At 46.2% G+C, this 70,748-nt stretch overlaps 2 protein-coding genes and 4 pseudogenes across 2 annotated transcripts; 2 read left to right on the forward strand and 4 right to left on the reverse strand.

The window, feature by feature from the left end:
- Positions 1-2,155: 2,155 nt before the first annotated feature.
- P2RX7 (purinergic receptor P2X 7) lies at positions 2,156-17,841 on the reverse strand. The gene is made up of 13 exons (XM_066609603.1): positions 17,717-17,841; positions 15,164-15,296; positions 12,843-12,914; positions 11,256-11,328; positions 10,229-10,325; positions 9,558-9,638; positions 8,595-8,724; positions 7,105-7,241; positions 5,151-5,244; positions 4,197-4,262; positions 3,986-4,102; positions 3,713-3,811; positions 2,156-2,977 (listed from the first exon to the last, which is right to left on the reverse strand). The coding sequence occupies exons 1-13, from the start codon at positions 17,839-17,841 to the stop codon at positions 2,492-2,494; spliced, it is 1,710 nt and encodes a 569-aa protein (XP_066465700.1). The 3' UTR covers positions 2,156-2,491.
- On the forward strand, positions 11,629-11,748 carry LOC136634906 (5S ribosomal RNA; annotated as a pseudogene).
- A 2,332-nt stretch (positions 17,842-20,173) lies between the features above and the next one.
- IFT81 (intraflagellar transport 81) lies at positions 20,174-52,276 on the forward strand. Its single transcript, XM_066609902.1, has 19 exons — positions 20,174-20,242; positions 21,281-21,445; positions 21,602-21,705; positions 23,887-24,067; positions 26,729-26,818; positions 27,943-28,008; positions 28,292-28,402; positions 29,162-29,246; positions 30,707-30,870; positions 33,838-33,933; positions 35,650-35,796; positions 41,365-41,514; positions 42,786-42,914; positions 43,178-43,267; positions 45,095-45,181; positions 46,530-46,601; positions 46,694-46,779; positions 49,286-49,331; positions 50,657-52,276. The coding sequence occupies exons 2-19, from the start codon at positions 21,302-21,304 to the stop codon at positions 50,837-50,839; spliced, it is 2,031 nt and encodes a 676-aa protein (XP_066465999.1). The 5' UTR covers positions 20,174-20,242; positions 21,281-21,301; the 3' UTR covers positions 50,840-52,276.
- Positions 52,277-55,604: 3,328 nt separating this feature from the next.
- LOC136634638 (5S ribosomal RNA) lies at positions 55,605-55,727 on the reverse strand (annotated as a pseudogene).
- Positions 55,728-55,908: 181 nt separating this feature from the next.
- Positions 55,909-56,031, reverse strand: LOC136634639 (5S ribosomal RNA; annotated as a pseudogene).
- Positions 56,032-56,060: 29 nt separating this feature from the next.
- Positions 56,061-56,183, reverse strand: LOC136634749 (5S ribosomal RNA; annotated as a pseudogene).
- Between the last annotated feature and the right edge of the window lie 14,565 nt (positions 56,184-70,748).

Raw genomic sequence — 70,748 nt, forward strand, 5'->3', positions numbered from 1 at the left:
CTGACCAAGGAATTAAGTCAGATAGAGGTTAAAAGAGAAGATGTTTCATACCTCATTGATAAATTAAAGATCAATAAGTCACCGGGCCCTGATGGCATCCACCCAAGAGTTATTAAGGAATTGAAGAATGAAGTTGCTGATCTCTTGACTAAAATATGCAACTTGTCCCTCAAAACGGCCACAGTGCCAGAGGATTGGAGGATAGCAAATGTCATGCCAATCTTTAAAAAGGGAAAGAGGGGGGACCTGGGAAATTATAGGCCGATCACCCTAACATCTACACCAGGTAGGATGGTGGAATGCCTTATCAAAGATAGAATCTCAAAACACATAGACGAACAAACCTTGCTGAGGGAGAATCAGCATGACTTCTGTAAGGGTAAGTCTTGCCTCACAAACCTTTTAGAATTCTTTGAAAAGGTCAACAGGCATGTGAATGCGGGAGAACCCATGGACATTATATATCTGGACTTTCAGAAGGCGTTCGACATGGTCCCTCACCAAAAGCTACTGAAAAAACTCCACAGTCAGGGAATTAGAGGGCAGGTCCTCTCATGGATTGAGAACTGGTTGAAGGCCAGGAAACAGAGAGTGCATGTCAACGGGCAATTTTCACAGTGGAGAGAGGTGAAAAGCAGTGTGCCCCAAGGATCTTTCCTGGGACCAGTGCTTTTCAATCGCTTCATAAATGAGTTGGAGACAGGGGTGAGCAGTGAGGTGGCTAAGTTTGCAGACGACACCAAACTTTTCCGAGTGGTAAAGACCAGAAGTGATTGTGAGGAGCTCCAGAAGGAGCTCTCCAAACTAGCAGAACGGGCAGCAAAATGGCAGATGCGCTTCAATGTCAGTAAGTGTAAAGTCATGCACATTGGGACAAAAAAAATCAAAACTTCACATATAGGCTGATGGGTTCTGAGCTGTCTGTGACAGATCAGGAGAGAGATCTTGGGGTGGTGGTGGACGGCTCGATGAAAGTGTCGACCCAATGTGCAGCGGCAGTGAAGAAGGCCAATTCTATGCTTGGGATCATTAGGAAGGGTATTGAGAACAAAACGGCTAGTATTATAATGCCGTTGTACAAATCTATGGTAAGGCCACACCTGGAGTATTGTGTCCAGTTCTGGTCGCCACATCTCAAAAAAGACATAGTGGAAATGGAAAAGGTGCAAAAGAGAGCGACTAAGATGATTACGGGGCTGGGGCACCTTCCTTACGAGGAAAGGCTACGGCGTTTGGGCCTCTTCAGCCTTGAAAAGAGACGCCTGAGGGGGGACATGATTGAGACATACAAAATTATGCAGGGGATGGACAGAGTGGATAGGGAGATGCTCTTTACACTCTCACATAACACCAGAACTAGGGGACATCCACTAAAATTGAGTGTTGGGCGGGTTAGGACAGACAAAAGAAAATATTTATTTACTCAGCGTGTGGTTGGTCTGTGGAACTCCTTGGCACAGGATGTGGTGACGGCATCTGGCCTGGACGCCTTTATAAGGGGATTGGACAAGTTTCTGGAGGAAATATTTGAGGAACGATCTGGTTCTCTGTTTGGAAGAATGGGAGGACAAGGCTGCGTGAATTTGTTGTCTTGGTTGAAATAACTGCTTATATTAAAACAAAAGGAGGATGCAATACGAACTCTTTCTTATTTTATGTGACCTAGACATTAATCCAGCATGTGCGTGGCACACTGGTGTGCCATAAATGATGTGCAGGTGTGCCATGGGAATTTGGGGAGAGGGTCATATATTAGTAGGGCAACTGGGGGATGTGAGCCCTGATCAGCAGTGTGGTGTGCCCTGTTGATTGTCCAAAAACTGATGGTGTGCCCTGACAATTTTAGCACCTTCTCAGTGTGCTGTGAAATGAAAATGGTTGAAAATGGTTGCGTTCATCTTTACCACTCTAGGCAAATTTCTCAGTTTGCTTCCTGCTGAGTCTTCTTCTTCTCCTCAGCAAAGTTTCAAAGGACCTGAGCAGTCCTGCTGTTGACCTCCTGCTGGAGGAGAAGTCCCGGAGCACTACTGCTTTCCCCCACGTCTCAACTACATCCCTGATTCGCACATAATCTATTTCCGCTCCCTGAGTGCTAAGACCACACTGTGAAGGGTCAAAAACTAACATGATTTTTTTAAAATTAATTTTCCTTCAATTTAAGATGGATTATTTTAGGAGCACTGGATTCAGTGTCTGTCCCCTGTTGAGTCTCCAGTCACAAATTGGCTATTAAAGAAATTAACATTCAACCACAGAAATTATTGAACTGCATTTAGAAACGCTCAGGACTGCAACCATCTTGGCAGAGGCAAAGCGGGGGCAGTGTGATTTGCAGTCAAATGGCAAGGCAACAGAATGACGCAGCTTATGCATGAAGATGTAACAAAAGTAGAGACATGGCTGACAAGAGAACTGGATAGTGGTTCTCAGAAGGGGGGTCCCCTAAGTAGAGAGGCCATCAACATCCTGTCTGTTCTGACCCACTGATCGCTTAGCACTTCCTCTTGAAACCACTGTACTCCCCAGTCTCGCTGGGAAAGGCTTCTCTGATTCTCCACCTGCAACAGTTTGGGATCACCGCCCTTTTTTCCAGGTCATCGTCCCCAAAGCGCCAGTGAATGTATTGGTTGTAAGAGCAGTGCCGAAGCTGCTTGTTGAGAGACTCGGTCTTCAGGTCCAACAAGGGCTCTTTGTAGAGAAGGACGAACTCCAGGGTCGATCTGGAAAGGACCAGCTGCTCAAACAAAGCGGAGACTGTGACGCAGGCCCCGTCCTTCCGCCGGCAACAGAGCTGCTCCAAGTAGGACTGCGCTGGGCGGCATTTGCCACAACAGCACCAAGATGGACGCTCACGGAAGGAAGGAGTCTCCTCTTTCTTTCTAAGTGGCTGCAGCTCTTGGGAGTTTCTGAGTGATGCGGTTTCATCCGGACGTTGCAGCAGGTGTTGGGTTGCGAGTGCAAAACTGTCCGTGCGTCTCTGCAGTCAACAGGCAACATATAAAGGCTTATAAGCTATATTTGTCATGTCCAGCAACATTTCTGACCCACCACATTTCTCCTCCACATTTCCTCATCTGCTCCATTCCCTTTTCCTTCTTGAATCCAGGGAAGGAGAGGGGCAGAACGAGGGGAAGTGAGACCTGGTGCATTCCCAGGTGAGAGTCATCTGACACAGTGCCTTGGGTGTAGGGAGGTTTTGGGCTGTCCCTATAACCCAGGGGTGCCCAAAACCCGGCCCGGGGGCCACTTGCGGCCCTCAGGGGCTCTCAATCAGGCCCTCAGGGAGCCCCCAGTCTCCAATGAGTCTCTGGCCCTCCAGAGACTTTTTGGAGCCCGTGCTGGCCCAACGCAACTGCTGTCAGCAAGAGGACGACTGTTCAACTTCTCACCTGAGCTGTGGGACAAGGGCTCCCTCCACTACTTGAAGTTTCACGTCTGTGATGCAGCAGTGGCAGCGAAGGAAAGGCCGACCTTGCTTTGTGCAAGGCCTTTTATAGGCCTTGAGTTACTGCAAGACCTTCATTCATTCATATAAGTTCCATCTCTAATATATTCATTTGTGTAAATTTATTCAAATTTGAAATGTAAATTAATTCGGGCCCCCCCCGGACACAGTGTCAGAGAGATGATGTGGCCCTCCTGCCAAAATGTTTGGACACCCCTGCTATAACCCAAAGCAACATGCCCGTATAAAAGAAAGGTGCTCACTCACGGGAATAATCTCGCCTTTAACGTTCTGCAGGCTTGTCCTCAGCGATTTGTCAATCAGGAAGATGTGGGGTTCATCCACGTATGACACATACAACAAAGTCTGACCGGCAAAAAGAACAAAGAAATGCACACAGTGAGCTGGGACATGTCACTGCACAGACTTGGCATTTCAAACGTGTTCGTGGTAGACAATTAATTGTTCCAGCACCAAAATGAACGCCCCATCCCAGGTTATGTTTAAGGACAGGATGTGATGGTTAATTGCTTTTCTTACCCATCTTGGCCCTGGCACTGACTCACACTTCTTCTTGTAGTAATATTCCTTCACTGGGTCTGATTTGAAGCAGGGGAATGTGTACGAAGTAATGAGAAAATCTACAAGTAAGTGAGCCTGTGATGGAAATTGGAGAAGTTTTCTTAATGCAGCCATTTCTTCACAAACCATCCCCCCCCCCCCATCCTCAGGGTGGAAAGTTGTCTCTTACCAGGCCGAAATAGGAGAGCGCAGAACCGATATATACCACCAGCTCAAAGAAATCAAATTGTCCTGCCTTGTGGAAAAGAAAAAGTGAGCTGAAGTGACCATCCTTAGAAAGAGAGCTTCTCCCCCCCTCCCCCCGGTCCAAGAATGAAGAGGCACAAGTGTTACTGATTCATGGATGGAGTCAGGCTTTTTCTAGATGGGGCAGGGAGAAGAACACTGTAACTAAATACAAACAGCAAGGTATGCTCAGGTTCCCCCCCAAATACATGTAATTACATTATTTGTTAAAACTGTTAAATGCTTACCAGTTATCTCCATACATTCATTGGCCATAGAACATGAGAAGGCAGAAGGAGGTAGGCTTCTTACTGATCAACTGCATAGAATATTGTCTGCATGTTTTTCTCTTATCTATCAGTAGGCTAAAGTTTTCATTTTTTTTTCTCCTTAATTAAAACAGAAAAGACTAGAGGCTTGCATGTGCCCCCAACCCTACTAGCCCTGGATCAAATTGGTTACTGAGGCTTGGAGGAAACTCACAACCTGGGAATTCTCATAAGAAGTTATATCATTCAGGGTTGCCCGCTTTTGTTATGCTGCACAGTTGGTAAGAAAGAAAATTGAGAGTGTAAACCTCTGATTTTATATATATGTAAAGGGGTGTTGGTTTTAATTCTGTGTATTTTGTTTTGTTGTCTGTGTCTAGCTGGTCGGATGACCGTATCTATCTATCTATCTATCTATCTATCTATCTATCTATCTATCTATCTATCTATCTATCTATCTATCTATCTATCTATCTATCATAAGAAGTTGTTGACTATCTCACAACTGCTACTACCTCATATAAACGTTTCAACCCCATGTAGCGGCAGTTGTTTTTGTCAGTATGGCTGAAATTATTTTTTCCACATCTAAAGTCAGTGGGCGAGAAGGGAAGTTAGACCGTATTTACCGTGCCAAAAACCAGGATGTCAAAGCGTATGCCATAGGCTTTGATCAGGGTCCTTTCCTCCTTGCCATTAGCTTGCTTGTAGTACTTTGCGAATCTATAATGGAGAAACAACTCACATGGTTTCCCAAGGCAGTATGTTATCAACCAGGGTGAAGCAAGGACATGTCTAGACACCAAACCGGCTGGAAAATCACCTCCTTTCTTGTATGGACTGCAGCCTTTGGTGTACGGTCAGATTGTGATCCTAAACCGAATGCTCTTGTAAGGGTTAAATGGGTAAGGCAGAAGTCAGAAACCCAAATCCTCCACCCCAGGCTGCAAAGTTTTTTTAGCCTGTGCTCCCTGCCTACTAAGTTCTCCTTTCACTGTGATGAACCCTACGGTGACTCATACCATTATCAGCCCAAAATGTTCTAGTGTCAGCCCAAAATCTTTCTCTTGCAGAATCAACTTGAACAGCACTTTTTGCAGCTTCATTATCTCTGGTTGAGGCATGTTTTACTGGCAAACGCACCGCTAAACTTCTGTTAATGCCTAAAGCTCTCTGGCAAAGTTATTTTGGATTCTCCAGAGAGAGGGGCATTCTCCCCGTGAAGTTAATCTCCAGAGACCATAAGAAGAGCCATGCTGGATCAAACCAAAGGTCCATCCAGTCCAGTATCCTGCATCTCCTACTGGCCAGCCAGAAGCCTCCAGGAATTCGAGAACCAGTCCTTGTCGTTGCTCTTGCACTCGAGGACTCACTTTCTGAAACTGAAGGCAGCATGACTAGTACCCACCGGTGGACTTCTCCATTAATTTGTCTGATCCCTTTTTAACACGTCAAGGCAAGCTGCCACCCCCACAATTTCAGGCAGCGAACTGCACCGTGTGCAGAAATGCTTCTGTCTGTCAGGAATCTCTTGCTATTCATTTTAATTGGATGACTACAAGTTCTAAACAGAAGAGAGAATTTTCCTCCTGTCCACTGTCTCCACACCATGCAAAACATGGAGATACTAGGAACTGAGACCAAAGCAGAAAGTGAAAGAGAACATTTTGGGGAAGTGGCATGCCTGTTGCCTCCAAAAGTATGGTTAGACTAGCAAAGATCAGCAAACTAAGGGGGTGGGTAGACCTGGGCTCCTGCCGCCTATGCTTAGAATGGGTAGACCTGGGCTCCCAGCGCCTATACTTAGAATGGGTAGACCTGGGCTCCTGCTGCCTATGCTTAGAATGAGTAGACCTGGGTTCCTGCCGCCTATGCTTAGAATGGGTAGACCTGGGCTCCTGCCACCTATGCTTATAGTGGGTAGACCTGGGCTCCTGCCGCCTATGCTTAGAGTGGGTAGACCTGGGCTCCTGCCGCCTATGCTTAGAATGGGTAGACCTGGGCTCCTATTCAGCTTTCCAGCGTTGATCCTATTCAGCTTTCCTATTCAGCTTTCAGAAAGATCCTATTCAGCTTTCCAGCGTTGATGTAACTGCATGTTCCTTTACCTTGAAGAGGCCTCTGCCCCGCCACTACAGGATGCAATGCACGCCCCATTGGCATGGCTGCATCAGTGCTGGAAAGTTGGATAGGATTGGGCCCTAGGTTTATCACCCATCACCTACATATTCTGACAACTATAAGCTAATTGTGTATCGTTTCAAGAAGTACGTTTTGGGGGAGGAATACAAGACAGGAGAATTTTGTGTACTTACAAAAGCAAAATGTAAACTTAGTCATAGCACGAGGACATCAGGTTGCAAGCCAGACTTCCTCAAACCGAAGCTGTTTCTATGGTCATGAAGTTCAGGACAGGCACTCCCACTGTTTCCGGAGCACAGATTCTGAACTCTGTTGCACAACTTACACCAATTGAAATGCACCGCTCTTGTGCTTTTATAGCCATCTCTTCCATTACTGTGGTGTGCTACATACATAAGCAGAAAGTCCCTGTGGCGGGTGCCCAATACTGACATCCTTTACCTAAAATTGTAGCCGGGGTACAACGCTTCATTTGTCTTTTTGTCATCAAGACGCCGGAAGCCATACTTGGGACTGCAGCGGTGGAGCCATTTGTCCAGGTTGCAATCCCAGTTAATTTCAATGGCCATGATGCCGCCCTTGAAAGAGACAGTGAGAGGAACACTTCAAATATGGGGTCGCTGAATGGGGTAGGAGTGAGTTCTTCATGCCTTGAATACCCATGCAAGTCAGGAGGAGATCAGACACTGATCTAGAAATCAAACTGTATTCTGACAGCCAGCATTAGCATCTTCACATGTCTATGGCAGTTTATCAACAGAAAGAAGAACAAACAAGAAACAGTTCAGATTCTAAAAATGCTGCCCCCTCTTTCTGAATGGTTGCCCCCCCATAAAATGCGATTTTCACTTTCTCTTTGACATTTAAGTGTGGCAAAAGAAAGATTCACAGAACACAGTTGCAATAAGACACATAATCTGCACCTTTGATTGCTTTGTGGATTGGGTTCAGCACTGAAAAGCAGCATATAAAATATTCTAAATAAATAATAAATAGTATTGAGCACTAGGCAACTGTTACCCTGTGCATGCCCAATCTTGTCTGATCTCGGAAGCTAAGCAGAGTCAGGCCTGGTTAGTACTTGGATGGGAGACCGCCTGGGAATACCGGGTGCTGTAGGCTTATACCATAGTCTTTCGAGACTGAAGGTTGCCAACCATTTTTAGGCATTATGAGGTTTGGGCAGAGGTTGATGGGATGAAGGAGAATATGGCAAGCAAAGAATGTAAATTGGGTCCAATTCAGACAACCATGTTTTATGGAAATCAACATGGAAGAAAGGTTGCACCCTACCATGTGGCAGCTGAAAGCCAGCCAGAAAGATGGGCCAAAGCTGGGGCTCTCACAGCAATTTGGGATCTAGGTAAGGAGAGCTAACAGATTAGGGAAATATTTCCCCTAAAATCAGGTGGTGGTATGTGTTTAGTCTACTAGCCTAATGCTTACAGCAGGGGTGTCAAACTTGTTTCATACAGAGGGCCAAATAGCATTCATCATGTCTGTTGAGGGCCGAAAGTGATGTCATTAGACAGAAAGTGATGTCATTAAACAAAAATAAACACTTTTTCTTACTTAGCTGCAAATGACAGAAGAGAAAACATGCAAATCTTGATCATATTTCAAGATAAATATGCAGACTGCCCTTTCAGCAGTAACACCACAGCACTGCTCAGAAGCTGAGAGCCTGAGGGTCGGATAAAAAGCTTTTGAGGGCCACATCTGGCCCCAGGGCCTTATGTTTGACACCACTGGTTTAGAAAGATTAGCGCTCTTTTCTTTGCCTTTCCAGAGGTATTGACCCAGTAGATAGATACATAACCAACTGTGTACCTGCAAGGATCTGGCAATTCACCTTGGCTCTTTCAGTAAGCAACAACTAGCAAGGACGGTCTACTGGAGAAGCATACTGAAAGAGCGGGGGTTCCACAGACCTGAATGGCAACCTCTGAAAAGTTCTCTCCTGCCGCTTGGAGAATATCCCCCAGCCGGAAAATTGGACAGCGCAAAGCAGTGTGCTTGTTGTACGTGCAGGAAATATTGAATTCTGGTGAGATGTTCCTTCTGCAAGACATTAACAAAAAAGTTTTTGATAGACAACACAAAACTAATTTTATAAACTGCAGTTTATTCTGTGAAAGCCAGCTGTTTAACAAGCAGCAATACGGGTCTGCAGCTGTGCTGATTTTTCCAGTAATTCTTAGAGAATTAAAAGCCATTGGAAAAAATCTCATTTTGGCTACAGTCCTATACACATTTTCATGGGAGTAAGCACCATTGCACACTACGGGACCTACTTCTGAACAGACATGCGTAGGATTGGGTTGTTTGTCTCTCTGCTCTGTCCACAGATACTTCTGCAAACATATGGTGATGAATTGTCTTACGAATGGGTCTGTCGCTATGGTTATGTATAACCTGACACTTGATAGCAGTCACTGCTGAACATCAATGGCTGGAACTCTCTCTACAGCCATTGAAATATCACAGTCAAAGCTGGGGAAGTGGGAAAGAACAGCTTAAAAAGAAATCTGGATTTGCTTCACTGAGTTTGAATTGGGAGAGAGAAAGCCGGAGACCTCAACTACAGTTAGTGGAGCTTTCTCTTTTGAGAGCTCTGCATTACTCAGACGCAGGGCTAACATTTGTGTGGCCCAGCTCAGGAGTCTGCTTATTTCCAATGGACTCAGCTTATGTATTTCCAAATAATACAAAAACATTGCAAATCTCTGGTGCTCTCTTTCATTACAAAGAAGCGGACTCTGTAAAGAAGCAATCCGTGGACCTTTCTGCCACTTGGGGAACTGAGATGAGCCAACCCTTCGGCAGCAATATTAATAGAATGTTTTCTTCTTAAACATAATTTTGTTTCAGACTCCTGACCATTTTGTACTTACGTTGTATAATTAAATTTTGGAAAGTGGATGTTGTTTTTGATGAGCACGGTAAAGTTTTCAGCGCTCCTTAAAATTGCTGGCCTGAAAGAAGACACACAGGCGAGGATTAGATATGTCAAACAACCTCTGCCTTGTTAAATGCTCAAAGCACCTTTACATAGTATGAATATTAGATGAAAAAAATAGGTTGCTTCCACGGTAAAATCCTTTAACTCTTGCTTTTTGGAAACCATCTGGTTTTAAACAATTAAGGGCCCAATCCTATCCCAACTTTCCAGTTCTGGTGTAGCCGTAATGCAGCCCCAAGGTAAGGGAATAAATGTTCCTATGCCTTGAGGAGGCCTCTGTGACTACCTCCCCACCACAGGATGCAGTGCACACCCCATTGACACGACTACACCAGCACTGGAAAATTGGAGAGGATTGAACCTTAAAACAGTGGTTCCACACGGCACCGAATATAATACTATTTCATCCAGGAATGTCATTCCCCATAATCAAGATCCTCCAATCACTGTTACTCAGAAGTAAGTACCATTCAGCAAAGATAACTTCCACCACTGGCTACAAGCTTCCTGTTGATGTGGCAATGCCAGGCTAAGTAGCTAAGGTGGGTGTAGTACAATATGGTCCTGAAGCGTCTGCACAAAAGATGTTGTTTGACATCTTACATTGGAGCATTTTTCATGGATTCTACAGGGCACCAGGCGGTGACCTCACAGCTCTTGACGGTTGCATTGTACTTCACACATTTCCCTGTCTGAATTCCTGTAGAGAGGAGAAAGTAACGTTTGTTCAACACATGTGAATGAGGCCTGGTTTTGTTCTGTTTTTCTTTTCACTAGAAGAACGAAAAATTTCACAATACTGTAAACTGAACTAGATCCAGGATGTGTTATGACTGTCTGGTAAACAAATATATAATACATCTGTTAAGGCGAATTCCATGTGCAAGATATAACATAACTTTCAAAGTCTCACAATGACTACATGTGTGTGGTTAACTACAGTAGCTTAGTGAAACTTTCATAGTGATCAAGCATGAAGACAAGTGGAGCTACATATATAGGAATATTCTGCTCTACTCCTGAAACAACAGGGGAGAGCTGTTGCCTTCATGCCCTACATATTAGCAACCAAAGGTACTTGGCCAATTAATGTTGGACTACACCAGTAGTTCCCAAACTGTGAGCCAGGGCTCCCCAGGTTGCTGCTATGGAAGCCTCAGAATCCTTGCAAAAGACCTGCCACCTTATACAATGTATAGGATTACAGCCCTAATGCGGAACCATGCCCAATGTCCTAGTAGGTAAAAAAAAAAACACGGCAATCAGTCAAAAAAGTTTGGGAACCACTGGACTAGACACAAAATGTTGATCTATTCTAGATGGATGTTGGCTTGATACAGGAAGGAAATTCTGGTGTTTACAAGATGTCAGAAGCATGAGAATATGTCAGAGAGAATCAGTATAGAACTAGTGGCTTTGTTAAACCACCTTCAAGGTTTTATTTAGACTGGATACTGTTTGCGTGAATCTCTTGTCCTTTTATCTTTTTTTTTTTTAACAGTGTTGGAGTGTTTCTGTTCTTTAAAGGGTTACGCTATTATATCAATGTCTTTGACACACAATGGAAACCAAGATAATGCAATCAAAGAGAAAGCTCCAGAAACGTGTTTGAAAGATTAAACCCACATACCACTGCTCAGGGGGTCCATGCGACCTTTCATGCAGCTCTTGTCGGTACTGCAAACTGCTCTGGCAATGGGGAACTGACCAAAAGAAAGAAAAAGTCACATATACGAACCATGCTTGTTTCTAGCAACACAAAGGGTGCAATCCTAACCCACTTTCTAGCACCGACATAAGGGCAATGCAGCCCCAAGGTAAGGGAACAAACATTCCCTTACTTTAAGGAGTCCTCCGTGAGTGCCACCTCACAGGATGGAGCCCATGCCCCATTGGCACAGCTATGCCAGTGCTGAAAAGTTGGTTAGGATTTGGGCCAAAATGTCAGGCTTCTCTCTCTCTCTGCTTACAGGGAAGGACTGCAGGTCCTGCGTTTAATGCTTGGCAGCAGCAACTGTTACCCTGCACATGTCTGATCTCATCTGATCTCGGAAGCTAAGCAGGGTCAGGCCTGGTTAGTACTTGGATGGGAGACCGCCTGGGAATACCGGGTGCTGTAGGCTTCTACCATAGTCTTTCGAGACTGAAGGTTGCCAAACATCTCCCTATACTGAATACTATCTCCCGATCTTGTCTGATCTCGGAAGCTAAGCAGGGTCAGGCCTGGTTAGTACTTGGATGGGAGACCGCCTGGGAATACCAGGTGCTACCAGAGTCTTTCGAGACTGAAGGTTGCCAACCATCTTCAGGTAGGGCTGAGAAAGATGCTGTCTGAAACCCTGAAGAGCAGTCAGCATCAACAGTTCTAGACGGACCAGTGGTCTGACTCAGTATAGGCAGCTTAGGGCCCAATCCTATCCAATTTTCTCGGGCCAGTGCAGCTGTGCCAAGAGGGCATGCATTGCATCCTGCGGTAGGAAGGCAGTCACCTTCAAGGTATGGGAATGTTTGTTCCCTTCCCCTGGAGCTCCACCAGTGCTGGATAGGGCTCTTACTCTGTTCCATACATATTGCTAGGGCTGTTGGCTGACCATCTATTTGTTAGGCAGATTCTTTTACATAAGAACATAAGAACAGCCCCACTGGATCAGGCCATAGGCCCATCTAGTCCAGCTTCCTGTATCTCACAGCGGCCCACCAAATGCCCCAGGGAGCACCCCAGATAACAAGAGACCTCATCCTGGTGCCCTCCCTTGCATCTGGCATTCTGACATAACCCATTTCTAAAATCAGGAGGTTGCGCATACACATCATGGCTTATACCCCGTTACAACCTTGGACTTGTTGGTTAAATTCCTGGGGTGCTAAAGTCTACACCAGTTACCAGGTTGCACTCTTTCCCAGTGTTAAGAACAGATTTTTGACTATCCCTTACAACAGCAAAGCCACAAGATGGTGTAAAACACAGGGAAGAGACACAGCCCTGAAGGCATCTCACCAACTGCCAACAGATTCCAACCAAAGAATGCAAAGAAGGTTGACTGAACTAGTTGTTACAAGTCTACTTTTTACCCAGCAGTACCAAAGAGGTGGAAAAAATGACTTGACTATAGGAGGATCCCCACAGTGATATTTATTTTAAACAGCATCCTGCTGTTGATGAAGGAATTATTTTTCCCCCCAGGGATGATTCTTTTCACTTCCAAAATGCAGTTACCTCAGCACAAACTCCCTGGACTTGGTTCTCTGTCATGATGATATTTGTGACCACAAAGAAGGAATCTATTCCCTGTACAAGTTTTTTTTAAAAAGTAAGAGAAAGAGAAGACAGAAGAAAGAAAAGGTTTAAATTTTGTAAACACGGCATAAAAGGAATCCGAGTCTCACTGATCTCATTAAAACCCTGGTCATAACCTTGGAACCAAAAAAGTTGCACTGAGAGTTTTTTGGGGGGTACATCAAACAGAGACTGGTTAGGACTGGGAATCAATGCAGAACATAAGAACATAAGAACAGCCCCACTGGATCAGGCCATAGGCCCATCTAGTCCAGCTTCCTGTATCTCACAGCGGCCCACCAAATGCCCCAGGGAGCACACCAGATAACAAGAGACCTCATCCTGGTGCTCTCCCCTACATCTGGCATTCTGACTTAACCCATTCCTAAAATCAGGAGGTTGCGCATACACATCATGGCTTGTACCCCATAATGGATTTTTCCTCCAGAAACCGTCCAATCCCCTTTTAAAGGCGTTTAGGCTAGACGCCAGCACCACATCCTGTGGCAAGGAGTTCCACAGACCGACCACGCGCTGAGTAAAGAAATATTTTCTTTTGTCTGTCCTAACCCGCCCAACACTCAATTTTAGTGGATGTCCCCTGGTTCTGGTGTTATGTGAGAGTGTAAAGAGCATCTCCCTATCCACTCTGTCCATCCCCTGCATAATTTTGTATGTCTCAATCATGTCCCCCCTCAAGCGTCTCTTTTCTAGGCTGAAGAGGCCCAAACGCCGTAGCCTTTCCTCATAAGGAAGGTGCCCCAGCCCCGTAATCATCTTAGTCGCTCTCTTTTGCACCTCCAGAAGCTCAATACACTCAACACACTCAATACACTCAACATCCAGAAGCTCAATACACTCAATCCTGTTCTCCTCGTCTGCCAGTGCAACGGTCTCTGTGCCATTGAAGGGTGTGGCAGACATGCTGGAAAGCACATTTGTGTCGCCAGAGAGTAAGCAATGATGGAGGGGAGGCCTGTGCTGCCCCGCTGACACGTCAACCCAAGCCCCTGGCTGCCGGCAGACATAAGTGAAGTGCTGAGTGGTGCAGAGGGAGGGGGAAGGTGGGCAGGAACAGGGAGGGACGGGGGAGTGGATCAGGCCCAGGCAAAATCAGCAGAGCAGGTCTCCACCGTGTCCAAACCCACATCCTGGGTTTGCCAGGATTACACAGGGCTGCTCAGACCTGTGCCTATTTAGCAGGCGCAATCTAAGTAGCCCCATATGGCAGGCTGGGGTGTTACTTGGTGTAAGGGGAAAAAATATCCCCTTACTACCCCAAGGAGACGTCCAGCCTGCTCCAGCCCCGTTGGGCCAGCGTAGTTTAGGATTGGGCTGTCAGCCAAATATGTATAACTTTTTCAATCGTGTTAAATATTAATACATTTAAATGTGATGTGTGAAATAAGAGCCAAGTACGCGTCCAGTCTTCACGGTACTTTTCCACTCTGTTGATCTAGTGCTAGATTTAGTTAATAAAAATGATAAGGTGGCTTGTATCTCTAAAGCAGAGGTCTCCAAACCCCGGCCCGGGGGCCAGATGCGGCCCGCGCCGAACCTCTACCTGGCCCGCAGCCAGCCTCTCGTCCCCTGAAAGCCTCTGGCCTACTTGGCCAAACATGATTGGAGCTGTGCTCTGGTTGCATCTGAAGGGTGTTCTAAGGGCCAGAGAGGTGGAATGAATGAGCCCATTCATTCATTTATTCACTCATCTAAGTTCTATCTCTAATTTATTTATATAAATTTTATATTTAAATTTTTTTCTGGCCCTTTGCACTGTGCCAGATATTTGATGCGGCCCTCTGGCCAATAAGTTTGGAGACCCCTGCTCTAAAGTACATAGGTCGTAGAAAATTTTTCCTTCTTGAATGAAAGCTGAATGATATTTATATTCTTACTTTCTATTTAGAACTTACCAGCTATTTTTCTATCCAAAGCAACCCTTGAAAGAGGCTTACAAGATACCTCTTTCAGGGAAGGAGCCCAGAATATCATAAAGCGAGCCAGACCTCCACAGATCCCACTGGAGCTATAGCCCAGCCTGGTCAGCTACTAATTTTCCTAGAGGATCAATTTGAGAAGGGGATGGAGGTCCATGGGAAAGTCCCTCCACATTACTGCTGGACACGTTTTGTTGCTGGGACTCCAGTTGCTGATCCCATACTGGATATACTGGAGCGCCCTTATATCTAAAAAGACAGCCATGTGTTTATCAACAGACATGAGACAGCTCCCTGCTCAGACCTCCAAAACAAGCTCACCTGCATGGGAATTGTATATTCCGCTGTGTCCCAGATTCTCAGTTCAGTCTGAGCCACACCTTTCACTTTCGTATGCACCGAGCTGATGATGGAGTCCTTTTTCTGATAGCGCTTATCAGCGATAAGTACAACACTGAAGAAACAGAATGGAAAGGGCTCAAGTTTGCATGCCTCACTCCTCCCAAGAACCTTGGTGGGTTCTGTTTTGTTCCCATTTTACTGATAAGGAACTGAAGTTTAAAGACAATGAACATAAGAACATAAGAACAGCCCCACTGGATCAGGCCATAGGCCCATCTAGTCCAGCTTCCTGTATCTCACAGCGGCCCACCAAATGCCCCAGGGAGCACACCAGATAACAAGAGACCTCATCCTGGTGCCCTCCCCTACATCTGGCACTCTGAATTAACCCATTCCTAAAATCAGGAGGTTGCACATACTCATCATGGCTTGTACCCCATAATGGATTTTTCCTCCAGAAACTCGTCCAATCCCCTTTTAAAGGCGTCTAGGCTAGACGCCAGCACCACATCCTGTGGCAAGGAGTTCCATAGACCGACCACACGCTGAGTAAAGAAATATTTTCTTTTGTCTGTCCTAACCCGCCCAACACTCAATTTTAGTGGATGTCCCCTGGTTCTAGTATTATGTGAGAGTGTAAAGAGCATCTCCCTATCCACTCTGTCCATCCCCTGCATAATTTTGTATGTCTCAACTTTCAATGACTTTCACCCCTCTGATATAGTCTGAGCATATCAGAGAGTGAATGAAAAAAGCTGGCCAGGCTGCGGATGTAACTTAGAGGCAACTCAATTGGCAGAAATCATCAGTTTTAGAAGCCGTGGAGCTGACCGTTATGACAATGTTTAAACACAATATGCTTATAGTCTGTATTTTTGTGCCATATAAAAAGAATACACATTTTTTTCTCTCATTTAAGTTAGAAGTATCTCTTTAAAGAGAATGGAGTTACATCATAACTTCCATCAAGTGTGGGTGGAAAGATCATGGGTCAGGCTCACAAAGTAATGCTTGTTTGGAAGAAGAAATGAGCATTCTTGTGTCCATCAGATGCAAAATTATACATTAGAAATAAGTCTGCATTTCAGAGGACTGGCTCAGTTAATATACCGCAGTCACTTCCACACTAGGACTCTTCCCTTCTACTGATGTAGTATTGCTGCAATTAGTTAGAAGCAGAATTAGAATACAGATTCCACACAGCAGTGGAACATCCAACTATCTATCATCCAACAATGCTTTCCTCTGTGACCAAAATCCTTCTATAATATTTACTCAGAAGTAAGTTCCATTCAGCGGAGATCTTTTCCAATCTTAATCAAAAGCTCCCTGTTTGCAGGTTTGGACCTTCTATTGTTCCCTAGGTCAGTATAGGAAAAGCTTGTGGATTACAATACCAATGAATAGAACCTCTCCATATTTTGAAAAATAAGTGTTAATAGAAGCTGGTGGGAGGGGATGATTCCAACCAAGAATGTGATGCTGGAGAAAGAGAAGGAAGGAACCCTTTTTCGCTGTGCGCCAATGTCCAGATTAAATTCTTCTACGCTGACGCTGCTGTTTGCTCTACAGATAAAGTATATGTGTTGTCATTTGGGAACCTGTACTTTTTCCCTCGCAGAGCAAGTAGCCTGCATTAGCTTTTGATCTGCTAGACATATCTATAAGAAGAAGAATATAAGAGCTGCCTCCCCCCATCAGACCAATGGTATTCTCTCCAGCAAACTCATCCTCCTGCTTCCCCTAGCAGCCAACCATATGCCTTCAGAAAGCTCACAAAGGGGGCATAAAAATAATAGCCCTCTCCATTGTTGCACCTCACCAACCGGCTTTCCATCCAGTTCTCATTATTAACCTCTCCTCCTCCCTGATTGTCTCTAGCCCACTCTTCAGCCATCTAAGCTTATGGCCATCGCCACATCTTGCAGCACTTAAAGTCCATAAATTAATTATGCCTTGTGCAAAGTAGCTCATTCCTTCACCTGTCTGGATCTACTGCAATTCAATTTCATGGAATGATCCTGGGTTTTAGTAGTGGGACAGAATGAGGAAATCTTATCTCTCTGCTCTTTCTGCACACCCTGTGGCGTTCTGTAATCACATCCCCTTTCAGTCCTATTTTATTTTCAGTAGCAAGAAGTGTCAAACATGAAACTGTTCAAACCCTGAATAATTTTGTTCTCATTTTCTGCATTTCCCCCCAAGTTTACTGTATTCTTTTTGAGATGAGACAAACAGAATTGTATTCCAATGTGGTCACACCATTTAATGAGGATATAGAATACCCTTTGCCGTACTCTTAAGTATAGGATTGCAGCTTAAATCTTATGAGTTACCACTAAACTATGTACTCAGACAGCAAATCTATTTGAACAACTGATTTTATACAAGCACTCTCAGATTTAGCCTAGGATCCACTCCCAGCCACGTTCACCCAAAGCTGATTCCCATGGGTATCACTTCCAGGGACTGCAGCTTTCACTGTTGGCTCCGAAATCACTGGCTTATCTCGACTTTTCTTTTTCAACTTACCAGACATACATGAAGACAACAGTTATGATGGCCCACCGGAGGCTCCCGTAATAAACACTCTGGATACGCACAACTCTCGAAGTTTCATACTCGCACAGATTCTTCAGGGTGCAGCACACAGCCATTGTGTCTTACAGAAAGCACTCTGTCACGGAAACGGCAACTCTTTCCAGCCAAGCAAACGCAAGGATAGCTAAAGCACACCACCTAAAGGCGCAATAGAACAAGCATGTCAGCAAGGAAGAACTTTACTAGACAAAGCAAAGTGTGTGTGTGTGTGTGTGTGTGTGTGTGTGTGTGTGTGTGTGTGTGAAAGGGGAAATAGTGGCATAGCTAAGGGGATGCAGAGGGTAGCAACTGCACTGGGCAAAAAGCTTTAGGAGGCCAACAAGCTGAGTTTGACACTAGTGGCCAAAATTGTGAAAACCTTGGCATGTAGGACTGATACCATCATGTTAAACGTCATTGGAAAGGTAATTTAATGCTGAATGCGATGAAACAAAGCACGCTGGAATGCCTGTATTCTTTCAAAAGTTATGGCCAATTAACCAGAAAACTTTTAATTTATTTACTTAATAAATTAAATTTGATTTTGTCGTGGGGGGGGGCTACAAAATCTTCTTTGCCCCTGTGTAGCAGGTTCTTTAGCTATGCCACTGCTCCATTTTTCACTTTTTTAAAGTCTGGGTGTGACGTCACTTCCAGTAGTGATGTCACTTCTGGGGGATCGTTTTGCACTTGGCACCGGGCTACACTTTCATTAGCTATGCCACTGAGGGGAAAAAATGTCGCCTCAGCTATATTTTCTTATCAGGATAAATTGACAATTGCCAGTGGGTGCCCAGAGTGTATAGGGCAAGGGTAGATATACAACAAATATACAAACGTGTTCATGAAACCAGTATACAAGGGAGTCTTCAATTACAACAAGTACCAGAAAACAGGCACTGATGGATCCATTTGAAAGTTATTTTTAAAAATACAGTACAGCATGTTCTTTTTGGTATTATTTCTATTACCCAGAGTAAATTTCTTTTTTAAGAGCCTCTGTGCGGTGTGAGCATCAAGCAAGGAGGTGGCACCTCCACCACCTAAGTTTTAAGCTAAGCCTATTGATTTTATTTCACATTTATATACCACCCTTCTCCCAAGGTGCTCAGGATAGTATACATGGTTCTTCCCTCTCCTTTTTGATCCTCACAACACCCCTGCAAGAAAGGTAAAGCTGAGCTCATGTATTTTTCTTACTATGTAGTACAGGTCGTGCTTCATTATCCACGGGGGTCCTGCTTCAGAACCCCAAGTGGATAAAAAAATCAGTGGATACTCAATCAGTGGAAAAATAGCTCTAAAGACCCACTTCCAGTTTCTTGCTCCTCCATTGTTGCCCCAGAATGCACTTGTATTTCTCTTGCTATGGTTATTAAAGTGTGTGTGTGTGTGTGTGTGTTTTCCTGTTACTATTGTTGTTGGTTAAACTATATACATTTATATTTTATATACTTTGTATATTTATTTTATATTTCTGTTGCTATTATTGTCATTAAAGTATGTACTGTATATATTTATATTTTATTGCTATTGTTATTACTGAACTCTATATTTTGTTTATCTTTCCGTTGCTATTGTTGTCATTAAACTATATATGTTTTTATTTCTCTTGCTATTGTTATTAAAGTGTGTGTGTGTTTCTGTTACTACCGTTGTTGTTCAAGTATACATATTTATATTTTACATACTCTGTGCATTTATTTTTATATTGTTTATTTATACATATTCTGTATATTTACTTTATCTTTCTGTTGCTAAGCAATAGAAACAGTTGCTATTATTGTTATTCAAGTACGCACTGTATATATGTATATTTCAGTTGCTATTGTTATTAAAGTGTGTATATAAATATATTAAATATATATATTTAGATTTTACATACTCTGAATATTTATTTTTATATTATCTATTTATATTTATTTATTTATTCTCTCTGTGTGTGTATTTTATATATATACACACACGCACGCACACACATATACATACAAACACACATTTATGTGTGTTATTTATATATATTTATATATATGTGTGTGTATGTTTTACACACACACACACACATGTCTATATCTATATAGCTATATCTATATATATTCTTTGTGTGTATTTAAAACACACACAGCATGAACTCCTGCTGGGGGCTCAGAAGAGGCTCCACTGTGCATTGCTCTATTGGGCTCTATGGACTTCATTGTGTTGCTCAAACTCAATTCCTAGAGGAAAAAAAGTACCCTCAGGGTGTACCCGGAAGTTGTCCGTAGAGGCAGTGGGATGCGGCACTCTACCATTTACATAGCTCTATGCGCGGGGTTTTTTTTCTCCCTCCTCTGCATTCTACAGGCCTGGTGACGACAGCGGTCCTGTTGGTCACGTGAGCGGAAGCGCCGGCGCCACCGTGCCCTAGCAACCGTTGCTGGGGGCCTTGGCAACCGAGGCGAGGAGGCCGTTTGGACGGTTTAGAGGGGGGCGTCTGGGGTGAGAAGTCAGGCAAAAGAAGGGGGGAGGAGGGGGGCTGGGCACTGCAGTTGGAGCACAAGCCTGGGAAGGTCTACTCGGAAGTAAGCCCTATTGTGGTCAGTGGGGCTTACTCCCAGGTAAGTGTGGGCAGGATGGCAGCCTAGGAGCCCAAGCCTATGCATGCCTACTCAGAAGTAAGTCCCACTATAGTCAATGGTACTTACTCCCAGGTATGTATGGGCAGGATGGCAGCCTAGGAGCCCACGCCTATGCATGCCTACTCAGAAGTAAGCCCCACTGTAGTCAATAGGGTTTACTCCCAGGTAAGTGGATGGCATGGCTCCTTTAAGAGCCCAAGCCTAGGCATGTCTCCTCAGAAGTAAGTCCCACTATAGTCAATGGGACTTACTCCCAGGTAAGTGTGGACAGGATGGCGGTCTGAGCCCAATCTTATCCATGTCTACTCAGAAGTAAGTCCCACTGTAGTCAGTGGGATGGCAGCATAGGAGCCTATGCATGCTTACTCAGCCCCATTGTGGTCAATGGGGCTTCCTCCCAGGTAAGTGTGGCTAGGATGGGAGCTTTAAGGGCCCAACATGTGCATGTCTCCTCAGAAGTAAGTCCCACTTTAGTCAGTGGGACTTACTCCGAGGTAAGTGTGGACAGGATGGTGTTTGAAGAGCCCAATCTTATCCATCTCTACTCAGAAGTAAGTCCCACTCTAATCTGGGTCTGTATTCTGGTACTGCTCCCAGAGCCACCATACTGTACTTGACTATAGTAGACACCAAAAGGGAATCCCACAAGTATAAAGAAAGACTTTCCACCTCAGGAGTTGGCTGGTGGTATTTTGATCCAAAGCACAATAGTTTAAACTCAGATTTGCAGCAAAAACCAGAGCACATGAACTGGGATTAGGAGGCTTCCCCTTGTGGAAGATGTCCCCCCACCCTCCACCCCCTTGTGCATATCAGAGTTTTGATTGCTGTCCTAAAGATGAAGAGATTCTGCAGCTCTTATGGGAAATGGTCTTCACTCTCCTTTCTTCTCCTGCAGGGCAGCTCTCAGGGCGCCACTATGAGCGACCAGCTTAAATTCATCGTTGAGAAGCTCAATAAGGAGCCCTTCAAGAAGAACTTCAACTTAATCACATTTGACTCTCTGGAGTCAATGCAGCTCTTACAACTACTCAATGATGTTCTGGGGGAGATTGACCCAAAGGTGAGGGTGATCTTTAAGTTACTGATGTGGGTGTCATTTATAGAGTTTTCCGTAGCACACAGTGGGCAGGAAAAAAATCTGTTTTACTTCTATTCTTGCCCTACTTGTGGAACATTTTTCATATTAATTATACGGTGTTATTTTTAAACTTTTCAGCATGTTGTTGACATTAGAGAGGAGCTACCAGAGCAGACAGCTAAACGGATGTTGAACATTCTTGGTATTCTGAAATATAAACCACCAGGAGGTACCAGTGACTTGTAAGTATTTATGTTCCGTTGATAACTGTGAAATACAACCACTTGGGTTGTCACTTCGGAAGCCTCCATGGACATTCCTCTTTGATCTTCCTCTTTAATTGCATTCCAGCGGGAAACCAAAACAATTATTTTCTGCTGTGTTTGTGGCAAATGTGTTTGCACAGGTTTGTTTATTTCTCATTGTGGTTCGGTGTGTTGTTTTATGGGGTCTTTTAGGTTTTGATGTTTTTAGTTATTTGCACACCACTTTTGGGAATTTAAGCTGAAAAGCAGTGTATAAATCTTGCATGTAAACAAAGATGCATTGAAATCATTGGGACTTAAACTTCCCAGAAAACAAGCTTAAGATATTGTTCCGTCTGGCTTGTACTGTTTCTTTTAACAGCTCCCTGCGCAACTTGGACTGGACACTAGAGGGTGCTACGGTGTTGAGATTTCTTGAATGCCAGTATCCTTGCTCTGTGGACTGATACTCTTAAGATAGAGAATATGTTTTTAATTTTATTTTTTTAATGCAATACCTCTGCCTTTCCACACCTGAAAAGGAAGGTCACAGTGGTTTCCCAATTCAAAGCACAACACAAGCAATCGACAATTTAAAAACAAAATTAAATAATTAAAACCACCATAGAAGAATCAAAGAAAAAGCAGGAAGTGGATAAATTAACCAAAGGGCAATCTAAGCAAAAAAAAAAAAAAGTTTTGATTGCCACCTGAAACACTAGCAAGAAATGTGCTTTTCTTATGTCCCCTGAAGGGGAATTCCAGAGTTCGGGTGCCACTATTGAGAAGGCTCTGTCACAGGTAACTGCCAACCGTACTTTCACTGGATGTGAAACCCACAACAGAGCCTTTCCACCCACAGATGTTCTTATAAGACAGACAGATTCATGGTAGGCTGTCCTTCAAGAGATGGTTTGAGATGATCAGGGACCATCAAGTGTCTGCTCAGTCGAATTTCAACACATTTGTGTTTGTGTTGCCACAGGATAACTGTGGCAGCAAACCCCACAAAACACCTTGTGCTTCCTCCCAGTATCATGCATTTTCATTTGGTTCCGGAGTTGAGTGAAATTGGGTTGAATGTAAGACCAGTTGGCTCCTGAGACAAACCAGTTCATGCTGGATGCTGTAGCCAGCTTTAGAAGTCCCACAATACAATACAATAATACCTTTATTGGCATATAAAATTACAACAGTCACTAAATAATAATTGACCACTGAAAAGATGTACATGATGGAAGGGAAATAGAAATTAATTTAGGAAATAGAAGATATTTTAATAATTAGGGATAAAAACCTGGCAACTGCTAAGGTAATATCTGCCTGATTATCACTTAGGAAAGCGAAACAGGAATCGATAAATGGAACAGTGGGATGTCTTAAAAAGGGATCCAAAAACAACTTTTGAAGTGGACAATGCGCTGGGCAATAAATCAGGATGTGCTCCAATGTGTCCGGCTCGAGGTGACAGAAGGAGCACAATCTGCTGTACCGAGGAGTGTGAGAAGTCCCAGTCAGGTAGAATGAGGACAGGGAGAAGAAGCAGCAGTAATGGTGTGTAATGTGGTAGGCCTGAAGAAGCAAATGCCACCAACTTGGAACTTCTATTTCCCCTTTTAAAACTTTAAATGATCTGCAACGGCGCACCCAAAATACTGCTGAAAATACATGGGATGTCTGTTTACCCTTACGCTCCATTGTCCAGAGTCTTACTTCATGTTCCCCGGCTGTCAAAGCAGGCTAGATGAGCACATGACATAGCAGCGTATCTTTGGCTATGGCTCCATAACTCTGGAACGCTTTACCAGAGTCTCTTGTATGTGTAGCTTTGCAGTTGGTTTAGTTGCTCTCTTACCTTGTTCTTGGAATTGTGTGTCAGCTGCCTTGCGGGTTCACTGGGACTGAGAAGTAGGATAAGAAAAGCTGTAACTAAATCAATAAAATCCTTGCTGGCTACAGTCCCACTGAACACTACAATGCAGATGAGCTCTAAAGCATTGTAAGCATCCAGGAAAAGAGTGGTATAAATATTTAGTAGGGTTAATTCTAGACCTTCTAGGCGCCACTCTGGAAAAACCATTTCACCGGCTACTCACATTTGCTTCAAGGCTCTTTCTTCTGGCTGGAAATGTGTTAATAGACCTTGATGTTGTCCTTTTTATTACTGTTGTTATTTAGGAGTACGTTCCGCCAAGGCTTAGTTATTGGAAGCAAGCCTGTAGTCCATCCGGTCTTGCATTGGCTCCTTCAGCGGATGCCTGAGCTCAAGAAAAGAGCCTACCTTGCACGTTTTCTGATCAAAGCAGATGTGCCGGCTGAATTCCTTCAAGATGATACCGTTGCTGAGACCAACAGACAGGTAGCATTTCAGATGGAGTTCTTACCCATCCAGTAACAATTGGATTATTCAGTAATATTTGAACAGTGAAGGTTTGTGGGCAGTTTTCCTTGAAGTCAAAGTGCCATCATAGAGGCAGCAAGCAGATCTCCTGGTGCAGAGAAAGCCCGATGGCACTTCTCATTTTTGAAGGAGGCAGGACATGTAAGAGACCTCTCCTGATGATCTGAGTGGGTGAGGGGTCTGTGTGGGAAGAAATGGTTTGTCTTTTGTATTGCTGTAATATCTTCATATGCAGCCTTGGGCACTGTTTGATCAAAAGGCTGGATGTACAGCTTGAAAGTAATTGTGGGATTATTTGGTTAGGCTCTGAAGCCTGCTAAGTTTGCAAGTGTTTTGATGGGAGAGCAACGTGGCTTAGTGCCAAAGTGATCAGGCGAAGATCCTTCCCTGTCCTCAGTCTTGACCCTTTTGAAGCCTTCTGGGAAATCTTGGTTTCCAGCAAGTGTGACCCATGGGGTTTGCTGGTATTGAGATTTTTGAAGCTTAGTCTAAAAAAGCCATTTTTGGTTGCCAAAATGTGGTTTTGTATTGGTTGCCATTTTACATAGTTGCCATTTTACTGGTTGCCATTTGACCTAGGCTCCATCCACTATATCATATGAACCTGATGGCCCTTCATGAGAACGCGTGAGCCTGATAAAGCAGCAAAAGTTTCATGGTTGCCATTTTACATAGGCTCCATCCAGTATATCATATCAACCTGATGGCCCTTCATGAGAATGCGTAAGCCTGATAAAGCAGCAAAGGTTTCATGGCCTCCCCTGGATGCTAAAGCAAACATTCCCCCTCCCTCCTGGTCCAGATATTGACAATACCCCAATTTTATAACTACATATATGTTGGCAACCTTCAGTCTCGAGAGACTATGGTATCGCACTCTGAAAGGTGGTTTTGGAACATCGTCTAGTGTGGCTGAAAAGGCCAATTCGGGAGTGACAATCCCTTCCACAATGGGAGCAAGTGCAGTCTGTCCCTGGTCTGTCTCCCTGGCTATGGGCCTTCCTTCTTTGCCTCTTAGCCTCAGACTGTTGGCCAAGTGTCTCTTCAAACTGGGAAAGGCCATGCTGCACAGCCTGCCTCCAAGCGGGCCGCTCAGAGGCCAGGGTTTCCCACTTGTTGAGGTCCACTCCTAAGGCCTTCAGATCCCTCTTGCAGATGTCCTTGTATCGCAGCTGTGGTCTACCTGTAGGGCTCTTTCCTTGCACGAGTTCTCCATAGAGGAGATCCTTTGGGATCCGGCCATCATCCATTCTCATGACATGACCGAGCCAATGCAGGCATCTCTGTTTCAGCAGTGCATACATGCTAGGGATTTCAGCACGTTCCAGGACTGTGTTGTTAGGAACTTTGTCCTGCCAGGTGATGCCGAGAATGCGTCGGAGGCAGCGCATGTGGAAAGCGTTCAGTTTCCTCTCCTGTTGTGAGCGAAGAGTCCATGACTCGCTGCAGTACAGAAGTGTACTCAGGACGCAAGCTCTGTAGACCTGGATCTTGGTATGTTCCGTCAGCTTCTTGTTGGACCAGACTCTCTTTGTGAGTCTGGAAAACGTGGTAGCTGCTATACCGATGCGTTTGTTTAGTTCGGTATCGAGAGAAAGAGTGTCAGAGATCGTTGAGCCAAGGTACACAAAGTCATGGACAACCTCCAGTTCATGCGCAGAGATTGTAATGCAGGGAGGTGAGTCCACATCCTGAACCATGACCTGTGTTTTCTTCAGGCTGATTGTCAGTCCAAAATCTTGGCTGGCTTTGCTAAAACGATCCATGAGCTGCTGGAGATCTTTGGCAGAGTGGGTAGTGACAGCTGCATCGTCGGCAAAGAGGAAGTCATGCAGACATTTCAGCTGGACTTTGGACTTTGCTCTCAGTCTGGAGAGGTTGAAGAGCTTTCCGTCTGATCTGGTCCGGAGATAGATGCCTTCTGTTGCGGTTCCAAAGGCATGCTTCAGCAGGACAGCGAAGAAAATCCCAAACAAGGGATATAACTACAGTATAACTACACTAACCAAGCAACTACAAGTAACTACAAGTTACTACCAAGTAACTACAGTAACCAAGCAAACGCTACAGGCTGAGAATGGAATGCAGCTTGTATGTTTGTTTAGTGTGTGCTGTTCCTAATTGTTATGAAGATACAACTCTGCAGTTTCCATTATGTAAAACGTATTCCGATAAATCTGCTGGCTCATCTGAAATAGAAGCAGCAATAATAGGCAGTCCTTAAAACAATTTGACCATGTGAAGTTGTTTAGATACTGCTAAAGATCAAGAGATTTTGCTGACGATACCGGGTTATTTATACACGCGATATATTATTTTATGGCAGGAGGTCTTCTATTCTGGCTGTTGTTCATTGCAAATATTTGTTTCGTGTGATTTTTCTTGCTCTGTGCTCATTTTCCTTAACTAACAAACGTAGCTTAGGCATTGCTCTTAGCTCTTGTCGTAGTTTGCAAGTCAGGCTAATTAAGAAGGTGCTCACCTGAGCTCTGGGGAAGGACCCAAAGTTTGCAGTCACGGTCACTGGGAATGCACGTAGCATAAGCAACATAGTGCTGAGAATTCCAAGGGTCATTTTGCAGGCATTATGGCATTCTTTTTCTCCCCCTTTTTTTACAGTACGAAGAGCTGATAGAAGCCTTCAAAAACCTACATAAAGAATGTGAACAGCTCAAGTCATCTGGTTTTTCAACTGCAGAAATACGAAGGGTAAAAAGAAATCTACGGTTTCTTTAAGTGTGTTGAGTTGCTTTAAAAAAAACAAAACTGGTCATTGCAATATTTAAGAAAATGAGTCTGTTTCCATAATATTAGATGCATAGGTTAATTAAAAATATATCTGACTAGCTGTTGCCATTATAAATCACAGCCAGTTCTAACCCCCTCCCAGGCTGGTCCTGCCCCAGAACACCTCCCCCCCCCCCCAAAAAAACCCACACTGCTGCCCGGCAGTGTTACTTACCCCTGGTGGCCGTGCTTTGCCCTCCTCCCAGTACTGAGGCCCATTGCCAACACTCCCTAGTCTCTGAGTCTTATACCACTGGTGCTAGAGAGCTTAGGATTGGGCTCTAAGTCCCATTGATTTCAGTGGAACTTAGTCATGATTAACTTATACGTGCTGTGATGTGCATGTCTACTCAGAAGTAAGTTTCATTGTGCTCAATGGGTCCTACTCCCAGGAAAATTTGTATAAGAGTGCAGTCTTAGGCAATAGATTGCTAGGGGAGCCCCCCCTCTATCTACCCACTTGCCTCCACTGCTACACCCTTGCTCTTTTCACTCACTGGATTGGAAAATGGGTGACGCTGTCACCCAGCACTCTTCTGTCCTCCACACTTCCTCTTTCTCTCTGACCCCCTTCTTCTTTTTCCAATATAGGGAATGTACAGAGCGGAGGCTGGTGTATCACCAAATTGGGGGAGGGCAGCAGCATTTGTCATACTGCCTCAGTTGTCAGGGATCTTGAATTGGCCCTGGTTGAATGTCTTATGGGGTTGCAGAAGAGCATTTGGCCAGGCATGGCTGACTTAGATTCAAGTTTATCTTTGAAACGTTGAGTGTAATTCTTCTTACTGCTTTAAAACGTCAACCAATTCCTTGGGTTTAAGCATGCTTGTTGAAATATCTTCCTGTGACTTTCATGCTGTGGACTGGCTGCTTAAAAGCAAGAGATGATTAGAATCTCAGCATAATCTACTCAAATACTGTACAGGAATATCTTGGCATGTTGAACTACATTCTTGTTCTGGTACTTCAAGATTGATCAAAGAAGAACTGCCTGTGGCCCAGATCCTCTAAAGTGTGTCTGCTCAGTGGATGTTGTTGTTTTGTAGGATATCACTGCCATGGAAGAGGAAAAGGATCAGCTGATCAAGAGAGTGGAGCGTCTTAAGAAGCGGGTGAGTATGAGCTTCAAGTGTCATGGCGTTGGCTTGCAAGTTCGACTGGGGAATGCAAACAAGGATTAAGCTGCACGCCCAGGGAAAGAATCAAATGGCTAACTGGAGGGAAGGGAATCTTCTCCCGGCGCCTGTCCAAAATGTTTAAAGACACTTGAGTGTCAGCTCTAAGAAGTGTCACACGTAGCAAGGAAGCCTGGTGCGAATCTGTGAAACACACGATCGCCCTACTTGATTTCCCAGCCAGTATGACTGATTTGCACCGCTTATCTTTTTGCTGTAGGTGGAGACGGTGCAGAATCATCAGCGGATGCTTGAAACTGCCAGGCAGCTTCGTGTAGAGAAAGAGCGAGAGGAATCTCTTGCCCAGCAGAAGCAAGAGCAGAAAAATCAGGTGCCTGCACAAAAGCACACCAAGTAACATAAAGCTGTTTAAAAAAGAATTTTGATTTCTAAAATTATGCATAAGTTAATTTTTAAAAGATGCCAAGGTTATGGGATGACAGCATTTCTGTTGTCCAGAGGCTTAAAGCTCTTCTGGATCATTTTTGGGTGGGATCTTGGGAACTTAGAGGTATCATGGATATAAATCTATACTTCTGTAAGCCAGATGTTGGGGACAAAAATGGGGAAAAGACCAGCTGGATGCAGAATTCTGGACCAGATGACTCTTTGGTCCAGTAGGGCAGGATTGCTGTTTAAAACGTTTCACCAGGAATGAAAAAAGAACCATTGGATACAGTGAGACTTGAACTTCCATGTGCGCTTATCTGTGTACCTCTCCAAGAGACAGTTCTATTTTTATTATTAATAAGAATATTTATATACTGCTTTTCAACCAGAAACAACTGCTTCTAGGTGAGTGCTTGGCCAGTATAGCTCTGAAGTTTGGCAAGTGGACCCAGCAATCCTAGCCCTGGGCTTTCCAGTAGAACAGGCTGCACCATTAGCTTGCCCTGTCTGCTGTTCAAATTCTGTCTATTATTCTATGAGAATAATATTTGAGGGGAAAGGGGGCACGCTGTGTACGTTCTTCATCCTTCCAGTCGGGCTTGCAGAAACGTTTCGCTCCTGTTGTGCATTTAAAACAAATGATACGTGTCTGTATTTCCAAAGAATGAGCTTATTAATAGATCCGCGGCTGTTTTCAAAGCTGTTCCATGCAGAGCAGAGGCTGCAGAGAGTCCAGCTCCAGCTCAAGGATATGCGTCATGCAGCATTGGATTCAAAGCCAGAGAGTAAGTGGGAGTTCTCCAATGTTGTTTTTTTTCCTCCCCCCTTCTCCTCTGCCAGAAACTGCGTGGAATGAGTTTGTAAAGTCAGAGAGAGAGAGGGAATTTATACCCTTTTGAATTTGTATTTTAAGCATTTGGCTTGATGCAAGGGTATGCATTTACTCAAACCCCAGTTTCTTTTATCTGTTTAGTTAGAATTTATCTTCCACTGTGTGCTGATGCAGGTGGCTTCAGAGTGGCTTTCAGCCATAATAGAAAACATAACCTGCACACCCCCCTCCAGGGGGCAGAGAGTCTAGAAAACAAGAAAGCATGCACTTGAGAGGAGGTCCTCTCGTCTTCTCTGGGCTCCTAGAAGGCCCTTCTGTTCTTAAGCATCATGCAGGGGCATTGGAGAGCAGGAGCACACTGGAGGCACCACCTTGGCTTTCTCATCGGCTACACGTCTTAGCAGGAAAACGGAGCACAGGAAGGCTGACCTACAATGGCAGTGGGTTGACAGAAGCATGCGCATCAGGATGCCATTGGGGCTTAAAGCACGTTGGGGCCCGTCATTGAAACTGCTTGGATCCCAGTGGCCCCAGCTGCATTGTAATTGGCCTGCCTGCTTATCATATCCCAAGTCTCTTTTGAAGCGGAAGGTTTTGTATTTTGAAGATTTGTTTTACCCTCTGCAAATGCAACTTACTTTTTTCCAGCATGGTGTTGGACTCTGGCATTTCTGATGCAGGAGCAAGTGGAGGGGTGGCGGGGTTGCCTGAGCTTTGCTCTTAACGGAGCGCTCAGGGAGGAACTTCATCAAAATTCCACATCGGTGTGCTTTGATCACGTCTTGGCTACACTGAAATAAACTTGCAAGCGGTTTTCTCTTAAAGAAAAGCTTTGAATCTGAGAATTAGGGCACTCCTCCTGATTGCATCAATATGCAATTAATGAGAGAAGCCTTAGAACCCTGCCAGAAAATGAAGGAGTCAGGAGTTATTGCTAGGCTTAAAAGGAAAGTCGAATAGATCAGCAAGGAGGTGATGAATCGTGCTGTTTGAAGAGCAAAGTCACCAAAGAATATTCTGAGCACAGTTTCCTTCTTGGTTTATACCAGGCCAGGAACCTAAATGTGCATAGGTTACTCATTTCTAAGTCTCGCTGAGATAAATGAATGCTCCTTGCTCACAATGACAGAAATGTACCTGAAGGACCTAACTGTGAGGTTCTGAGAGAGAGAGAGAGATCTCCTACCGACTTAAAAATGCTTAATCGTAGCTCTGTTATATGCTATTTTTTCCCCATAAACGTTGAAATTGTCAGACAGGAGACTCTCTGTTACACTTGGGAGAGAAATTAATGTAATTGGCTGTTTAATAGTTCTGGTTAAATTGCAGCTGTTACAGTAGGAGACAAATTGCCCTTCTCATTACTTTGTTTAGACATGTGTTGATGTGATGGTGTTTGTTTTCTTCTTCCAGGCTTAATGAAGAGACTGGAGGAGGAGACAAAGTTCAACTCGTACTTGGTCTCTGAAAAATTTCCTCGAGAACTGGAAACGAAGAAGCAGTTGCTGTACCTCTTGCAGAAAGTGGCTGCAGAGCCAGCAATGGGCCAGTCTGATCTCAACGAACTGGAAACCAAAGTATGTTGGCGCAAAGACGTTCAGCCCCGTCTTTAAGGACTGAGAGGGCAGGTTGCTAGCAGCAGAGATTAAGCAGGTTGCTTGCAACTGGGGAATTGTTGACTGGCATATTTCACACTGGCTCTTTCCTCCTTCAGACACAGTTGATTAATTTCTTTATAACTCTGGTGATGCTCATTCTGCATGTGGGGCTCTTTGACAGCGGTTTGCAGAAGAGGACAGCATTTTGCACCTCTTTGGAGGAAACGTAGGGCCCAATCCTATCCAATTTTCCAGCCCCAGTGCAACTACAATGCAGCCCCATGGAAAGGGAACAAATGTTCCCATACCTTAAGGAGGCCTCTGTGATTGCTGCCCCACTACAAGATGCAGTGCATGCCCCATTAGCACAGTTGTACCGGCACTGGAAAATTGGATAGGATTGGACCCTTAGACTTTGACTGCAGCACTCTGGATGATTGGCAGTTGTCATGGTGTTGGCTTCATGCGCGGCACACAGAGGGTGTTGTGTTGTCAGTATCCATAACAGCTTACAGGGATGGTTTCCCATTTGAAGCAATTTGATTCTGTATGGTGGCTGGGCTGGGTGTAGTTGACCCATGGCATAAATTGCATGTGACCAATCTTGACATGATTTCTACTGGCCTGTGCTCTGAATATTTGTCCCTTATGTATTTTACCTTCATCAGTTTGCGCGATCCTTCCTTTTTAACACACTTTGAGCTGTTCAGTACCCCCTCCCCCCACATAGATATAACTGAAAAGTTAATTAGGAAATGTGGCTCATTTGGTTTTGCCCTTTTAAAAAAAACGCTCATTTCTTCACAGCCTTTTGTGAAGTCCCCTTGGGTCTTGCAATGAAGTTAAGAACTAAGCCCACTGTGTCCGCAGTAATGAGTATTGCACTTGCCTCCCAAGTCTGGTTGGCCTGGACGTGAGAGAAATAATGTGCATGTTTGAGGCTTGCTTCTTTCTGTCTTTTGCTCCCGACAGCAACGTTTTGGCAATCAAAGCTATAATCGGATTTACCTCCTTATCGCAGCGTTTGAAATGCTGAAAGCTGGAGTCATTAAGAATTGCTAACATCTGTGATAGCTTTGCCACCTCTTAATTGCCTAGGCAAAATCTGAAGAAGGGTAAAACAGAATATATAAAATGTTCATGATACTGATGAAGCTCCAGATCTGCTTTGACATTTATCAGGCGCGTGAAGAAGTAACTGCCTTGTACGTTTACCTAGCCCAAATTGGCTCCTGTGGGCAAACTCCTTGTGTCCTTCTTTGCTGCACTCGCAAGGGTTTTTCTTTGCTGTGTAAGGGCGCAGTCCTAACCGCTTATGTCAGTGCTTTCCAGCACTGGCATAGTTGTGCCAGTGGGACATGTGCTGCATCCTGCAGTTGGGTGTCACTCACAGAGGTCTCCTCAAAGTAAGGGAATGTTTGCTGGAAAGCACTGACATAAGGGGTTAGGATTGTGCCCTAAGTGTGATGCAAGAACAAAGTATCATATATGTTTATTTGGTTGACTTCAGTGCTGAATTTCACTCTCAAAGATCCTTTCATTAAATGATCAAATGTGACTCCAAGAAGGCCATTTCTGATCCCTCTGACACTGAGCACAAGAGATCCTGTTCTCATTAGGTCACTGTCGCTGCTCTCATTCCCCTTGATATCACATTTGTATGGGCTTTTGCTTGGATGCGCACTCTCCCACAGGCAGGGGATTTGTCTCACCCCCACAACACCCTGCAGAGAGAGGGAAGAGGAGGAACAGTGCACGTCCTGGCTGGTGTTCCAGCAGGGGATCAGGGTCAAGCAGCATTCTGTGCCGTATTAGTACTGGGCATTTTCACCTGGATCCTTTATTTCTTGGATCTTGCAGCTTTTGTTCATTTTTCACTGAAACAGCACTGAAAATTATCATCATCTTCATCACCCAAGGATTCTGGTTTCAAAGAGTTGAGGATAAGGATGGTGACCCTTTTCCCACTCCCTCACCTCGGGTGTCCCAAGCACCAAAGCTCTTTAATGCTTCCAGGCTTATATCCCGGAGATAATTTTGCGAAGAGAACATTCACGTGACTCTGAGTAACTGATACCCCCCGTCAGGCTTGCACCTAATGTACTGTGTGTTATTGTGTGTGGCACTTTCAGAGCTCCTTTTACAACAGAACTGCCTGTGCATCATCTGAATGCCCCAAAATAGATCCTGGGGGTTATCCCAGGATAATGTTGGGCTTCCCGGAGATTATTCTGAGGTGCCCATTTTGTATTCATGAGCTGGAGCTGCCAATATCCCTTTGACACAATGTCCTCATTCATGAAGCCCCAGAAGAATACTGAGACTTGAACTACTGTATGTTAATTCAAGGTCTTTTAAAGGGCAGATTTCCCCCCCCCCAAACACATTATTCTCCCCACTCCTGTGAAGTACTTGGAGAGAGTCTGTGAAGGAATTGCATACTCTCTTTTTTTCCAGGGCTGGGGGCAGGAACAAAAGTAGTATGGTAGATCGATGTGGAGAATTATATGGGGATATCAGATTTGTCAGGGGGGTGTCATGCAAGCTTGCTCCCTAATTAGCCACCCTAAGAGCTGAGGGTAGAAAGATAGGGTATAAATCTCCAGATGAATAAATAAAATAACCTGGGTTTTAATCTCTGATCAGAGAAGCTGAAGTGATGCCCAAATAAATAAAGAGTAGTTGCTATTGGCCGTTTTCCTGGACACCCTGTATAGCTGTAGGGGGGAAAAAATCCACATTGCTGGGCCAGCTCTTTAAAACCTTGATGTCACACTGCTCCATTCAGATCACATCATGAGGTCCACAAAACCCAATTCTGTAACTTACCTCCAAATCAAGAGCTTTTGTCACAGTGCAGTCAAATAACTTCATCTTGCACAGACTGCAATACCCTCTCGTCTCAAAACTCCAAAGAAACCTCTATGTTTTAATTTCTCATTCCAGATAAACGAGGTCAATGCGCAAATCAACCAGCTGATTGAGAAGAGGATGATGAAATACGAACCGATTGATAGTAAATTCTCAATGTACCGACAACAGGTAAGAGCTAAAGCCTTGTAAGGTGGCATGTGGGCAAACGGCAGGAAAATCCTGAGGGGAACCAGAACGGATTGGCCACAGCTTGTCAAGATTTGAATTTTACCGAGATCTCTTTTCAGATTTAGTGATAAATACACTGCCTGTGTATCAAAGGCTTCAAAATCAGTGGCTGAAACATGTTAAAAAGATACAGCTTTCAGCTTCAGATGTGACCCAGAGCCCCCTGGTTTACAGAGCAATATGCTACAAGGTTAAGTATGCTACATAATGTGCTGGTACAAGAGACCAGCTGGCTCCCAATATAAAGTGCTGACATCCCAGGGATGAGCCATTCCAGGAATTTGGAGTGCTCTTCTTAGTCACAGACATATGGCGTTCTGCGCTCAGCTCCACAGGGCACCGTGGTTGACTTTACAAGATCACCGTGTGTGTTTTAACAGAATTTGTCACCGTGGGCCCCACTTGGAGAAGCAGCGGCTTTGGATAGAGTGCAAGTTGAATCATTGTAGATCGACAGAAATACAAAGGGCTTTTTCACCCAGCGAGAGGCTGCTCCCCGTGTCACCTGCACTGCTGCTTGATTCGTGTCTGAAATGTGCAGAGGGCCAGTGGGCTTGTCTTTGATTTTTAACACAGTGCTGAGCCATGCCTTAGCCCAGCATTTGGTTCTCTATATAGTGAAGCTGTGTCCTGCTCTTCTGCTAGATCCTGAACATCACTCACTGTGCTGTACTGGAGGTACTGTGCGGTATGTGTTAAAAAAAATTTTATCCCTAGGAAAGCCCAAATGGCATGGAATTGTACCTATCAGGTACAGTTTTGCATTTAAGTCATCTGACTGCATTTAAGTCATTAAGTCAACCAGATTTCCTGTCTCCACTGTCTGCACAGTGGCACTGTATAGCCACAGCTCAGACACAGGGCATCTGCTTCTCTTGAACATGGCCACAGGTTGAACCCGTGGTATCTCTAGTTCAGTGCTGTGAGCATAATATACTGTTGTTCTGAATAAGTATGGTTTTCTGTTTTCCATGTGGCTTGTAACATGGGAAACCATATTCGCAATGTAAAAGTAGAAAAAAAGAGGCATTGGTTGTGAAAGCAGTCTTTGTCTGCTTCTTGATGTCTCGCGGTTCCTTTCTGTCTTAATCCATGCGCTGTGCATTGCTATAGGTTGCTGTAAGTGTAATCTCTGAAAATCCACATTCTGGCCCTGGTGAAAAAACAGCGGAATTTTGCTTGCTGCTGCTTTACACACACACACACGCACACACACACACACACACACACACACCAGGGAAAAATCTCCTTTTTGTTTTTAAAACCTGGCGCAAGAACAGCATCAGATGTCAGAGCCTAAATTGAGCGTTGGAACCACCCATGTTAATCTGGTTCTTAACTGCACTGTAGTGTGTGCTGTGCAATAGCCGCTCATGGTGGGAATTGCCTGGAGATCACATCCAGGCAACGGGGCAGCCACGGTTTCCAAGCTGCGAAACAAATTGTCATTTTTGCTTTTCAGACTGTTGGCTGCCCAAAATAATGAGTCCAGCCCGCTGACACCCATGTGTCAATATGCCGATAATTTGCAAAGACTTGTTTGCAAAGCTGCTTTGCAAGGCCACCTTCCTGCTGGCCATCACACCAACTCTCTCTGCCCCAAACGTTTAAATTTGCAATATGTCGTTGTGAAAATTGACCCGAATCGCCCTGCAGGCCTCCATAATTTCCCGGAAGAAGGCAGCCAAGGCTGAAGAACTTCAGGCTGCCAAGGAGGAGATGTCCACCTTGGAGAGGCAAATGTTGCAAAAGTCCACTCAGGCCCGGGAGCTGAACGGCACAGAAGTCTTGAAAGGAGACGAGGTAAGTGGAAGTCCAGGAGAAAGCTGTGAATGGGTTCCTAGTTTGCTCGACGGAAACACTCTGATCCACAGTGGCTTAGGAACTGCACCTGAAGCCCAATACAAGAGAACAGGCTACTTTGGCAGTAACTCTCCACATCGAATGTGATGTGCTGCATTGTGTGGGAGGCTGTTATTTCAGACTCTCCAATCCAAAGCGCCTTTGGGTACTCAGACCTTGTTGCCTGATTCTTTGGCCCAAACACACGCTTCCCTTCGCCTTGTCGCTCTTGCCTCCCTGAGGTGACCCCACTGTTTTCTGGGAGGCGTTTGCAGGTCAAAGACAGCCGACAGAGGCTTCCTTATTCCCTGACCTTCTATTTTTATAGCTGCATGCTGGGTCTGAGGGAGACGGAGAGGCTGAAGCGCTGGATAGGGCTTCTGAGGACCCCCGGGAACTGTGAGAGCAAAAGAAGTTGCAGGAAGAATAGGGAAGGGAGGGAGGGAGAGGCTGAAGCTTTGGTTGTGCAATGGGCAGGCCAAGGAGGAAGAAGCAACAGGAGCCGTGGCACTTTCTGAATGCAAAGCACTTCAGCCTCAGAATTTTGGCCACCCCTGCTGTATTATCGTCTCCGCCTGAAGTCAAGGGCACTGTTCCCCATACCAAATAAGGCTTCAGCCATCAGTCTTTGTAACCCAAGACGACTTGACAACAAACTCTGGAGATTAGAGTCTTTAAGAGAAAATGTCATTCTGATGCTGAACTCCACAGCAGCCTAGGCCCCTCCCACCCTTTGCTGTTGCAAAGGGTTATCTTTCTCTTGCTCCAGAAACTCAGGGACTTTGTTCCTGTTCCTCTGTATAGTCTGTTAGCCTCAGGACCTTTCGTTTAGTGAAATTTGCAAGTGGACAATCAGTGCTCCCTGCTATAGAGAAAGCCCTGATGAATTGCCAGCCAGCAAAGTGTTAGGAGAGAGGGAGTGAGCCGCCAGCACTCTTGCCTTATCTGTTGTGTATACGCTGCATTGTAATGTACATAAAAAATGTTCCCTGTTGTCATTGTTCCTGATGAGAACAATCTGTTGCAGAGCTAAATGGTTAAAACCAATTCCAGTGGCGGAACAGGAAGTTGGTGAGCCAAGCCGTTGGCTTCATGGCTGTGTCATGAATGGGAGCGAGGGAGGGGGTGAAAATCTGAGACGCAGGTGTGGATTTGATTCAGGTTCCCTTAGGTAGACAAGCTGGGGTGTAGGGGCATCTCAGCAGAAACACCAGAAGAGCTTTGCTGGATCTGAAGGTCCATCTAGTCCAGGATTTGGATTCTCAGAGTGGCAAATCAGGTGTAGCCATCTTGCAGGGGTGCCTGCCTGGCTGCTGTCACGGACAGTAACCTGCTGCTCATGTTCACTCTGGCCACCTGCTTCTGGACCCTGATTCTTCTCACTGGAGATGCCAGGGGTTGAACCTGAGGCCTTCAGTACGCACAGAGACCCATGCAGTCTGAAACCCATTCCGTCAAGGGGTGAGCTTCTGCATACACTGTTCTGTGACTGTAGGAACTCTGTTCTTAGCTTTGTGCAAGTGCCAGAATAATCCTACTCCCCCTCCATGTTTGGGCTGTACGAATGGAGCCAAATATATAGGGCTAGCCTGGGGTTATCACAATTCTTGTGTACTAGTATGTCTGAAATATGGTGGAGGGGAGCATTTTACTGTCTAATTGCCATAGACAAATCAATGTGCCTCTTTAATGCTTTGGATTTGGTGCCAGAAATTTTAATGATTTGTTGTTAGACCTGGGATAGTGTCGTCCCCCGTCCCCCGGTTGCTGTTTCCCCTTATGGCCTGACTCTTGCTTGGCTCTCCAGTGAATCAATACCTTCTTCTCCTGGACTCTCGCATACCAGCAATTGTATCCTCAGCTGAGGACTTAGCACTTCATCCCCAGAAAGGTCAAGCCCAGCTTTATGTTTTTGCTTGCCAGCATATTGCTTTTTCCCCTAATGCTGAAGAGGAACACGCAGCCTTCCGATCCAAGCAAGAAAAGTTTGCGCAGCTGGCTGGAATCAGCGCACTCCTGGCAGGAGTTGGCTGGAGTGTTTTAGTGCATTATAGAAGAACCAGTCGGGGCTGAAATTGTCTGTGACAAAGACAGCGAAGTCTGAAAAGAACTTCAGGCACAAGAACAAACCGTAAATCCCCAACTTGGACAAAGCTGGCAAGCCTCTCAGTGCAGCTGTCAGATCCTGAAAATTAGAGAATTGCATTCCAGCGCTTAGAGGGGTAGGTGATTCGATTACAAGTGATCCTAGGTAAACTGGAGATATTTTTAGCACTTTTTCACAGCGCATTGTACTCTCCGAAGCTGAACACAGGTTCTGGGGAGCCTGGATGTTCCTGCTTTTCTCCCCAGCACACTGGGAAAGAAGAAAGTCAAAGTGGGACTCGACCCTTAGAAACTGGGGTGTATTTAAAGAGCTGAATTTGACTGCTAGGGCCAAGGATATAGGCAGCAAGATCGGTGCAAAAGATGTTGCACTGGTGGAATTGGGTCCCAAAAGCGGCTGTGGCCCAGTTGGAAGCTCAGGCAGCCTGAAGTTTAGAAGGAGAAGGGGCTCCCTGAGGGAAGGGGTGAGGGGCTCCCTCTTGGTTAGAAAGAGATCTGAAATGTTAGAAATGGGTTAGAGGGGGAATCGGCACCTTTGACTCTCGTAAGCTTGGGGGTAGAGCCCTGCTTTGCACCCAGAAGGTCCCAGGTGCAGCACCATCCTACACCTGCCGTGGTGTCTACTTGCCATGTTTCAGTCAATAGTTCCTCTGGAGAGAGAACCTGGAGCCATCTTCCCACTCAACCCTCCTGCCCACTCAACTAATGAGAGTGGCCGGGGGAGACCGAACAGAGGTGGTTGCCTCGGTCCTCACTGAGAAGGGGGTTTGTGCCAAGTGTTTGGGAGGAAGCAACAGCCAGACCTCTTGGACCCTGCTAAGTGCGAACATAGTACTGGAACATGTGGTGCAGCAGAGATGTTGGATGGGGCTGGAGGAAGGGGTAAAGGCCAAAGACTGCGGGTGTTTCTCCTGTGGAGGAGGGAGGCAGACCCCGCTACAAAACCGAATAGATCTTCTTCTCTGCCCCTTCCACCTAACTGCCTTCACAACTAGTGTGTGTGTGTGTGGGGGGGGTGTTATGTTTTTTTTTCCTGAAAATCTAACTTATGGAGACAGTTGGTGTTCCTCACAGCAGAACTTCACAGAAAACAGGAAGTCAAACGTGTGGAGTTTGTCACGAAAGCCAAAAAACTTTTGAAGCAGGACCTTAACTTACGGTGCAGCTCAGATGTGGCATGCAGCTTCACACACCTGAATGCTCTCCGAGCAGCCACTGGCATGAAGAAGCCATTCATCTTCTCAGTCTGACTGGAAAGCCTTTTGTCCTGGCTGAATATTTTCCAGTCTAAACAGCTGGGTCTGAATGGCCAATCATGCTGTTTGGCATCTTTCCTTTCGTCCTTGGCACTGGACCCAGGTCCTCTGCTGCTGTGGGTGGTTTTAATGGCCCGGGTTCTGAAACAGAGTGCAACAGTGGAAAGGTTTGACCTGAATGAGAGCAGGGCAATGGAGGGGTTACGTATTATGCAGGCCAAAGAGGTAGAACCTGGGCCTGTTCCATTTGAGACTGCAGGAGTGTGAGTTGGGGAGGGGGATCCTTACGTTTGATCCGCCAGTTTTCTTTTTGAGAACCAGTGAGCTGAAACAGATAGCGCTGAACTTCAACCAGGAGGACCCAAGTTCAAATACCTGCCTGCATGAATCATGCAGTCCCCACGCTGAATTTTGTCTCTACCACAATCTCATTTGGTGGCCTCAGGAGAGCCACTTTGTCAGCTTCAGCTTCCAGTCTGTAGCATGGAGGTAATAATTCTTACCTCACATAGTCACTGTAAGGATTACCAGCAGAGGAGCACAGAGGGCTCTCTCACTCACTCACACTCACACTCACACACGCTCTGATACGCAAAGTTACTCCAAAATATGGGGCGCTCACTTGTGTTCCAGGGCAGCGTGAGGTCTTGGAATGTTTCTTTCAAATATAAGATGTTTGCTGGCTCTGCTACCAGCCTTGCCAAATGGGTGAGCTGGCCAAGAGTGCCCCAGACTCAGCTTTCCACTCTGTACTGGAAAAAAGCAGAAACAAAACTTGCCTGATTGACCTGTCTGTCAAGCAGACAGGAAGCTATTTTTCTCCTCTAATAGACCAAGAAGCCGGCCACTCTGCAAGAGTTTGGCAGCAGTCGCCTCAGCCACTTGCGTGCTCCTAAGCCCCACTGAAATTGGTGGGCCTTGCTGGCAGGTGATTGGGAGTGGGTCAGGCCGCCATAAATCATGTCTCAGAATGGCTGTCAAAGCTTGGCTCCAAGATGCCTTGCAAACGATAGCTGAGAGCTTGTCACAGCCAAGGATTTGCTTAGACTAAATGTTTTTCTTTGCCTGTGAGGTCTTTATTGCATTAATTGGACTGGCAGGCACGTCGGCCATCTGTGCCACAATTCTCGGCGTATAGCAACAGCAAACATATTTCTATAGCATCCTGCTGAGATAATTAAAGATAGTCTCCCTGTATCTAATTAAGATGATTTTCAGGAACCTACACTAGATTTCCTAGTTAATTTTAAAAAAACAACAACAAAAAACCCTTTCTCTTACCAGATTTGAACCAATTCAAGCACTGATAGTTTTGTTTGCTTCTTCTTCTCCAAATAAAACAACCTAGGTCCTTCCGCCTGCCCACTGATGGGCCGTAAAATTACCACTTACGTGGTTGTGGACAGGTGGGTAAGATGGCTTCATTTTTAGGAGAGAAAGTAGAGGCCCTTTTCCATCAAGTTTCGTGCCTGGAGATGAGATGCACTTCTTCAGTCTGTGAGGTGGATTCCTGTGGAAGTCTCACTAAAATGACCCCCGTTAATCCAGCAGCAGCAGTCCAACCAGATGGTGGTTTCAGGAAGGATAGTTTTCAAGTAGCCACTGTGCGAAGTTGCATGACTTCGGTGACCTTGTGCAGCAGAGAAGGCTGTTTCTGAAGTTGCACATAGCTTGGTCTGCTTGGAGGTCATGGAGCAATACATGGGTTTGTTCTTTCACCCCCCAAATGGTTGCTGTTTTCAGAGTAGTTGCAGGGGCCCTGCAAGGTAGAGAAAGCCTTGGCATCAGCGAGGCACAGGATGGCAGACGAGCCGGGTTGGTTTCACGGTGGGCTCTTTGCCTGGGACACTTTTTATAGAACACTGAGTTACTTTGGGAGTTCTCAGGCTGCTGCTATATCAGCCTTTCAGTTTTGCTCCTTAAAAGAAACATAGTGTTTTACACTTGGAGCCAGTGCTGCTCCACCATGAAGTTCTGTTTTTCCTAAATAAGGTTGTCTTTGTATCGATTTTAATAGGATCTCTGAGCAAACCCATATTTTTAGATACTTGATGCAAATGAGGGCCCAAAAGAAGATCTGGGGTGTTGCAGGGTCCGGCCCGGGTGACAGCAAGTGCTTTATCCCAACTGTATTGCATTTCAAAGCTCTCTTTATCTCTTGTTTCAGTTTAAGCGTTATGTTAATAAGCTCCGGAGCAAAAACACCCTTTACAAAAAGAAGCGCCTGGAAATCGCAGAAATTACTGCTGAATACGGCATCCTGCAGAGGACAGAAGAGCTCTTGACGCAGCGCCACGAGGACATCCAGCAGCAGTTGGTAATGAGCCACTCCGTCCGCCCCGTCCGTGTTGTGAAATAAAATGCGCGTCGCTAGGAGGGGATTTTAACCAAGCTTTTTCTGACAAGTAAGGCGGACCATGCCTGGATGGGGGGGAAGCGTTCCTTTCTGGGTATGTTGAGCTGTGTGATTTCATGATCGAAGAGGAGGCCCTTCCACCTGTGCTGGCGTCTATTGCACCGTTACAAGATCGCCCTGAAATTGACATCCTTGGCTTCGTGCTGCTTTTAGGTTTAAAGCAGTCGTAGTAACATTAGCTGAGCACTGTATTAGATTTTAAAGTTAAAAGACGGTGTATGTCGTGATATTTCAGTTCTAGGCAGAAGTTGAAAACAATCCAGCTTCTTCTGTCTAAGCAGTGCCGATTCCCACACAGCGATCACAGTGCTCTCGAGTCCCCAAGTGCTCATTCCTTGCAGTCATTTTCCGTGGCACCGTGTTTTTCTTTTATCACTTGCTTTGTTAGGAAGTCACTTACGTTTAGCAACGGCTCTTCTTTTCATAAAGTGTTTGGCACTACTTATCAGAGACATAAGAGAAGCTGTGGCAAGAACATGGAAACGGGTGTCACAGAAAGCGCACCTCCTCCCTCATCCCTGGGTAACTTTTGAAGACCTGATTTTTTTTCCCCAAAAGAAACCAAACAGGCTTCATGTACAGCCATAAGATTATCGTGTTGTAAGGCCTTTCCCTCTCTGCCTGACCAAACATCTTAATCTGTGTGTGAGAGACGTGGCTAAGTCAATAAGGGCGCAATCCTAACCCCTTATGTCAGTGCTTTCCAGGGTGCCAAAGGGACGTGTGCTGCATCCTGCAGTTGGGTGTCACTCACGGAGGCCTCCTCAAAGTAAGGGGATGTTTGTTCCCTTACCTCAGAGCTGTGTTGCCCTTATGTCAGTGCTGGAAAGCACTGACATAAGGGGTTAGGACTGCGCCCTAAATATACCTTTGGAGGCAGTAGAGTTCTGAAGATGCAGCTTTCTCTTTCAAATATGTGGAAGTTGTTCTGCGACGCGGAGCAGATGAGAATTGGTCACTGATCCCTTGGTGAGGCCTTGCAGGTCCTGAAGGAGAAAGGCCTGGCCACAGCACCTGTTCAGTCCTCAATGACTGCCCCCCATCTGAATCCATGAAAAACCCACCCCCGGCTGCCCTTTGCTTCACAGTCAGCTTTCTTGCAATGTTTGCATTTCTGCTGAGAACTGGCAGCGCCCGTGTTGACCATTATGTTTCCTGTCCAATGCTGCCAGCAAGCAATTGAAGACAAGAAAGGGATCTCTGGATACAGCTATACGCAGGAGGAGCTGGAGAGGGTGTCGGCCGTGAAAAGCGAAGTGGATGAAGCGAAGGGCCGCACTCTGGACAACATGTCCGAAATGGTGATTGTCACAATATTGGGGGCTGGGAATGGGGATGATCTGTTGGAAGCCCCCTCCCACATACAGTGGCTGCCTCCAGCCTGCGGGTCCAGTCTGGCAGACCAGCAAGTACAACTTCTATGCTTCTACGGTCTGTTTACGCCCAGTCTTTGTTCCTGCTGGAGTTTTTCCACTTCCCATTTCTTTGTCCTCATCTCCCTTTCTTCCCAGCTTTCTTATTAATAGCTGGTTCAGGCAGTGTGCTTTTCCCTCCCATCCAATAGGTGAAAAAACTGAATGCCATGGTGGCTGACAAGAAGTCAAGCCTAGCGCCAATCATCAAAGATTTAAGGCAGTTGCGACAGAAGTGCCAGGTGAGTACGGATGCCTGTTTTAAAAAATCATTTTGCTTTCGTTGGAACTCTGAGCTCAGCAAGGCAGGGTGTCTCAAGCCCTCTCTCAATGGAGCCTTGCCATTTTGCCTGGGCAAGGGGGGGTCAGAGCCTCCCCAGTGCCCCTGCAATGCACTGCACCCCAAACAACACCAGGCGTTTCCATCGGTTTGACTTCGCAGCCCTGAAGTGGTTTGCGGTTTTTTTCCCCTTTGTCTTCTACTCTTTTAATATTTGTTTTATTGTTCCTTGTTTAAATTACGTTCGGTTTTATTTTTATACTTTGGTTGTAAATGTGCAGTTTTTGTGCATTATTTAGTACTATTTAGTATTTAGTAGTATTTTGTTTATTATTTAGTAGTATTTTGTGTATTGTGTTGTTTTGCGTATTATTGTGAGCCACTTTGGGCACCCTTCTGGAGGCCAAAAGGCAGGATGTCAGGGTCCAGATTTGCATCTTCATATCTTCATGTGCTCCTACGCTGCTCACTGGGCCACTGAATGTGGGCCCAATCCCTTCCAACTCTCCAGTTCTGGTGCAGCTATGCCAGTGAGGTGCATACTGCATCCTACTTTTGACTATTCTCGACACACTTTTTTTTTTAATACAATGCTTTATTTATTACAGATACAGGTAAGGAAAATTGGATAGACTTAGGGCTAGGACTACATAGGTTACACACAAGGGTGGTGGCCATCGATTACAACAAACATTAATCCAATCGGAATTATTCATCAGTACAAAAATTATCATATTCATTAACCTACTGGTTAATAATTTAACTAAACAATCATATTTTTCCTCTAGTCTTATCTATCCCATCATAAAAAAACTTCAGATTTTTACTTATACACTCTTCTTACCACTAAAGTAGTCTCTAAAATAAAATCTTTATCTAATTCTTAATTTCTAATATCACATCTAAAAAGAATGTCTCCAATTACAATGGTATTACCCCCTTCAATATCTCTTATAACATATTATATATCATTTTCCATATCTATCCAATCAAAGAAGGCTTCAAATTTTTACTTATAGACTCTTCTTACTACTAAACTAACCTCTAAAATAAAATCTCTTACCTGCTTCTTAATTTCTAATATCACATCTAAAAACAAATATCTCCAATTACAATGGTATTATACTTGTGGTATTATAATGGTATTATACATTGTGACGTGCGTGTCTTTTTAATTGGATTGTGTGCTGCCTCAGGTCTATCTGGAGAAAGGCAGGATACCATCTTTTTAAACAAGTAGACTAATCTTCAGCAAAGCACTGCAAGCCACTGTGCAATACCACTGCTTTGGGGGGGAGTGGGAAGGAAATACAAATACATTCTAGCACAGCTTAAAACGCAGCCTCCCTTTCGCTGGAGTCCCCTCCCAACCAGTGCCGATTATCCCGTGGTGTCCGGAAACGTCTGTACAAACTGTTTGTGCAGGAATATGATCTCTTAAACTCTCTGGCACGCTTAATTTAAGTACAGCTGAGTTGAAAGCCATGCTGTGGCATGAGCACGTTAGAAGCTTACTCTGTCACAGCACTGAAGACAGGATAGCAGTTATGTATATTGGGGGGACGACTACGACTTGTCAGCTCCGCAGGAGTTTGTAATTGATCCTCCAGCATGCGAGGCTGGCGGTTCCTCAGCTGAGAAGCAGCAAGGCTCAGATGTCCCTTGAGTTTATGTAAGCACCTTTGTGTGCCAGGAGCTGAGGTTAGCTGGCAAGATTGACAAGAACACGCTCTGCTCAGCTGCCACATGGCGACAGACTTGGCGCGTCTGCCTCCCTTTCTCCCTCCAGGAGCTCACCCAAGAATGCCAGGAAAAGAAGACCCAGTACGACAGCTGTGCTGCAGGCTTGGAGAGCAACCGGGCTGCGCTGGAGCAGGTAAGGGGCAGCGTGGAGTTGCATGCCCTTTCCTCCCATTTCTTTGGGAAGCAATCGGATCTGGAAGTCCTGGGATGTCCACACGCCCTGTTTTACCAACCCAGTCAGTTGGGGGATGATACGATAAATTCATTCTTGGTTCAGTTGTGAGTCTAACTATGTGGCAAGCCAGATCTCCCCCTTGGCCCAGTGATCTTGAATTCTTTCTTTGGATTAGTTTTGAAAATAAGATGATGGGGGAGGGGCGTGCATGGTGTGGAGAAAGTGGAAAGAGCCATTTTTCTCCCTGGAAGTTCCCCACTAGAGGGATCTTGCAGTCCCCCAAGAAAATGGATTCCAGACAGGCAAAAGAAAGCCCTTCTTTGCCTATGCAAAAGTCACTTACAGAACTATTATGTGTTGGCAACCTTCAGTCTTGAAAGACTCTGGTATCGCGCTCTGAATGGTGGTTCTGGCACAGCATCTAGTGTGGCTGAAAAGGCCAATTCGGGAGTGACAATCCCTTCCACACCGGGAGCAAGTGCAGTCTGTCCCTGGTCTGTCTCCCTGGCTATGGGCCTTCCTTCTTTGCCTCAGCCTGTTGGCCAAGTGTCTCTTCAAACTGGGAAAGGCCATGCTGCACAGCCTGGCTCCAAGCGGGCCACTCAGAGGCCAGGGTTTCCCACCTGTTGAGGTCCACTCCTAAGGCCTTCAGATATGGTGAAGTTGGAGTGTCCTCTCCAGTGCGCGAAGCCTGGGTAAAGAAGGTATGGAGGATAGGCTGTTACCCATGCAGCAAATCCCCCCTCTCCACGTCGCTGAAATGGTCCAGTGGAAAGAACTATTACAGAACTGTTGGCTACTCACTAACATGACTTAAAGGCAGTGGTTCCCAAACCTTTTTGACTGGTGGCTCTCTCAACCCATTTGTCTGCGGCTCCTATTAGGGCTACAATCCTATACGTTGTATAGGGTGGCTGGTTTTTTGTGAGGATTTTGCAGCAACCCTGGCTGGTTTCCGTGGCTCCCTGAGGAGTCACAACTCACAGGTAGGGAACTACCGCTTGAAGGGGATTTGACCAATTCAGCGGAAAGAATAGATCTGTTTGTCATGATGGCTAAGATCAGAGGCAGGCTGAGGAAGAATAGCAGGACAGTGCCCTTTGTCGGCACGTTTCCCCAGAGGCCTCTGGGAGATGGCCCTTTGGGCTAATCCTGAGGGCTGCTCTTATGCACAAAACACCAGGGAAAGCTGCTCACTCATGAATGTTGGACCAAGGACTCCGGTGAGCATTCTTTCCATGAACATCGACACTGCAGTGGACTTCCCATGACGTTTCCTATTGAGAATGTGATTCTTCTACTGCAGGAGGTGAAGGTGCTTCATGAGGAGTGTGTGCAGGAGGAAAGCCGCTTTCATTACACCAACTGCATGAAAAGGGTGAGCCTGCAAAGGGGTCCTTTAGCGCCCTTTCCTTGAGACCGTTGACGCGGGGGGGTAGCGGGTGTCTAAATCCAGGTGTTTCTTCCTAGATGCTAGAAGTATTCCTCCAGCGTGCGAAAGACGAGATGAAGACCTACATCTCTACAGATCCACAGGAAAAAAGAAAGGCAATAAGGTAAGCGCCCGCAGGTATTGACCCCAAAGAGTTTTCCAAAATGGAGGCAGCATCATTGGCACTTGAGCCAGAAGGAAGTAGTGGCCATGGGAGTGTTCCTGGAATTCTCTGCAGAGGCTCAGAGGTGCTGTCTGCTTAGGAGTCTCTCAGTCCTTGTGCGTTTGGTTTAGGACTGGAAAAAAGACCGCAAAGAACAAAATGCCATTTGTGTTGCTTGTGTATCTCGTGAGTCACCATTTATGGTGGCTGAACTGCAGGGCAGCTGGGGACAAGCGGGGAGGCAGCATTTCTCTGAATGTTGGCAATTGATTTGTTATCTGGGAAGATGGAGGAAACCGTTGAGTGACGTGCTGGGGAACAGCAGGAACACCGGATCTGGAGCTGCAACACAAGGGCAGTTGGGGGGGGCGGCACCAAGACTATGAGAACACTCCTCTCCGACCCCCTCCGGTGTCATTTACTCGCCTTGTATTTGGGATGTGTTTTTTCATTCTGTGCAGAATCCCATTGCGGAATCAGCCACGTTTGTCCTGCTTTGGTTGCCTGTAAAGTGAAAAACATATTAAGGCCAATGTGGGTTACTTGCAAGCTTGGGGTAGACAAGGAGGGCTGTGTTGGAATGCTTCTTGTTATTGGGGGAAGGGTAGGGTAGAGGAGAGGGGAATGTTGACCTGATGTCATCTGTCCCATTGAGAGCTCTCCTCTGTAGCAAGCCAGCATTGTGGGGTATCCGAGTGTTGGACTAGGGCTGAGAAGTTATGGGGTCAAAGCTACTGGGTGACCTTTGGCCACTTTCTCTCGCAGCCCAATCTCTTGCACATGGAGGTTGAGGGTAAAATGGGGGTGGGTGAGAGAACCACACAGCCTCTTGGGAGGAGGAGATTAAAATGGAATAACTGAGCATGCCAGGAGGCCATATACGCAAGTGACTGCTCTTCACCCGGCCCCTCACTGCTGCCTCCCACAACCTCCACACTGCAGACAGCAACTACAGGAGTAGCACAGGTTGCGACTTGGCATTGCAGGGTGCTCATCTGTCATGGTGGAACACAGGCCTCCATTTCCCAGCTGCCCGCTGTGTTTCCACTCCTGCACAAGTACTGTTTTTGAGCCGGTTTACTGAACAGACAGCAGAGGAAGCTTCTCAGGGCCAGGAACTATTTCTAAGCAAGGTGAGCCAGCCTGGAAAGCCTTGACTTGCCTCTTCCCCCTCCAAACCAGAGGACAAACCTTCTTGAAAATAAGGAGGCCTCCTGGAGGCTTTGATAGGCAGAAATTCAATGCAGGCTGAATGGAAAGCAAAGTCAAGTTCCTAGAGCTGCTTTTGGGACTGGGACGTCTTTTGTGAGTGCTGGAATGTAAACGGAGGGCGAGCAACCCGTAAGCAGAACCTCCGTTTGCGAGTGAACCAAAAATGCCCTAATTCCGATCCCCGTCCCCATCTCTGTTCCATGGAGTCAGTCCTGAGGAATGTAAAAAGTTAATTTTGTTCTCTAAAAATAGTTTTAACTTTCAAAATTAAGTTGCATTCTTTCCAGGCGTCATTATAAATAGTCCAAAAGCTGACATTTGAGGTTGAATTTTCTGTTGCCTTTCTTTCTTTTAACAAAACCGGGGGCTGGGGGGGGGAGGCGGCTTGGCGCACACAATCTTGTAACAAAGCAGCGTTTGGAGAACTTAAAGAGGTGGAGAGGGATGTCGATAGATGTGTGTGCTTTGGGGGCAACCGAGGTAATCCTGGCCCTGGCACAAACAACAGCAGGTGCACTCGGGTTATGGGAAAGACCAATGTCCCGGACTGCCAGAGTAAAACATGTTCCAGGCTCAGTTCCCACCTCCCCATGGACCAGGCAATATATGGGGCAAGATATATGCGCACATGGCATAGACCCTAAAGAATGTGATGAGATTGCTGTAGAACAGGGCAAGAAGGGCTAACTGGAAAGCGAGAGAGAAACGCCTGTCTGCAAGGACGTTTCTGAGAGCTCCTTGCAATCCTCAGATCAACCCATTTCATCCACTGTCAAACCCCCTCCTCCCCCGGGGAGGTGCAGCCCTGCTCCTCTAGGCCAAAACTTGCACAGGTGTCAGTGCAGCAGAATGACTAGGCTGCCAAAACAGGATTCCCTGAAGCTTTTATGTCTGTGGTGGTGATGATTTTAGGTGCGCCCTCCTTGGTCTCCTGTTGCGCAGTAATGCTTAGCCAGCTCATACGTGAGCCTTTCACTTTACCTTCCACTTCAGGCTTTTTATCCTGATGACACTGAAGGTGTATGAAGGCTCCATGCGATCTCTGAAACCGGAGTAGTTTGGAGAGTTAGGGGTAGGATCTGAATGCAGAAGACATTTCTGTAAACTTTATGAATACAGACCTCCCTTGTAGGGTGGTTTTAAGGATTCGGGCAAGATAACTAGTATGTGAATCACTCTGAACCCTCTAAAAGTGCTCGGTGGGTGCCCAGCATTATCAGTGATGGTTTTGAACTATTTTCATTGTCTTCATTAGGGAACAATATTCACGGATGATCACAGAGCAGGAAAACCTCGGAAAGGTACTACGTGTGTTCCAACGGTGGTGGTGGTGGGGAACGGGGCAGGATGCACGTTTTTAGGAGATGCCGTGTTTCAAGCGTGACAGTGGATTGTGCTGGGGTTGCTGTGCTCTCTTCCACAAAGTGCGCCATTCTAGGGCTGGGAAATCATCTCCTCAAAATAAACTCTGCCAATGATTCTGAAGCCGGCTTCCTCCAGATAATGTCTAAGCCAGTGGGCTATCTGTTCCAAGCAGCACATCCCCCGGAAACCCCGGGATAAGACACGTTGCCAGCTCCAAGTTGAGGTGATGCACGGAGTGACTGACAGAAGCCAATGCGTCTTCTAGCTGGTGGCGTTATCCAGAAGAGCCGTGCTAAGCCTGATGGAGCTGTGCTGACAACAACCCCCACCGAGTTCTGTACATTTTTAGCCTTCTCTGAAGTTCAGAATTACGGGGAGGGGGGGGGTATGTTTCTTAATACTTTCTGCCTTTTAAACGTTCTTCATCTACATCCAGTGGTGTGAGCTTTTTATCCCTTTTAAGTCTGATCTTAGATTTTTGTAATTTCAAGCGCAGAGTCCTCCATCAGGAAGCTACTAAAGTGAGTACTGCGTTTACAAAGTGGCTGCAGCCTCAGCCCTGACAAAAATCAAAGGCATACTTTTTCTAGGATTGAGAATGTTTTGTTTTTTTCAACACTGCTTATGTGGCTGCAACCCTGTGTGCAGTTACTCGGGCATAAGCCCCCCTGGACTCAACAGGACTTGCTTTCAAGTAAGCATGCACTGGATTAGTTGTACTTTTTTTTTTCTGCAGAACTGCAGTAATTTGAGGTACACAACCCCAGCCCAGGGACTCCAGGGAGTATATGGAACTCGGCAGAAGCAGCTACTCCATTCACTCCAATGCTGTTGGCATTGTTGAAAGGAAGTGAGTGGCCGCTGCTCCCACAAAGCTACACACTTCAGAGTCTAGAGAAGCTTTTGCCCCAGTTGTACGGTGCTGCTTGTAGCGTATGTTGCTTGCAGGGGGTCTCAAGTTAAATCATAGCCTCTCCCATCCCTGGGAACTGAGATCCTTTTTAACTGGAGAGATCCTGCCCTGTGTTCCTCACAGTTCACCTTTCCTCAAAGAGCCCTGACAAGTCACAGGGCAGAAGTTTCCAGCCAGGGGTCTAACTTGAGACAAGGCAGTTCCATGTGCTGAGATCCCAGCAAGGGGCTTGTTTTGCTAAGATAAGGGAGAGAAATGTTTACACTCCTCTGCATAACATCTGATTACTGTTAATGTTGAAATGTTTCTCTGAATGGCTTTGGCGACTCTTTTTTTCCTCAATGATAGAAGCTGCGGGAGAAGCAAAAAGCGGTCCGGGAGAGTCACGGCCCAAATATGAAGCAAGTGAAAATGTGGCGGGATTTCGAGCTGCTCATGGAGTGCAAGAAGGAATGTTTTCTGAAGCAACAGAACCAGATCTCCATTGGTCAAGTCATTCAGGAAGGAGGAGAAGACCGGCTGGTCTTGTAAAATCTGGTTGCTTCCCAGCCTAGGGAATTTCAGACAGGAGATGCTTCTGCAGTTGTGAATGTTGGTTTAATTCTACAGCTGATGAGAAACAAAAACATTGTTTTTCAAATGACTAAGGTTTAGGGGTCTGGCTGCGAGGGGTGCCTGGAAGGGTTTTGGCCTCAGTAGAATGGAATGGATTTTGGCACTAGGTTAAGAACATTGGCCGTTCCTTGTATCAAGGAAAGAAAACATCCATTCAAAGACTGCTGCTTATTGGAAGTCCTTCCCATCGCTTGAAGGCCAGGATAATAGCTTAAGACGTCATGGTGGGGAGGACTTTCAATGAGACTCCTGCATTGAAATGGGTTTAAGGCTGAACTGTAAGCCTGCTGTTTTCCAAAGAGAAGCTAAACCAAAAGATATCCTGTCCCAAGGTTCAAAATGTTTACATTCTGGACTTTGTCGGGGAGTAGTGTCTAAGTCTGGGCTTGTGGGTCAGGAGACACAAAAAGCCCATAGACTAGATACCTTCCTTCCATTTTCCACAGTGAAAATGGAAGCAGCTTGTCTTCCCTGGAACTGCAGGGGCAAGACTAAGGCTTGAGTAAGTGACCGGGAATTCTCCACACTTTTCCAACATTGTAAACATCCATGTCTCAATCCAGGCCCCTTGTCACTTTACTAAGCAGCTCTCCCTCATCCAGCCCCTGAAGCCACCATAGTTGTTTGGGGCCACTTGCTAAGACACCAGTGCACCATCTCTTGGCTCCAGCCAGATTTGGGTGGTTTCCCAAGGGCACAGGCCAGGCCACTACAAAACAAGCCTCATGAACGTGTGGCTGTACCAAATCCCCATCGCTTTTTTAAAAAGTCATGCAAAATCTGTTATTTTTGAGAGGGTGCCCCCCGAGTTTGCTAATCCAGGATCTTGGCAACCTCCCTTGAGCTTTTTGCAGAATTCTTTCCATGTGGAACCGTTCTCAAGATGGGGCATCAGGCTCTCGCCAGTGTGTAAGCCACAGCTTCCTTTGTAGAATGAGCCATGACCACCTGGTCAGTTTATGAAGGCTGTCATGCAAAAGCACCTCCACCCTCCCCGTCCCTAAGTTGCATCTGTGAGTCTGCCTGGTTGTCTCAGGATCAGAAAATCCAGGATGGGGTTTTGTAGCAGATACTAAAACTGATGAAGTGCAGGGGCTTCACGCTTCTCTTTGCTTTCCCTCGCCCCTCGACTGGTGTTGAAGTTATTCTGCAATGTGTGTCTTCCCCAGAAACAAAGGCATTCCCACTTTTTTTCAAGATTTCCTTCAGCTTTGTTACAGGATTCACATTTTAGCCTTCCCAAGTACTTAGTGAGCCATATCTGTTAATGTCTGCTCTCTGTATTGACTTTTACCCTGGTTGATGCATTAGTTCAGCATAGTTCTTTATCATAGCTACAAAGACAATAAAGACTTAGGTTACAATGTGACTTGCCCTTATCTGTTCCCACTCTGTTGTGCCTCTGTGTCAGTTCCAATAGAAGCTTCTGGGGCCATCCACTCAAATTGACTGGTGGGAGAATCGGGACAGACAAAAGGAAGTATCTATTTACCAAGCATGTAATTAGTCTTTGGAACTCCTTGCCACAGGCTGTGGCGATGGCATCTGGCCTAGAGGCCTTTAACAGGGAATTGGACAGATTGATGGAAGCAAGTCCATCACAGGTTACAATCCATGATGTGCATGTACAACCTCCTGGTTTTAGAAGTAGACTACTTCAGAATGCCATGTGGAAGGGATTGGCACCAGGATGCAGGTATCTTGTTGTCTTATGAGCTCCTTGAAGCATCAGGTGGACCACTGAGATACAAGAATCTGGTCTAGATGGGCCTTTGGCCTGATCCAGCAGGGTGCTTCTTGTGTTATGGGATTCACAGCAGCTTTGCTGGCGTGATTTTTGTTGGAACGGCAGCTTGACAGGAAAGGGTGACCCTCTCTCCATGCACTGTGGTCCTGAGGGCCCCCCCCCCCAGCTGCTACATAGGCTTACAAAAACAAAAAAAGCAGAGCCAAAGTATGTGTTCAGCATCAAGTGTGGCTGTGAGATCTTTTTCTTGCTTGTCACACTGGCAAAGCAACAGGGCAGCCCCTGAGCTTTCCAGGGGAAGGGTCTCCAAGGGAGAGAAATTAGACAAGAGCCAATTTAATCCACAGAAAGAGGGAAGGGACAGGACTACATGCTCCAAAGTGGGAGCAAATGTACTGGGGATGGGGCGGAGGGATGTGAGTCACCTGCGCCTGAGCCAGCCTCCTCATCACTGCAGAATAGCTTTGAATGTGCCCCATAGGGTTTGGTTGTGTTTTTTTGTTCCTGGAGGCCTAAATAGCAGCGTGATAGAGCCTGGGCGTGTGACTGCCATTTCACAGTCTGCCCGTGGAGCCTTTAAATCCCATTCATTATCCCCTGACTCATTTAGCCATTCTACAACACAGCCTGGAGCCACAGCAGCAGGCACTTTTGAGATCTTAGAGCCCTGGTTAGAATTTAAGACTGAAACCATCTCCGTGGCTTCCTACATTTTCCCCTTAAAAGCAGAGAGGTTCTGAAAAGGTGCGAATGGAGCTTGCTTTTCCCATCACCAATGGAAAATAGTGTCAGGATGTGAAACATGTTAGCATTGTGCAGCTCAGATCTCAACATCCATCTCCCCTTCAATCTGCTCAGGGGTATGGTCTGCAAAACCTCCACACCTGTTACTGGTGCAGTCCCATCAGTGTACACGGCAGTCTGGCAGTGGAGTTCTCAAAGTGCCTCACGTCCATTGTCTTGTTTACTTAATTCATTTTGTACATGATTGAGACATACAAAATTATGCAAGGGATGGACAGAGTGGATAGGGAGATGCTCTTTACACTCTCACATAACACCAGAACCAGGGGACATCCTCTGAAATTGAGTGTTGGAAGAGTTAGAACAGACAAGAGAAAATATTTCTTTACTCAGCGTATGGTTGGTCTGTGGAACTCCTTGCCACAGGATGTGGTGATGGCATCTAGCCTGGACGCCTTTATAAGGGGATTGGACAAGTTTCTAGAGGAAAAATCCATTACGGGTTACAAGCCATGATGTGCATGTGCAGCCTCCTGATTTTAGAAATGGGCTACGTCAGAAGGCCAGATGCAAGGGAGGGCACCAGGATGAGGTCTCTTGTTATCTGGTGTGCTCCCTGGGGCATTTGGTGGGCCGCTGTGAGATACAGGAAGCTGGACTAGATGGGCCTATGGCCTGATCCAGTGGGGCTGTTCTTATGTTCTTAACTACAATTCCCAGGAGGCCTTGCAGGTCTCTTGTTATCTGGTGTGCTCCCTGGGGCATTTGGTGGGCCGCTGTGAGATACAGGAAGCTGGACTAGATGGGCCTATAGCCTGCTCCAGTGGGGCTGTTCTTATGTTCTTAACTACAATTCCCAGGAGGCCTTGCAGGTCTCTTGTTATCTGGTGTGCTCCCTGGGGCATTTGGTGGGCCGCTGTGAGATACAGGAAGCTGGACTAGATGGGCCTCTAGCCTGATCCAGTGGGGCTGTTCTTATGTTCTTAACTACAATGCCCAGGAGGCCTTGCAGGTCTTCTTGTTATCAGGTTGCTCCCTGGGGCATTTGGTGGGCCGCTGTGAGATACAGGAAGCTGGACTAGATGGGCCTCTGGCCTGATCCAGTGGGGCTGTTCTTATGTTCTTATCCTGCTTCACTTTGAAACCAGTAACACCACAACTAAACACACCACTGGCACCACCTGCCAGGGGAATCGGTGGCCATTCTGGGCTGAAGGCACCGATGAGTTGGGATGTGGGCTAGCAGAGGGAAGAGACAGAGGGGGGCCGACGGTCAGCAGGAGAGTGGCTCTTGGACTGAGGATCCAGCCTATTTGGGAAAGGGCAGCACTCCCTCTAAAGAAGCAGGGGTGCCACTTGAGGGTGTTCCTTGATCTGCAGGAAAGTGGCGGCCATGGCCAGGCACATCTTTGCCCAGCTTCAGCTGGTGTGGTAGTGGCAGCCTTTCCTTGATCAAGCCATTGTTATCAAGGCTTTTGTCACATCTCAGTTGGATTGTTGCAACTGCAGGGGTCTGAACGTGCATCTTCCAGGCCTAACTCCAATTCCTGAACCACGACACCATCCTGGCTCTGTGGGAGATGGGAGGATATGACTAGGACTGCTCTGTGAATTCCTGAAAGGCAGAATTAAACCAGGAACCCCCTCTTCCCCCCCCTCGGTAGTCCCTTAGGTCCCTGTAGTACAACAAAAAAACCAATCTGCTCCTTAGGAAGAGGCTATCTAACACTGAAAACAGGAAACACAGTGGACAACCAAGACTGGAACGTGAGCAGATGCTGCTACACTTGCTTTTAAGCTTGAATAGAATTGGGGGGTGAAGACTGAAGGGCTATGCCACAAGTCTCCCAGACAAAATGGGTTTGAAGGGAGAGAGTGAGGTGGCATTAGCAGGGACATTTCAGGCATAAAGGGGCAGCACGGAATTTGCTGTTGGATATCACCAGGTTAAATATGTGAAGGAATCATGTCCCTGCATACACAAGGTGGGTGCTTAGACCATGGTTGGCAACCTTCAGTCTCGAAAGACTATGGTAGAAGCCTACAGCACCCAGTATTCCCAGGCGGTCTCCCATCCAAGTACTAACCAGGCCTGACCCTGCTTAGCTTCCGGGATCAGACAAGAGCGGGAGATAGTGTTCAGTATAGGGAGATGGTTGACAACCTTCAGTCTGGAAAGACTATGGTAGAAGCCTACAGCAGCCAGTATTCCCAGGCGGTCTCCCATCCAAGTACTAACCAGGCCTGACCCTGCTTAGCTTCCGAGATCAGACGAGATCGGGAGATAGTGTTCAGTATAGGGAGACGGTTGGCAACCTTCAGTCTCGAAAGGCTATGGTAGAAGCCTACAGCACCCAGTATTCCCAGGCGGTCTCCCATCCAAGTACTAACCAGGCCTGACCCTGCTTAGCTTCCGGGATCAGACAAGATTGGGAGATAGTGTTCAGTATAGGGAGATGGTTGACAACCTTCAGTCTGGAAAGACTATGGTAGAAGCCTACAGCAGCCAGTATTCCCAGGCGGTCTCCCATCCAAGTACTAACCAGGCCTGACCCTGCTTAGCTTCCGAGATCAGACGAGATCGGGAGATAGTGTTCAGTATAGGGAGACGGTTGGCAACCTTCAGTCTCGAAAGGCTATGGTAGAAGCCTACAGCACCCGGGATTTCCATGTGGTCTCCCATCCAAGTACTAACCAGGCCTGACCCTGCTTAGCTTCCGAGATCAGACGAGATCGGGAGATAGTGTTCAGTATAGGGAGACGGTTGACAACCTTCAGTCTCGAAAGACTATGGCAGAAGCCTACAGCACCCGGTATTCCCAGGCGGTCTCCCATCCAAGAACTAACCAGGCCTGACCCTGCTTAGCTTCCGAGATCAGATAAGATCGGGAGATAGTGTTCAGTATAGGGGGATGGTTGGCAACCTTCAGTCTCGAAAGACTATGGTAGAAGCCTACAGCACCCGGGATTTCCATGTGGTCTCCCATCCAAGTACTAACCAGGCCTGACCCTGCTTAGCTTCCAAGATTTGACAAGATCAGGCATGTACAAGGTAACAGTTGCTGTCTGTGCTTCGACCTTTTTCTTTCAAAACAGCCCAGCCATCTCACCGGTGCCGGTGGCTGTACATCTATATGCTCCAATAGGCCCAGCAGGCTAGTTTTACGCAAATCCTGTTGAAATGAAGAAAGAGATTGTGCTGATGGCCTCATGAATGAACCTGCTACAGTTTGGAGAAGGGAGAGGAACGAAGGGTACCTTTGTGAAGATCTCTGAGCTTTTGGAACAAGATACAGACGTTGGCAGATCTCAAGGTGTTTTGCTGGTGTCTGCTGTGACAGCATCTGTGCGCTCCAGTCGGTTGTCTGGAGGTAAAAAGAAAGAAGGGCAATGAGACGTGGGGCTGCCCTACTGTTGGTGCACTTGGCCCATTGCTATGGAAGCCAACCCACTGCTTTGCACAGGTCCACTTTTCAGTGCTGCGTCACTCCGGCTGCCCTCCAGAAGGGCAAACCGATTACGCACATCAGCAAGTCATCAGAAATGACTTTCTCAGCTGAAGCAGAAAATTATAATTATCCAAAGAGAGGGGAAAAAAGGCTAAATGGAGGAAGGGCTGGAGTGGCCGCCTGCGACTTCTGTGCCAGCGGATGTGCAGCGATGAAGCCTGGATGGTTTTCGTGCAGGGACTTTTTCAGCCACTTAGAGGTCTAATGGGAGTTGGGGGGGGGGGGGAGCAGATGTTAACAGGCCCCAACGGTTCTGTCAGTGTATCACTTCTATTATCGTTAATACTGTATCTGGCTAATAAATGAGATTTCACTGAAAGAGTTTGGAAAATCACCTGCCTTTTATTGATGCAGCTCCACAGAATTAAAAAAAAAAAAAAAGCATTCCGTCTGTGTATCTGTTGAAGTGGACATTTGAAATGTTACACACCTCTACCAAGAGCTCGTCTGCATGACCAGGTATCTTGGGTAAGAACCTGTAATGGAAGATCTGAAGATCATCAGGTGGATGATGTGGTGTTGACAGCGATTCCATGTTTTGACAGCTGGTTGACAGCTCTGGGAAGGGCAGGGCTTGGCTCCACAGCTGTAATCAATCAAGGCCAATGGAGACCTGGATGGACACCTGAGCTTCGTTTGACCTTGATGGGACTTTGAACGGACATGGACTGAAGAGATGGCTCAGCTGAGCCTAATTTGGACTTAACAAGGAGCTAGCAAGGTAGCTCACAGCTGAGCTGCATTTTGGATTATGAGACATCCAAGGATAAAAGGCAGCTTCAGAAGGACCAAAGGCTACCCTGACCCAGAGGAGACCTGACCTGACCTGACTGGAGTTTGACCTTGGACTGTGACCTGGCATATTGTTTCTGGACTCTGACTTTTGCCTGCTGCACTTGTGAGTTTAACAAGGCAAGCTAATTAGCCTTAAGCGGGCACAAGGCCCAGTGGGGAGGGGCTGCGGCAAGACAGAACCCCTGCCTTCACTTCTGCATGTGTGGGTCAGAATGTTTTAGTCCAGGGGTGCTCACACTTTTTTGGCTCGAGAGCTACTTTGAAACCCAGCAAGGCCCGGAGATCTACCAGAGTTTTTTTTACAATGTTCGCGCCATCATAACATATAACTTTTATGTGTACAATGTATGTTGGTGTACCTTGAGCCCCACTGAGTATAACAGGACTTACTCCTGAGTAGACATGCCTAGGATTAGGCTGTGAGGCTGCAATCCTAGCCACACTTACCTGGGAGTAAGCCCCATTGAGTACAATGGGCCTTACTCCTGGCATTTCCTCCCAGAGGCACCCGAAGGGGGGGGTCGGCACTCCGCGATCTACTCATTTTGCCTCGCGATCTACTGGTAGATCGCGATCCACCTATTGAGCACCCCTGTTTTAGTCCCTCAACTGGTCCAGGAAAGTGGTGCAAGTGGATTAAGACAATGGGGTGGGGGGGTGCATTTTGCTCAAGTACTAGTTTTTCAACCTAAATTACTCCCCCCCCAGCACCTGTTAGCCATGGAAGGGAAAACTTATGGGCAGGCTTTTGGACTTCCCAAAAGTCTCCCTCAAACAACTCCGTCCATTCTCCCTTGCCATCCCTTCTGCCTGCTACTGCCTCTGCGATGCTGCCTCTTTTCTGTCCTTCTCAAAACCCATCGGCCCAGCTCCCAATACCCATACCCTGTTGGGGTTCTTTTCAACCTCTGGGCCTTCCTAGTATGGCAGGCAGTCGTGACCCTCCTGTCATAGTGACCGCATGAGAGCGGTGATGGCTGGGAGGGGCGCACCAGTGGGCAGATGTGGCTAAGCAGCTACGTGGCTCACCAAAAGAGGCATGGAGGATGCAGCGTGAAGCCCCAACTGGGGGGGGTGGCAAGCTGCCCCCTCTTGTACCTGTAGTGGCACTTGCAAAAGTGGTACCGCTGAAAAGGTTGAAAAGCCCTCCTCAGTTGTCACTCAGCCCAAGTCAGTGCATATGAACTTCCCTGGTCTGTCACTACTTCGCCTTCTCTCTGTTATCTCCCTTGTGTTTCTGTTCAGTTCTAAGTGCCTGCGGACAGGGATCCATTTTGGCATTTGCTGCCAAGCCCAGAATTAAACACAGGGATGGTGCGATATAGATAACGAAAACCTGGAATACCAGCAATAGGGTACTCCAAGGTCTGAAAGCTTCCAGAGGCATCTGGCTAACTGCCATTGGAAGCAAGACGCTAGACAAGATGGACCTCAGGCCTGACTCAGCAACACAACTGCGATGTATTTTCCGTATATATAATATATTTTCCAAATACATCAAATCAATGAACTTTGTGCAAATAATCAAGAGCTACAGCCAGACTTCTGCGTAACTGTCCTCCTGAACACATGAGCAGACTTGAAAGAGTTCAAGTGATGCTCGTGACAAATGATGGGAAAAGAGACAGGCTTAACTGGCATGTTACACACATTTCAAATGACTGCTTTCCCCATAATAAAATATGTCTTAAGAAAGGCATTCAGGGACTGAAAGTCTTCGGCTGTAAACTGCTGAGTGAGAGACACGTTTTATGCGAAGGCAGGATTTTCTGAACAATAAAACAACGCTGAGACATTTCTTGGCAGTCGCTTACCAAAAAATGTCGTGGCCAAAACAACCATGACAGGAAGTGCTGATTACTGGGAGCTTCAGGAAGAGAAACATTTGCCGCCCCAGTGATCCGTCAGACCTGGGGCTGGAGCAAACCCATTAAGAACATAAGAACAGCCCCACTGGATCAGGCCATAGGCCCATCTAGTCCAGCTTCCTGTATCTCACAGCGGCCCACCAAATGCCCCAGGGACCACACCAGATAACAAGAAACCTCATCCTGGTGCCCTCCCTTGCATCTGGCCTTCTGACATAACCCATTTCTAAAATCAGGAGGTTGCGCATACACATCATGGCTTATACCCCGTAATGGATTTTTCCTCCAGAAACTTGTCCAATCCCTTTTTAAAGGCGTCCAGGCCAGATGCCGTCACCATATCCTGTGGCAAGGAGTCCCACAGACCAACCACACGCTGAGCAAAGAAATATTTTCTTTTGTCTGTCCTAACTCTCCCAACAATCAATTTTAGTGGATGTCCCCTGGCTCCCATTGCACTGTGAGCTCCCCAGGCACACTCTTCAAAAATGTCTCTGGACATATGAGAAACTTTACATTATTTTGGTACTTTCTAAGCTAAATTGGGCTGATAACCGTCTGAAAGCCCCATGACCAGGGTTCAAGATTCTCACTCGGGCACAAAGCCCCCTGGCGGAGCCGGTTAGAAATTCTCAGCCAAACAAACCCCACACCGTTGTTACCAGTGGGTTTTGAGCCCCACATCTGCTGTCCTGAGCTCTTTGGAGGAAGGGTGGGGTGCAATACGGCTGAAAGGCTGAAATGGAAATGAGGTTTATTTCTAGAGACTGGCAGCCACTTCGAGGTTAAATCTTGCCAAGGAAGTTTCTGTGCTCACTGGCACCACGAGCCCTTTTCAGATGAGAGGTTTGGAAAAACAATGTCTTGCTAGATGTCCTGCTTCCCATTTTCTTCTTTCTTTTTTTAAACGCTCAAGACATTGCATTTAATTCTTTTCATGCGGAACCCATTAGCCTGTTCTTGAGATACGGTAGCTCAAGCCGGCCTCTATTATTTTTTCCTTGCTATTGTTCTCTGTAGGTAGGTCTTGCTCCGTCTCAAAACGTGCATATTTTCAGACTGGCACCTTTCTCTCTGATAAAATTAAATGGGCGTCCTGGCTCAGCCTTAGAATCTACTTTCAGTGCCAGCTATAGCACAGGAAGCAGTTGTAGGCAGTTCATCTGAACATGTGCAAAGTGTCTATTTCATTACCGAGTAACCCCCATTTTTCCACACACCTGGGATTTGAGGCTGGCTGTCAGCTCAGAAAGTACAACTAAGAAACCAGCTGAAGCCTGGACTCTTCCATTTAAAAATTACCCAGGTGGCCATCAGTGATCACTTTTTGGCTCTACTTACTTAAGATTTTGTCTAACGTTACAACCATGGGTTGAATGACTCCATCTTAAGAGCTGCCTTTCGCTATAGCTGCTCACAAAGGATTTGTGCAGCTGTGGCCACATTCCAAGGCTCTTAAGCACCATTGCTAGAAGCAAGACCCGTTCCAATGAATTGGCCTCACTGCTGAGCAAACCCATTTTGAGGACTGAAGGGAGCAGAACTATGAAGCCCTTCACTGCTATAATGTTAACAAGGGTGCATCGATCTCCTGGCAGACCTGAACTAGGAACATGCTATTGTGCCTGCACAAGGTATCCAGTTGTCATTTGCAGTTTTCCATGGGACCCAAAGCAGGTTTGGTGGAAGAGGCCTCAATAGGAGGGGCTACAACAGCAGGATCATCCAAGCCCTGATTGACAACAGCAGGATCATCCAAGCTTAGCCTTCTGGTTGGTCGGTCGCACTATATGAATGCTCCCAGAGTTACCCAATTGGTAGTGAACATGCTGCTGTGACTCCTATCTTATAAGGGCTACTATGTCTCGACCTGCCTGCCTTTGGCACCCAGCCTCTGTTGCCACTTTTGCCCTCACATGGAACTGCTTTCCCAGTCTTCACGCTCAGTCTCTTGCCCAGTTTCTATTAACTTCAAAGGAGACTCCTGCAGGAGACCCTCTTGATGGGTTGTGTCCCGGGGTCAGCTCTGCCTGCCACTTTGCTGTCTTTAGTGATACCCCAAATCTTCTGCCTGGGGTGGCCAGCACACCTCACATCATTGTTAAGCCATTTCTGCCCAATGTTGCATATATGCAACAGGGATCAAATGTGTACACCTGTGGGCCGGGCAAAAATTTCAAGTGTCCACAAAGAGACTCTGATTAATTCAGCAGCTCTGCAGTTCTCCTTTTCAATACAAGCAGGGCTGGATTTAGGGGCAGGCAAACCAGGTGACTGCCTGGGGCACTCAGTTTGGAGGGCGCTACACATTTCAGATATTCCTAAAATTGTCACAGATAAATCTTTTGTGTTTTGTGGCCATTTGACCCCATGGTTCTGCCACAATACATGTGTTAATCCTTAAGGTGGCACAGAGCTCGGTTGTTTTTTTCTGCAGCAGACTACCATGCAAGCTACCTCTCCAGAAGTTGTATCTGTGCACCAACCAATTCATAAAATGGGCCTGTCAGAAAAACGTTTACAGCTCACCCCATATGCAACTCAATTAAAATAAAACTGGGAGAAAATGGCTATGGTTCTAAGCTTTGCAATCCTGCCTGCCCCAGCTTGGTGTCGTCCCCCACTCCTGCTAGTGATTTGACTATGTCAAAACAAGTGGCCAGCTTTTATTCTAACACTTCTGGAAGAATTTGATTGAAACTCTATATGTCCAGATAACATTCAACAAAGTGCCCCTCTTGCATTTTGTTTCAAGATATTTTTGGAAACAACACACAAGTAACCTTGGAGCACAGAGCTGCTTTTCCAATTTAGGACTTCATGCCTGGCCTAAAGGGAATAAAGATATTCTTTAAACATTTAGAATCAGAGTACAAATGGCCACTTTTTTTCCATTAATATAAGGCACCAACATGGAGATCTGTGTTGTTGATTTTCTGGCATGTATATTTTTTCTAGAAGTGCTAATCTATTTATGGGTCCAAGTCAATAAGCTACTTCTTGACGCACTGTGTGCATGCATGTATTTTTATGGCTCACGTTTGCTCCCTGTCGAAAACTCTGGATGCAACTGGCTTGATTGTTTTAAAAAAAAAAAAATGAATAATCATTACTAGGAATTGGCAACATCAAGAATCTAATGTAAAGCCAGATGATGTAAAGTCTAGAAGAAGACAATCTATAAATTGTGGCGCAGGCTATATAATGGGCCCTTCACCTTCTGTAGCCTTAAAATTAAGACAAGTGCAGTGCTGGCTGGCTGAGGTCTGTTAGCTGGCTGGGAACATGTGGCTCCAAGGCCCTGCGGAAATAAACAGGAGCTGAATAAGATGAGTCTCCTAAGTCTATGGCTTCACTCATTGGATTCTTCCTATGCAACAAGGGCATCAGAGACAACAGACACCTGGTCATATATTTATAGAGTTATTTTAAATATTGATATCCTTTCTCTCGACTGCCTCAGGTGCCTTACAAGAAAGTTTATATATAAGTTTATAAAGAAGACTGTAAAGAAAATAAGCAATGAAGCCAAATCAAATATATACACAACTGCTAGGGTTGCCACGTTTTTTTCTGGCAGAGCTCCTGTGCCTTCAATGGTAGTGTAGCAGATAGAAATTCAACAGATGCTGCCCCCTTCTTCCAAGGAAAGAGGTGTCAGGTGCCTAGGTAATGATCTCCTGAGAGATCTTCTCAAAGGGGAAAGAAACATCAGAAACTCAGAAAAAAAACCTGACTTAAATTCACTTGGCATCCTCAGGCAATTTTAATTCAATTAACATTCTCCAGAAGTGCCAACTAATTCAGCACTTAAAGCATCCAGAGAGTTTCATAGCTCTAATCAGGCTTAAGAAGATTCCAGTAAACTCTGAGTCATTCACTTCTCAGGCATGCAAAATCATTTTGTGTGTAGACGTGTGTGTCTGTCCAAGAAAGAGAGTGCACGCACAACTTAATCATACCTGCGGGGGTTACTTTGACTCAGGATATGGCCCAGATCCTTTTTTGAGTGCCTAGGGCCAGTTGTATAACTTGGGTTGCCAACTTTTGCACTAGCACCTGTTGCCTTCCCTTTAACAGACCTCTGCCCTGTTTAGAGCAGGAGACAGTGTTTAGCTCAGTGTCGGGAGAAGCATCACCAGCTGATTTCTGTCAATCAAAACTCTGTTGATGACACAGGAACGCACCTTTTTTTTTTCCGGCCTGTTGTCTACCTGATCTGTAACACCTGAAGAGATGGAAGTGCTTCTAGACACGTGCAGAGTGCTTCTCCACCCTTCCAGTGAGAAACTAGGGCAGGGGTGCTCACACTTTTTTGGCTCGAGAGCTACTTTGAAACCCAGCAAGGCCCGGAGATCTACCAGGGGGGAAGGAAGCATCTGACAGACACCCCCTTTAATGTATGGAGCCCCTGCTGGAGTCTAGTCAGTTTCGTCAGTTTTCTTGCTGCATGCCTGAAGAGCAGCTAAAGTGTCAGTTTCAGTGTCAGCTAAATATATCAGTTTCGTCTAGTCACTAGACGAAACTGACATATTAACAGTTTGGAGAGACAGGGCTCCGTGATCTACTCATTTTGCCTCGCGATCTACCGGTAGATCGCGATCCACCTATTGAGCACCCTTGAACTAGGGCATTCCTTCACATCTCTGGGTGGTAAAAGTTGACTTCTAGGTCTTAGGAAATAATTTTCAGGCATGGAAAGCCACAGAGAGGCTTTGGGGTCCTTGGGGAAAGATTGCACCTGTTAAAAGCACAGGAGGCTTGAACAGAAAAAAAAAAATTAGGACCTGGTGGGACAGGAATATGTGACTAAGACTGAGACTGTACTTGGGAAGGCAAGTCTGGTCTCCGATTCCAATCTGCAATGGTCTAAGAAAATGTCTCACATTCATCCACCTTTTGCAATGCACGTGACAATCTATCAGTGCTAAAATTACCCCCACCGTCCGCTCCCTCCCCACCTCAGATATAATTTTGTCTTGAGTCTGTTTGCACGCCTTTTAAGGTCTTGATGCTTTCTTGAGGAACAAGATTTGTCGTGCGCCCATCCCCCATTGGTCTCTGCGCACACCAGATCAGGAACATCTGTCTTTAATCGTTTGTATCAAATTACCTATTAAGAAAACAAAAGCAAAGGTTTTATTTTAGAAGCATGTGCTGCAGATGAAATTAGACCAACATACATGGAAAGTTCGATGCGATTTACAAAGAAACAGTTTTTGATAGCCTTTGAGTCAGCACTGCAAACAAGCAGCACTGGAATTCGGTGTAACGGCAGGTCCTCTGGTATGGAAGTGCGACCATTCAGGAAGTCAAATGAGTGTTCTGTTATACAGGGCATTTTTTTTCAAGTTACACGCAGCTATAGATCCATGATGGAATGCAAGTTAAGAAACCAAAAGCCAACCAAGACACTTTTGGCACCTGAAAGACTAATAGTGCCGGTGTAGCACAAGCTTTTGTGGCCTACAGGTGGATTTTTTAAAAAGGCTTGAAAAAAGAGCAGCCGGAAGGCAATGAAGCAGAAGGTAGCAAGAAGTCTGTGACGTTGCTATGCCAATCCCAAAGGTAGGCAAGATAAGAACAGAGTGACCCATTCCCAACAGCAGTCAGGAGTGACAATACTGTGTTTTTAGCTATGCTGTGCAGTTGAACAGCCATAGCTGGAAAAGAACCCTCAGTCCTGATTAAATCCAAATTGAAGGTGATAAGAACCAGTCTCCCTTTGGGAATATTTTTTTTCTTAATACAGAAACTCTGAGGTCAGCAACAGAGATCCCTGGGAGACTGAAATGCTCTCCCACTGGTTTCTGAATGTTGACATGTTGTAGGTCAGATTTACGTTATCTTCTTAGTATAAGTTGCAGGGCCTGTTTCCCGGTGATTGTATACTCTGTTGTTACCAATGAGTAGCCATTGAAGATTAGGGCATTGTACCTTACAATCTTAGCCTAACAATAACACTGTATGCCTCTGGCAAAGTTGGCTCTAGTCCACAAAAGTTTGTCTCATTTCCCCTCCGTGGAGTCTCCTGGTCAGTACTTCATGTTACATATCTGGGTTCTGGCATCTGAAATAGATTCTGGATCTGAGGCCAGCCCAGGCAAGCTGTGTTCAATTTCACTCTAGGTTTCAGTACAACTTCAGCCAAAAACTGACTGGGTGAGCGGCTTCTTGGACTTCTTTCTCAACCTTAGTTTCCTGTCTGCTAAACTGGAAATGTAATGACCTTCCTTGCAAAACTGTGGGTAAGATGATCACAGTAAAGGCACCAGAGCAACAGAATGTGTTGCAGCTGGTACTGAATAGGATAATATTCAAGAGATGTGCATCAGAAGTCTTGCCTCAAAAGGAACAAAGATGAGGCTTGGGGCTCACCGTGTCCTGAGTCGTTCGGGCGCATTCCACAAAGACGCACCGCCATTTGTGACCGCTTGGTGCAAGAGGGTTGGCATGTAGACCGGCAGCAGGGCTTCATGGTGGACTCAAGTAACCTGCAGGGAGCAAAATGTCAAAGGATCAGCACGCCGTCCCTCCGCTGAAGGCCACAACCATTATTATTAGATTGAGGTGTTTTCACTGGTACTGACGTAGCACCAAAACCTTTTCCCATGTAGGACTTCCAGCAATGCTGAGCGGCTTGTACCATCAGCCTGCAGTAGCCCTTGGTTACCGAACATAAACTGGGGTGTCTCCTTTCTCCAAGTCTGTTCTTCTGTAATATCATTAAACATAATAGTCCCTCCCTGTGGTTTCATTTCCCATGGGGGGGGAGGCAGACCGGATTGTGTTCCTCTGCCTTCTCCACCGATGAAACAAGAGGAGCTCAACAAGGAGAAAGCAGATCTGCTGCTATTAATACAAGTCTCAAGTTGTTTGTCCGTCAGGGCTGGAGACAAAGGCTGCCTCTCGCTGACCTTTCCGTGTCCCATCTAGGGGGAGGGGGTGAATTCTATGAAACTGGGGGCTATTTTTACAGAAGCATTGAGTTCTCAGGAAAGGGAAAGGGCATCTAGTCCAACCTGCTGCTCGGTGGAAGGTTTCTACCTTTCTACTCCAGTCTCCATCCTTTCTCACAGATCAAATGTAGACCATAACATAAGAACATAAGAACAGCCCCACTGGATCAGGCCATAGGCCCATCTAGTCCAGCTTCCTGTATATCATAGCGGCCCACCAAATGCCCCAGGGAGCACACCAGACAACAAGAAGACCTGCAAGGCCTCCTGGGAATTGTAGTTAAGAACATAAGAACAGCCCCACTAGATCAGGCCATAGGCCCATCTAGTCCAGCTTCCTGTATCTCACAGCGGCCCACCAAATGCCCCAGGGAGCACACCAGACAACAAGAGACCTGCAAGGCTTCCTGGGAATTGTAGTTAAGAACATAAGAACAGCCCCACTGGATCAGGCCAGAGGCCCATCAAGTCCAGCTTCCTGTATCTCACAGCGGCCCACCAAATGCCCCAGGGAGCACACCAGATAACAAGAGACCTGCAAGGCATTCTGGGAATTGTAGTTTAAGAACATAAGAACAGCCCCACTGGATCAGGCCATAGGCCCATCTAGTCCAGCTTCCTGTATCTCACAGCGGCCCACCAAATGCCCCAGGGAGCACACTAGATAACAAGAGACCTGCAAGGCATTCTGGGAATTGTAGTTTAAGAACATAAGAACAGCCCCACTGGATCAGGCCATAGGCCCATCTAGTCCAGCTTCCTGGATCTCACAGCGGCCCACCAAATGCCCCAGGGAGCACACCAGATAACAAGAGACCTGCAAGGCATTCTGGGAATTGTAGTTTAAGAACATAAGAACAGCCCCACTGGATCAGGCCATAGGCCCATCTAGTCCAGCTTCCTGTATTTCACAGCGGCCCACCAAATGCCCCAGGGAGCACACCAGACAACAAGAGACCTCATCCTGGTGCCCTCCCTTGCATCTGGCCTTCTGACATAGCCCATTTCTAAAATCAGGAGGTTGCACATACACATCATGGCTTGTAACCTGTAATGGATTTTTCCTCCAGAAACTTGTCCAATCCTCTTTTAAAGGCGTCCAGGCTAGACGCCATCACCACATCCTGTGGCAAAGAGTTCCACAGACCAACCACATGCTGAGTAAAGAAATATTTTCTTTTGTCTGTTCTAACTCTCCCAATGCTCAATTTGAGTGGATGTCCCCTGGTTCTGGTGTTATGTGAGAGTGTAAAGAGCCTCTCTCTATGCACTCTGTCCATCCTCTGCATAATTTTGTATGTCTCAATCATGTCCTCCCTCAGGCGTCTCTTTTCTAGGCTGAATAAGCAGAGAACAAGCGCACCTTGCAAAACATATTCCCTGAGCAAATGGAGTGGTTAGTCCCACCAACAGGCAAAGGAGGGTGGCATATTTTGGCCACTGTTAAAGGCAGACGAACAAGACTCAGCCATGCAACAATCTGTTGTGAAGTTCTGCGACACAAGCCCCACCGAACGAACGCACTCCTTCAAACATTTCACCCACGAGAAACGAGACGTGCTTGTTATTCCCCTGTTTTCCTATCAAGGATCCCTCCCCAAGGCCTCACCTCAAGTTTGCCACCTCTGTTGTGACACACAAGGCTGAAAGATCTGCTCCACCTGCTTTCTGCTGCATTTCTTTACTCTGCAGTAGGCTGTTCTGTGCTCAGAGACGGCTCCACTGCATCTGCCATTTGAGGCCCTGCCGCCACATGCAACAGAGAACCCTAAGAGAAAAAGGCAGCCTCTTGCCTGCCGTCCTATTCAACAAAACAGCTGTAAAGAGTTTAAAGGGACCGTGATAGGAAGGAACGAGGTGAGTGGCTAGGGAGGTGAATCAATGTTGCGAGCTGGAAAGAAGTGGTGGCAAACAGGGTGCAGGCACCCAGATCAGCTGCACCCCACCACGCAACACAAGCCACTCAACACTTGCTTCATGCTTGTACTGGTTGTTCATGTAGACACACATACTAGGAAAATATAAGGGTCTGCAAAGAATCTTATAGCACAATCTACCACCACCCCGAGCTGGCACAAGTCCTGTGTGCTGCTCCTGAGAAAGTGCCATCAAGCCCATTCCTGGCTACTCAGGAGCAAGCTAGGCCAGCACTTGTCCATGTGCTGACCTAGCAGAGCTGGACCTGTGCCTCAATGGGGTAGGTTTGTGCTGGCCTGGGCAGGCCGGCACAGGAGTAGGAGAGGGCAGCGGGAGGGAGGAACACAGGTGGGTTGGGGGCAGAGAGAGAGAGAATTGGGAGGCAAAATTGCAGGTACAGATCCGAATAGCCCCACAGGGCGGGCTGGTGCACGATACGGAGTAAGAGGAATAAAATCCCATTGCTTTGAGTTGTGCCTCAGCCTTCATCGCCTCGCCTTGGATTTAGGGCAGGCCAGTCAGCCTTCCTGTTCCAGTGCAAGTTAGGATTGTGGCCATGTGAGCATGAGAATGGAAAGGGACCTTCAAGTCCAATCCCTTGCTCAGTGCAGGGAGTGCTACAGCATCCCTGAGAGGTGGCCACCCAGCATCTGTGTGAAAACCTCTACTCTGTGAAGCCACTACTGTGCAAAGCAGACTGTTGCAGGGCTGGACAACTCTGACTATTAGAAAAATGTGTCCTCATGTCTAGCCTAAGGCATCTGAAGGCCTTAGGAGTGGACCTCAACAGGTGGGAAACCCTGGCCTCTGAGCGGCCCGCTTGGAGGCAGGCTGTGCAGCATGGCCTTTCCCAGTTTGAAGAGACACTTGGCCAACAGGCTGAGGCTAAGAGGCAAAGAAGGAAGGCCCATAGCCAGGGAGACAGACCAGGGACAGACTGCACTTGCTCCCAGTGTGGAAGGGATTGTCACTCCCAAATTGGCCTTTTCAGCCACACTAGACACTGTGCCAGAACCACCATTCAGAGCGCGATACTATAGTCTTTCGAGACTGAAGGTTGCCAACATGAATGTCTAGCCTAATTCTCTTTCCCATTAGTTTTAGTCCTGTCTTCGAGAGCCACAGAGGGCATGTCCTCCCTTTCTTCTGCATGTCAGCACTTAGGGGACTTGGAGATCGCTACCATGTGTCTCCTTTTCGCTTATTGATTGCTTTTCAACAAAGTTGTTCACAAGCAATTTACGGAGCAAAATATATCAGGAAACCAGAATTTAAAGTGGTCGCCTTAAATCTAGAGGAGGCCAGTCAATCCTTCTTTCTGCCTGATTCCAACTACTGCAGTCTCGAGAAGCAGTGACACCCGGTGCCCTTGTGAGCCAGCCTGGCAGGTACAAGGAAACTGCCCAAACCACTGATTTATAGTGCTTTACGAGTGATACAGGTGGCACAGGGCAGCGATTTGATCCTGAACAGATGCAGTCTATCTTGGCTCAAGTGTCCCCAGTGGAAGGAGGGGTCAGCGGAATTCCCTGCTAAAAGGCCCCTGGGGCAAATGCTTTGATAAGAAAAGAGTTGTGACCCTTGCAAGGGTGAAAAGGCAGGTTTCCAAGTAGGAATTGGCTTCTTTGCTTCCCTGCTTGCCCAGGCAGAGATTGTCCTGGCTTAACCTGCATGAAAAGCCCCTGAGAACCGGCTGGTTGAGGTCATGCGAGTATGTGGCAAGACTGGCTGGGAAACCTGATACAGTACTGCTCTGCAGATTGCTGCTTCCTTCACACATATTGTGCAGCCCCTCCAGTGAAAAATGCCTCGTTTTATTTACATTAAAAAACAACAACAACAAGCACGATCCAATGTGCGTGGGAGGGAAAGTTTGCTTCCTTCAACACTATTGTGTTTTTAAATAATGTGACGGAGGCTTCACAGTTCTACTGGCAAAGTGAGACTTACTTTCAAATAAAGGTACATAGGACAACTCAAAAGTAAAAGCCGGCAACACATAAAGTAGACCAAAGCTCCTCAAGGGTTTGAAGAACCGTAAAAGAACAGAGCTGCACAGCCCCCTTGCACTTCCCTTTAAGGTCAAAGTGGATTCCTCCTCCCCTGCAAGTCTGCCCTTGAGCCAAAGGTGTTGCACTCCTTCCTTCCTGCCCTGCGCTCCCTCCTCAACACACTCCTTGTGCTGAATAGGAGAACAACAGGAGGGCTCGGATCCGCACCAGTGGACAGATGAATCCGTATCTGAGAATCCCCACCTGTTGTCTACTGGTATAAACCCAGCTACCA

Source organism: Tiliqua scincoides, chromosome 14, assembly GCF_035046505.1.
Source record: "Tiliqua scincoides isolate rTilSci1 chromosome 14, rTilSci1.hap2, whole genome shotgun sequence".
Lineage (NCBI taxonomy): Eukaryota > Metazoa > Chordata > Lepidosauria > Squamata > Scincidae > Tiliqua > Tiliqua scincoides.

Coding starts and splice junctions, on each gene's coding strand:
- IFT81 (XM_066609902.1), top strand. CDS start 21,302: ATGAGCGACCAGCTTAAATTCATCGTTGAGAAGCTCAATAAGGAGCCC. Junction 24,068..26,728: donor TTGCTGAGACCAACAGACAG/GTAGCATTTCAG, acceptor CTTTTTTTACAG/TACGAAGAGCTGATAGAAGC. Junction 26,819..27,942: donor CAACTGCAGAAATACGAAGG/GTAAAAAGAAAT, acceptor GTTGTTTTGTAG/GATATCACTGCCATGGAAGA.
- P2RX7 (XM_066609603.1), bottom strand. CDS start 17,841: ATGGCTGTGTGCTGCACCCTGAAGAATCTGTGCGAGTATGAAACTTCG. Junction 8,725..9,557: donor CCAAAATTTAATTATACAAC/GTAAGTACAAAA, acceptor AATGTCTTGCAG/AAGGAACATCTCACCAGAAT. Junction 4,103..4,196: donor CGCTCTCCTATTTCGGCCTG/GTAAGAGACAAC, acceptor TTTCCATCACAG/GCTCACTTACTTGTAGATTT.